This window comes from Arachis ipaensis, chromosome B4 (assembly GCF_059453495.1).
Source record: "Arachis ipaensis isolate K30076 ecotype BB chromosome B4, ASM5945349v1, whole genome shotgun sequence".
Taxonomy (NCBI): domain Eukaryota; kingdom Viridiplantae; phylum Streptophyta; class Magnoliopsida; order Fabales; family Fabaceae; genus Arachis; species Arachis ipaensis.
In genome coordinates this window covers 103660387-103732475 of record NC_142439.1, presented here as the reverse complement: position 1 = coordinate 103732475, position 72089 = coordinate 103660387, and the positions used below count along the sequence as shown (strand labels likewise).

At 34.3% G+C, this 72089-nt stretch overlaps 1 protein-coding gene and 1 long non-coding RNA gene across 11 annotated transcripts; both read right to left on the bottom strand.

Moving 5' to 3' along the window:
• Positions 1-49990: 49990 nt before the first annotated feature.
• Positions 49991-55241, bottom strand: LOC107639525 (uncharacterized). Of its 9 annotated transcripts, none has more exons than XR_015881400.1 (8): positions 54200-55237; positions 52744-52817; positions 52495-52518; positions 51930-52035; positions 51450-51649; positions 51000-51124; positions 50777-50888; positions 49991-50372 (listed from the first exon to the last, which is right to left on the bottom strand). It is a non-coding gene; the product is annotated as an uncharacterized LOC107639525 (long non-coding RNA). The 9 variants fall into 9 exon arrangements; XR_015881401.1 differs by having other exon boundaries at positions 51961-52035; XR_015881394.1 differs by having other exon boundaries at positions 51450-52035; positions 54200-55238.
• A 447-nt stretch (positions 55242-55688) lies between these two features.
• Positions 55689-69581, bottom strand: LOC107639524 (protein LATERAL BRANCHING OXIDOREDUCTASE 1). Of its 2 annotated transcripts, XM_016343059.3 has the most exons (5): positions 69512-69581; positions 69193-69398; positions 68134-68381; positions 63169-63493; positions 55689-56120 (listed from the first exon to the last, which is right to left on the bottom strand). In XM_016343059.3, exons 2-5 carry the CDS (start codon positions 69379-69381, stop codon positions 55875-55877), a joined length of 1008 nt encoding a protein of 335 aa, XP_016198545.1. In that variant the 5' UTR covers positions 69382-69398; positions 69512-69581; the 3' UTR covers positions 55689-55874. The 2 variants fall into 2 exon arrangements, with proteins under 2 accessions (XP_016198545.1, XP_016198544.1); XM_016343058.3 differs by having other exon boundaries at positions 69193-69581.
• Between the last annotated feature and the right edge of the window lie 2508 nt (positions 69582-72089).

Sequence of the window (72089 nt, the reverse complement as noted above, 5' to 3'; positions counted from 1 at the left end):
AAATTCTAAATCGAATGGATATCTCTTTTGTGACGATGGAGACAATCATGTAGCACAACAAAATAGGTTTCCATTTTTTATTATTATTATTTAATAATGAGTGGCAGGGTGTTCTATCTTCTATGCATGTGATGGTTGAGTTTGACCACCACAATTCAATTTTTGTAGAACTCTCCGCGGTGAATGCGTGGCCGCAAACGGAGCGGCAATCGGAGCTTTAGATCAAAAGTTATGGTGGTTTGAAGATCAACCAAGGGAGAGAACTTGAGAGAGTGTTCTTCCCCCCCTCCATATTAGTTTTCAGCGTGTTTGAGTGTGTTGTGAGGAGAGAGAGTGCTGAAAACTAGGGTTTTGGTTTAGTTATGTTGGGCCAAGGGCCCACTTTGGGTCCGGTTGGTCCGGTTTGGCCCGTTCGGTCCAATCTTGGTCCGATTTCTATAAAATTGGTACCAAAATTCTTGTCTCAATCTCCTCTATCACATTTAGCCATAAAAATAACATTTTTGGCTTTCTAGAATAAATTCTTATTTTATGGGTTAGTTAGCCGTTAATTGACCGGGTCTTACAATAAGGGTCTCATTTACATGGAAGCTTCAACATGTAAGTGAGAAAACAATAGAAGTCATGGCATACTAGTGGTGCAAAATTGCAACAATGGAGAAGAGAGTGGGGAAAGAGAGATAATATAAATTCATGTCAATACAAAAAGTAATACAGGTATAAAAGATTGGCATTGATTTAAATAATATTACCTAACCAGAATAAAACAAGTCATAAGCACCAAGATAATACCAGAAAAGATATAATAGTTGAATAAGAACATTTGAATACCAATGGTAAAATAATAAATTTAGAAAAGAAAAGAAAAGAAAAATATGCACAAAATTAAAATGCAATGAATGAAATATTCAAATAAATTAAGTAAAATAAAATGAAAGATAAGAAGAATGAGAAGGGAAAGAACGGAAGAAGAAGTAAGTAAGAAAGGAGGGAGGAAAAATTAGGATTGGAAAAGAAAAGATAAGAAAATTGGCACTAATTTGGATAGGTTGTGCGACGCTGGCGACGCGGTCACGTGGGTGACGCGGTTGCGTGGTGCGCGATAAGATTGGGTGACGCGGACGCGTGGGGCACGTGATCGCGTGACTCAATTTGTGCTAGTGGCACGAGTGCAGCCTCGCGGTCGCACAACTTTCTGTTGGAAAATTCATTTTGCCAAATTTTGGGTGACGCAGTCGCGTGGTTGACGCGATCGCGTGAATGGCCATTTTCTTAAAATGACGCGACCGCGTGGGGCACGCGGTCGCGTGGTAGGGCTTGGGCTTCCAGCACGAGTCCAGCCCAATTCCAGCTCAACTTTCGGCCACACACCTTTTTACGTCGAAATCCTGGTCACGCGGCCGCATGGGGCACGCGGTCGTGTGAGAGGCCATTTTTACCATATGACACGGTCGCGTCGGCGACGCGGTCGCATGGGACGATTTGTGCCACTGGCACGCCTCCAGCCACGCTCTCTCGTGACTCTCTGTTCAATTCTTTTCTTCCAAAATGCACTAGTGACGTGGACGCATCAGCGACGCTGCCGCGTCGCGTGCGTGTTTTTTTATGCAGTATGCAGAATGCAATGATTAATATGAATGCGATGCAAAATTTCAGGTTCAATATTATAAAATAAAATAAAATTTGAAAACAAACAAAACGAAATAAAAAGTGAAAAATGAACGATCATACCATGGTGGGTTGTCTCCCACCTAGCACTTTTAGTTAAAGTCCTTAAGTTGGACATTTGGTGAGCTCCCTGTTATGGTGGCTTATGCTTGAACTCATTCAGGAATCTCCACCAATGTTTGTATCTCCAGTAACCTCCGGGGTCCCAAACTAGGCATGTAAAGCCCTTAAGAAGCTTCAAACAGATTCTTAGGCTCCCGGGGTGACAGATGTCAGAGCAGATTCCAGGATCCCAAACCTTACTTTTACACCCATTTTTGTCGGGATCTGTATTTTTCCAGCCGGGTGATGAGTAATCTGAATTCTCACTGCAACTACCAAACAGCTTCCGAGATCCTTTCAATTGAGCTCGACACCAATCCTTGCATTTCGAGTTGAAGCGTGGAACCTTATTGAATCTTGTGTACCAGCTCTGAGTGCGAGCCATTTCCCTCTTACTCTTAAAGCCGCAGAGAGCTCTAAGCTGGCCATCTGTTTCAAGCAAACCATATTCAAGTGGAAAATTAAAGTTAAAGGTTAAGGATGGTACCCACTTGAAGCTTGTATTAGGTGGTAATGGCCTTGGGGTAGGTGTTTCCAGTGGTTCTTTAAGCTCTACTCCCTTGTAGTCTTCAGTGACTTCTTCCACTTCTTTGCAAAATTCTTCAACTACAACCACGTTTTACTCAAAATCCTCAATATCTTCCTCATCACTTGAGTCATAGACTGGAGGTTGAGAGAAATCTACCTCCACGTCATCTTTGTATTCGCTTGGGGAAGATTCTTCGATCTCAGAGAAATCTCTTGCGGATGCAAGTTCAGCACTAGGAGAACTTGATTTGTGACTATCATCATCAAGGGAATTGGCGTCCTGGGTGATTCCGTCCAGTTCTTCATAAAATACCTACCTTGGGGATTATGCACTATCCTCCTTAGCATCAACTATAACGTCCTTGACGGAGATCTCCTCAACTCTGGATTCCCATGGAGGTTCAGTGTCTCCTAAGTCTTCAACCAACTCTTCTTCTTGTACAATGACAGCTTCCTCTACTTGTTCCAGTATGAAGTCATGCTCTGTCTTGTCCACTGGAGCTTCTAGTATCTCCTTCATACTACGCTCTTCATTAGATTGTCCACATGGGGCTGTGGTTGGTCCTTGAATGTTCGAGCGTCTAGAAGCTAATTGAATTACTGCTTGCTCCAGTTGTCGAATGGTTGTTTGAAGTTTATTTACTGTTTCCTTGAGGCGAACCTCTGATTCTCGGGGTAATGGATTTGGATGTGGTACATGGGGAAGTGGTGGTGTTTGGGAGTGAGTGGATTGGAACTGGGGTAAATAAGGATCATGCGGTCGTGAATGGTGAAAAGGTGCTTGTGAGTATGGCGATTCGAAGCCGTGTTGAGAGGATGGTCTATTAGCATAGGGTGGGGCTTGTTGGTGCCTACAAGGGGGTCCACCATATCTATCAGCTTGATATGCATTGTAGAATGGTCTTTGTTCATGATAACTTGGAGGGTGTTGTTGCCTAAAGGGTTGATCAGATCCTCTTGGCTCCATCCATCTTTGATTGCTTAGACCTTGATGCATATTCCTGTTATGGCTTCCATTCCTTTCAACAAAATTAGAACCAAACTCAAAGCGAGAAGGGTGAGAATTCATAGTTAGTTAATAAAAATAAAAAAACAAAAATAAAAGCAAATTTAAAATTCAAATTTTTGAATTTGAAGATTAAAATTTGAATTTTGAATTTTTTTTTTAATAATTGAAATTTGAAGATTAAAATTTGAAATTTTAAAATTTGAATTTTAAATTTTGAAAATTGAATTTTTAAAATTGAAAATTGAAAATTGATTTTTTTTTTTTTGAAATATTTACAATAACCAATAATAAGGCATACGTTTTCAATTCCCCGGCAACGGCGCCATTTTGAAAGAACTGAAGATTGATGGTTTAGAAGTTATGGTAAATACTCGTTGCAAGTATAGTTACTAAACCAAGCAATCAACCTTTCTCACAAACGTTTTGGTTGTCACAAGTAACAAACCCCTTTAAAATTGATAACCGAGTATTTAAACCTCGGGTCGTCTTCTAAAGGAATTGCAGGGAGGTATGTTCTTATTACTGGTTATGGAGATTGTAAATTGGGGTTTTGAAGATGAGGAACAAGTAATTTAAATGGCAAGTAAAATAAACGAATAACTATAAAATAAACTTTTAGCAAGGAAAATAAATTAACAATAATAAAATCTCTTGGCAAGGTATAAGAATTGGAATTCCTATCCTAGTTATCCTTATCAGGTATGAAGAGAATTGAGTTTTAATCCCACTTGGTCAGCCTTTACTAAACAAAGGAAGGTTAAGTGGACTGATTAGCTTGATTCTCAAGTCCTCGTCAACTCCTGTGGAGAGACTAGCTTTAGAGCAATCCTAGTGCAATCAGAATCTGCCAATTTTAATCACTTGCTGAGTTTGACAACTCAAGTGTTACCAATCACTTGACCAAAGCCAAAAGGGAGAAAACTCTACTTGAATAAAAATGCCTTCAGATGGGATGCAACAGTAACATAAATAAAAGAAAGAAATCTTGAATCTGAAATACCTCAAATTATAATAAATAGAACATTCAAATCTTAATATGAAAAGTTCATAAGCCAATTGAGCAACATAAATCAAATACAAATAAAAGTATTAGAATAAATAAAAATAAAAGAGAAACATAAATTAAAGGAACGTTGAACCTGTGATGAAGAAGAAATAATCCTAAATCCTAAAACTAAATCCTAAGAGAGAGGAGAGAACCTCTCTCTCTAAAAACTACATCTAAATCCTAATAATTGTGAATTATGAGAGCATCTCCTGAATGGATGCGTTTTCCCACTTTATAGCCTCTAATCTGTGTTTTCTGGGCCGCAAACTGGGTCAGAAACAGCCCAGAATTCGCTGGTTGCGAAATCTACCACGCTGGTTTTTCGTCACTACGATGCGGCCGCATGGATCACGCGATCTCGTTGCCAAGCATCAGGGCAACTATGGCATATTATATATCAAATCGAAGCCCCGGACGTTAGCTTTCCAACGCAACTGGAACCGCGTCATTTGAACCTCTATAGCTCAAGTTATAGCCGTTTGAGTCCGTAGAGGTCAGGCTAGACAGCTTAGCAATTTCTCCAACTTCTTGTATTCCTTCCATTTTTGCATGCTTCCTTTCCATCCTCTAAGCCATTCCTGCCCTGTAATCTCTGAAAACACTTAACACACATATCAAGACATCTAATGGTAATAAGAGAATATTAATATTAGCAAATTTAAAGCTCCAAGAAGCATGTTTTCAATCAAAGCACATAATTAGGAAGGCAAATGTAAAACCATGCAAATAGTATGAATAAGTGGGTAAAGAGTTGATAAAAACCACTCAATTAAGCACAAGATAAACCATGAAATAGTGGTTTATCAATGGCCAAAATTACTTGATTCACGCGTACGCGTGGAGTACGCGTGCGCGTGGGTGGTGCTCTATTTTTCAAAATTTTTCTATGTTTTTGCACCAAACCAAGCATTCCAAACCTCCAAACAACTACCAAAACATCATAAAACCTTATTTAACCTACTAGACTACCAAACAAACTTAACAAATCAATCAAAACATGAGATTAAACCTATTTTACCAATGTGTACAAAAGAGAAAATGAAAAGATGTTACCATGTTGGGGTGTCTCCCACCTAGCACTTTTGTTTATTGTCCTTAAGTTGGACTTATGGGGAGCTCTTCATCAAGGTGGCTTGTGCTTGAATCCATCCTTGAACATCTACCAATGCTTGGACTTCCATTGTGCTTCATCATTCAAATTTAGTAACTCCAAGCTTTGATGGAGTTCTTCACAAACCATAGGCTCCCAAAGTTGATCTTCCTTGTGCGATCCGGGATCCCACACTTTGTTTTCACACCCGTCCTTGAGTTGATCATGGTGGTTTCCTCCGGGTGGCAAGAGAGGTGAACTCTCATGGAAGCACCAAACTATCCTCCTAGACCCATCCAATTGAGCACTAGTCCAACCTTTACTCCTTGAAGCTTCAACCATAATGAGCCTTGATTTGCAACGCCAACCACAAAACATCTTTCTTTTACGCTTCATCCCACAAAGAATCCTAAGTTGACCATCCGTTTCAAGCAAGCCATATTCAAGTGGGATAATAAAGATAATAGAAATGAGTTTCATCCACTCAAATGAAGGTGTAGATGGCAACCTAGGCAAAGGTGATTCCAAGGGTCTTGCTAAAGCATATTCAATTCCCATCCTCCTTTTTCTAAGGATCTCCACCTCCTCACAAGATCACTTAATATCAATCCTTTGTTCAACACTTTTATCTAACTCTTTTTCCTTACTCAAATCATAAATGGGAGGGTGAGAGACATTTACCTCCACATTGCTTTCCATTTCATCGAGAGAAGGTTCTTCATGCTAGAAGGATTCTTCACCACTAAGATTTGATGCTTGATCTTCATCACCAAGGGGACTCAATTCTTGCTCTATTCCATCCAATTCTTCATAAGAGATATGCCTTGGAGGTTGTGCACATTCCTCCTTAGCATCAATTTCAGTAATTTTGGAGTGGTTTTCTTCAATCTTAGACTCCCAAGGTGGTTCCGCATCTCCTAAGTCTTCAACCACTTCTTCCTCTTCTTTAATAATCTCTACTTCCTCCTCTTGTTGCATTTCTTACTTTAACTCCTCTTCTTTTCCTTGGAGTTTCAAGTTCACTCCCTCACTAAGCTTCTTCGTTGCTTCTCCACATTCCACAATGGAAGTGCCTTGATCGCAAAGGCTTAGGCGGGATGAGACTATGTTGCCAATGGCTTCTACCATGATAGCCAGTTTTGCTCTTAACTCCTCAAAATTCTTTTCATCCTCCTCGTGTTGCCTTAAGATATGAGATTCAAGATCCCTTAATGCTAGCATAGAGGCTTCATTGGGGGGTGATGGTAGAAGAGAGGGTTCATTGTTTGAGGGGAAGGTATTATAGTTGGAAGGTGGTTGTGGCAAAAAGTAGAATTCATCTTGTGGTTGAAAATTTACATGCGTTGGAGGTGGTTCTACTTGGTAATAGTATGGAGGGGGTGGCTCTTGAAAATATTGATGTTGGAGTGGTGGTGGCTCTATGTGTGGTTCATATGGCTCATATGATTGTTGGTATGGTGGGTATGGATTAGGGTCATATGAAGATGGTTGGTGAAAGGTGGCATGTGAGTACGGTTGATGGTTATGTTGGGGATATGGCTCATAGGCATATGGTGGTGGTTCTTGAAAGTCACAAGAGGATTCACCATAGCCATTGGATTGATATGCATCATAGAATGGCTCCTATTCATAGTGCATTGGTGGAGGTTGTTGCCATGAGGATTGATCATATGCATATGGCTCCTCCCACCTTTGATTGTCCCATTCTTGATACATATCCTCATTGAAGTTTCCATTTCCTACAACATAGTTGTAATCACACTCATAGCCAAAGTGAGAATTCATAGTGAAAAGTGAAAATAAGAAATAAAAGCTAACAAGAAATAATGAAACAAAGTCCTAAAACTAGCAAAAACTAACAAGCAATCCGAAAATCAAGCTATTCACAATATTCACATATATACAATAACCAATAACATAACACCATTGCAACTCCCCGGCAACGGCGCCATTAATTTGATGGCAAGAATTGTTGTCGGTAAGGAATTTCTCAAAATATTTACGTTGCAAGTATAGCTCCAAACCGACAAACAACCCTCGCATCAAATTAAATTTTGGTTGTCACAAAGAACAAATCCCAAATAAGAAATAACCGGAGTATTTTGGACTCCGGGTCGTCTCACGAGGAATTGCAATGAAGTGGTCAATTTTTGGCTATGAAGGGGTAAAGGGGGTTTTATTGATAAGAGGGCAAGAAATTAAATGACAAGAAAAGTAAAGAGAGTAATTAAAGAAAGCAATTAATAAAGAGAGACATTCATGGCAAGGATTGAGAATATAGGCTTTCTATCCTAGTCATATAATGATTAATTCATCTCATTTAGTCAACTCCAACAAATAGGGAGAATGTCAAACAAGACTAATTAATCATGTCATAAATATAAACAAGAATTTATCTTATTACGTCATCCCCGAAGATAGAGGAAGGTATCATGTTATCCTCATACTCAGAGAAAGTCTAACAAGACTAGCTAATCTCAATCCAAAAGTCCTAATCAACTTACTAATTACATTAGCAAAAGATTAGCATCAATGGAAGCAATATTAGCTAACAACTCTAGATCACCAACATGAGTTGGGTTTTTATAACTCAAGATTGCCTAATTACTCTTTCCAAGCCAAGAATGCTCAAAATCTACTCTAACATCCAACCAAGTATTTTGTCAAACACTTGGAAGGCATAAAAAGAAAGCATAATAAATGAGCAAGAAATAGAAAAATCTACCAACTACCAATTGCAAGAAAAGTAAATTCACAACTCAATTCAACAATTAAAAGAACATCAAACATTAAATTTCATTAAAAGAGATCTAAATCCAACATAGGCATCCATGAACATAAAAGAGAGCAAAAAGGGAAATTAACATTATAAATCAAGCGAATGAAAGAGTAGAAGCAAGAATTCATAAAAGAAACAAGATGAAAACATGTAATTGAACCTAAATCTAAGAGAGATTAACCTAACCTAATTCTAGAGAGAAGAGGGAGCTTCTCTATCTAGAAACTAACCTACATGATCCTATACTACCAAACAATTGCTCTCCCCTTGCTTGGACTTCAATTATGCATGAAATACACTCAGAAACAAGTTGGATTTGGGCCTGGGCAGCTCAGAAATTGCCCCAGCGTTTTGCCTTCAAGTGGGCCACGTGAGAGTATCGGCGCGTGCGCGCCATGTGCGTGTGTGCGTCACTGGCAATTCTCAACCCGCGCGGACGCGGCATGTACGCGTGCACGTCCATAGGCGAAATCACTTTTGCGCGTGCGCGCCTGGTGCGCGTGCGCGTCCTTTGGTGCATTTCCAATCTTTGTTTCTCCATGCATTCTCCCTTTTTGTATGCTTTTCTCCTCATTTCTTCCATCCAATACTTGCCTTATGGACCTGAAATCACTCATCAAGCACATCAAGGCATCGAATGGAATTAAAGTGAATTAAAATCACCAATTTAGGGCCTAAAAGGCATGTTTTTACACTTAAGCAAAATTCAAGGGAGAATTACAAAATCATGCTATTTTATTGAATAAATACGAGAAAAAGTGACAAAATTCCCCAAAATAAGCACAAGATAAATCACGAAATCGGGGTTTATCAATGATATTATAAGGTTATCTGGTCAGTTCTAGTTAAAAATAGAAAATCTGTTTAACTGGGTTCACAGTTTACTGGTGCAGCTTAGCACTAGCACTCTTTGATGACTTTAGCAATGCTAATGCGTCTTCATACATGTTCTATTCTCATATTAAATGTGTTACTAGTGTCCTTTATGCTAGTAGCTCAGAAAAGAAATTTTAGAGATGTTTTTACAAGTGTTCCGATACATCTAGTTTTAGTAGTTATACACCTGAGATATTTTAATATTATTTTAACCCACCTCCAAGCCAACCAATCACAACTCACCCTACACCCCCAAGACACTCCAAGGCTGTCTCATTCTTCATTTTGGACGAAAATAACAAGAGAAAAAAGAGAGAAACTTTTATGAAAACTTAATCTTCAAAGCTTGATTTCTTCTAAACTAAAACTCAAATCAAAACTCCGATTTCACCAAAATGACCCTCTCTTCTTTCTCTACATAACCATATAACATATCAAGGCTGGAAATAAGGTGATATGGCTGTCTCCCTCCATCTTCAATTCGGTTTTCAAGGAAACATGCTTAAACATGTGTTTTCTTGATGTTCTTCCTTAGGAATCATGTTTAACTTGACTTGAGGGCCAAGAAACGTTAATTTCCAGAAAGTATAAGCTGAGATATCTCTTCCTAACGTGCTGAAGGAGATTTGGTCAGTTAAGAGTTTGTGGATTTAAAGTTGTTCTTGATGTGATTTAGGAGGAAAAAGTGCTTAAGGACCACCTAAAAGTCTAACTGAATTAGAAGCAGCAAAACCAGGTAGGGTGTGACGAATTTAATCTTGATTGATTGTGTTTGAGATGTGTGATTATGATATGGTTTGGTTATGCTTGAAATTGATTGCTTATATGAGTTATTCTTGGTGAAAGTTTGCTGAAATTTTGATGAAATTTGATGATATTTAAGCTATGAATGTTGTTCTTGAGGGCTGCTGGAAAAACAAACCCTAGAACTTAAATTGGGGTTCAATTTGTGTTAAAATCATGTGGAAAAGATGGGGTTTTAGTAGCTGCTAATTTATTATGAATTATGGTAAAAATCGGTTGCTGAAAAGATTGAAAAACGGGTAAAAACAGAGAAAGAATATGAAAAATTTATGAAGAACATGAAGAATACTTTGAGTGTGATGAAGAACATTGAAGAACACCTTTTAGATCTTAAAAAGGGCAAGGTTGTAATTATTTTGGTGTTTGAGGGGTTATTTGGTAATTTTCAGAAGTTAGGGTGGTTAAAGTAGAAATATTAAAAGTTACGGGTGGTAAAAAGTGAATTTTAAAGGTTAAAAGTTAAAGTAGGGTAATTTTCGAAAATTTAATGATAAAATAATAAATAATAATAAAATATTAAATAATAATATTTAATTAAAAATAATATTTTAATAAAAATAATAAAATAATGCGGAAAAGGCAATTTTCTGTAAAAGCCTTAGAAAGACAAATTTAAGCGCAGAATCTCATAATTACCTTCATAAAACACTTAGAGAGTGGTAAGAACATATTAGTGAGGCAAAGATAAAGGAAAGATAAAAAGTTGAAGAAAAGATAAGAACCAAAGAAAATTCTGTAAAGTTTTAATGACAGAAAAATAGACAGAGATTAGGGAACGAACTAGGGCAACATAGTTAGTCCTTGAGTTGCGGTTAGGGTTAAGTATAATATGAAAAGTTAAACTGTTTCAGTACAGACTTAATGAACCTATACTCAGGACAGGCTAACTATTCATACCGAAATTTACATAAGCTTTAAATATATACGTTAAACAGAGAAATCAGAGCAGAGTAGAGAAACACAGAGAACAGAGTAATCAGAGTAGAGGAAAGAGATAAAGAGAAGAAGAGTAACATAGATATAAAGGAAAGAGTAATCAGAGAAAAGTAAAGAGATACAGAGAACAGAATAACCAGAGCAGAGTAAAGAGATACAGAAAAAAAAGAATAATCAGAGCAGAGTAAAAAGACAAAGAGAAAAGAGTAATATGATAAAGAGAATAGAGAATAAGCAGAGGGCCTATTGGAAGGTCATTTGTTGCATTAAGGCAACTCCAAAGATATTTGTATGTTCATCTGCTGCATTGAGGCAGTCAGATAGATGGTGGTACAACCACTGAGAGTGCTTTCCTGGGATACCTTGCCATAATACTTTGCTGTAAGACAGAGGTTGCTTACAGAGGTATCGAGATTAGTGTGCTCCTGTAAGAATGAGGTTGCTTACAGTAAGTGTGCTGTTGCTCCTGTAAGACAGAGGTTGCTTACAGTGAATGTGTTGTACTCATGTAAGACAGAGGTTGCTTACAGTGAGTGTGTTGCGCTCCTGTAAGACAGAGGTTGCTTACAGCGAGTGTGTTGGGCGTATATCGGCTAATAAGTGCCGCCCTGCAAGACAAAGGTTGCTTGCAGTGAGTATTGCCAACAGGAAAGCCTTATCCAGACAAAGGTTGCTGGGTAACGTCGGGAGCGGGTATGTAACCGACAAATGAGCTCATTACCTGCATTAAGGCTAGACATGCATCATACTTGGTTGTGTATTTCCTCTGTTATGATTGTTGTTTGAATGTATGCTTTCTTTGTTTGTATTCTATTCACTGTGTCTGTGTTTGGTTTTCTTGTATTCTTTTGTTTGTGTTTTGCTTTCTGTTTTCTCTATTTTCTCTATTTATCTATTTTTTTTCTATTTACTACTTCTCTGTATTATGCTATTCGTCTGCAAAATAACATATAATTAATGAATGTAACTAATAACCCTGGCCCTACTAAGAACTCCCCAGTTCTTACCCCTTCTCTCTCCCTTCCTCCTTCAGATGGAAGCGTGAGTACCCTTCTGTAATTCACTAACGACCGTTCGCAAAGAGGATTCCGTTCTAGGTAGTCTTCTAAGTCTAGGGTGAATCTCGTTCTCTATTTATATGTATATACTGTGAGACCAGCCAACGTCTGCACCCCGTTTGTACGTGAACCTTAACCTAAGTCATGTGTACGAGACTCTTGCTATGTGGCTACTTGATGAGGTACCAGAAAGACGTCATATGGCAATGACTGATCGTGCAGAGGAGTAGTAGATGGTGCTCCACCCTTTGATGATGTTTCACCTGACTTGAGTTTTGAAGACCTAGAACGTACTTTCCCTCGCTTTAGTAGTTTAGAGGGACTAAGTGAGTATAGAGTCTAGGCTAGCCTGGGTGCCAGCTTAGGGACTTCTTGAACAGGTCAGGACCTGGGATGTTGTATGTATATATATGTATATAGTTATTATCTAGCTATATCTAGGGGTGTTTTAACTAAAGATCTTTACTCTAATAAAGGCTGGATAACCGAATGTTATTAACTGTTGAGATGTATATAAGTGTGGTTGTTTATAACTGATTTATCTGTTATTATTTGTGAATTGATTATGAATCATTCAGTTTACTAACCCAAATGATTTTAAAAAAAAAGTACCTCACAAAATAACTACGTTTTTAACAACGAATCAGGCTCATATAATAAATAATAGATAATAATTAGGAAGACAAGTTGGTAGCGCTCAGCTTCTAGTATGATCATGACGTACCAAAAATTGGGTCGTTACAATTTGGTATCAAAGTAGTTCGTTCCCAGTAGAGCCTAGGGAGTGGATTGACTATGCTTCATTGCATACTCTGTTGTGCGTCTCATGCTTATAGGATATCTCAATGATATGTGTTGCATGATTGTTTCTGTGTTTTCATTTTGGGAATGTTCACACTTAACTTGAGGTATTGAGACTGATCACCTTAATAATGATTGTTTGGTGTGAACAGGACTACAATGAGACCACGGAGACGGAGTGCGCGAGAAGGAACCCCTAGTGATAACCGAGAGACAGAATAGGAAACCTTTATGGCTACAATGAACATTGTAGCTAAGGCAGTGCGTGAGGCTGCGATGGCTGCTGCTAGGGCTGTTGAGCGTCTCGGAGTGAGAAATGAAAATGAAAATGAAAACGGAGAGGATAATGGAAATAACGAGGCTAATCCAGCACATCTTGATAAACCCATGACCCTTGCTACTTTTCTGAAAGTGAATCCGCCTAAGTTCAAAGGTACACTTGTTGTGACTGATGCTGACAACTGGTTCCGAGGTATCGAGTGATCACTATGAGCACAACATGTTCCAGAAGGCCAACATGTGGAGTTTGCTACTTATATGCTCGAAGGAGAGGCTGAGTACTGGTGGCAGGGGATACAGCAACTGTTGCAACAAAATAAAGGTGACATTCCTTGGGATTCCTTTAGAGACGAATTCTATAAGAAGTATTTTCCGAGAGCAGCACATGATGCCAAGGAGATGGAGCTTATGCAGCTGAAGCAAGGGGATATGACTATTGCTGAGTATGCCCATAAGTTCGATGAGTTGTGCTGTTTCTCCAAGATTTGTCAAGGGAACCCAGCAGATTTTGAGGAATGAAAGTGTTTGAAGTTTGAAGGAGGACTCCGAGAAGAACTGATGAATTCTGTTGTTCCACTAGAGATAAGAAATTTTCTAAACTAGTGAATAAAAATAAACTAGTGGAAGAATGTTCAAAGAAGGTGGCAATAGCTCGAGCGAATCGTAGGGAGGCCTCAAGAAGAGACTTTATTCATAATCTAACCCCTGAAGGTCGTAACTTTAAGGCCAATGGTCAGTTCCAGCGCCAAAATGGAAATCAACGGAATGGTAACCTTCTCGCTCGTAACAATGGCAACCACAACAACTATAATTTGGGAGAGGAAGAAGGAAGTCAACCTCAGCAAACTCAAGATATTTCAGTATGCTCAAGGTGTGGGAAGGATCATGGTAATAGAGCTTGTAGATATGGGACACACACTTGTTTTTCTTGCGGAGAGTATGGACATATATCGAGGAATTGCCCAAAAAGGTTTGTTCGAGATCCAACTAGGCCACAACGACATGGAAGGGTTTTTACCGTAACTGCTGGCAACACTAATGCATCTAGTTCTTCTACTCGAGGTGAGTACCACACTATGATTTTGTTTGTGCTAGATAATACTATAACTTCTTATGCGCATGTTAAATTTTGAGGACAAAATTTTATTTTAGGAGGGTAGAATGTAACAATCCCGATTTTCGAGTACGTGAGATCTTTTCTGAAAATACGGATTTCTCTGAAAGATCAGTAAGGGGAGAGCCTTTGTTATATTATCAAGCATTTCAATCCTCATTGTCATTATGCCATGTTTAATCTAGGACCTCTTTTGAGGCAAGCTCGATAAAACAGTCACGAAGAACCTAGTTTTTGAACCGTATCGGTTAGGAGTTTTGATTCGATTTTTTTGTAAATAGTCTCTGTTTGAAAAATCGGACTCGATTTATGAGAGAAGAGAGATAATAGGATGATATTATCATTATATTAGTATTAGAAGCTTCTTGAATGATATTATAAGGTTACCTGATCAGTTTTAGTTAAAGTTAGAAAATCGGTTTAACCGGGTTCACAGTTTACTGGTGCAGCTTAGCACCAGCACTCTTTGATGACTTTAGCAATGCTAATGCCTCATCATACATGTTCTATTCTCATATTAAATTTTTTACTAGTGTCCTTTATAAAAGTAGCTCAGAAAAGAAATTTTAGAGATGTTTTTACAAGTGTTCCGATACATCTAGTTTTAGTAGTTATACACCTGAGATATTTTAAAATTATTTTAACCCACCTCCAAGCCAACCAATCACAACTCACCCTACACCCCGAAGACAAGTTGGTAGCGCTCAGTTTCTAGTATGATCATGACGTACCAGAAATTGGGTCGTTACACTCTCTCTAGAAAACTACATCTAAAACCTAAATTGTGTGAATGAGAAGTGTGTGAATCAATGAATGAATGGATTTCCTCACTCTGTAGCCTCTAATCTGTATTTTCTGGACCGAAAACTGGGTTAAAAATAACCCAGAAATTGCCCTCATCAATTTCTTTTACGTCCAGCACGTGTCTCTGTCACGCGTACGCGTCGTCCACGCGTACGCGTGGATTGGACTTTCGCCAGGTCACGCATACGCGTGATCCACACGTGTGCGTTACCTAACAGCATGGCAACTATGGCAAATTAAATATTGTTGCGAAGCCCCAGATATTAGCTTTCCAACGCAACTGAAATTGCCTCATTTGGACCTCTGTAGCTCAAGTTATGACCATTTGAGTGCAAAGAGGTCAGGGCTGATAGCTTTGCAGTTCCTTCAACTTCTTGTATTTCTTCCACTTTTGCATGCTTCCTTTCCATCCTCTAAGCCATTCCTGCTCTGTAATCTCTGAAAACACTTAACACACATGTCAAACATCGAATGGTAATAAGAGAGGATTAAAATTAACTAAATTAAGACCAAAGAAGCATGTTTTCAATCATAGCACAAAATAAGGAAGGAAAATATAAAACATGCGAATTCTATGAATAAGTTTGAGAATAGTGGATAAAGCCAAACTAATGAGCACGCTTTAAAAGCGTGGCGATAGGTCCTTTTTTGCCATGCTTTTAAAGCATGGCCATAGGATAATACATATGGCCACGCTTTTAAGCGTGGCAATAGAAAAAAACGTGGCAAAAAATAAAGCGTGCCAATAGATTGATAAAAGCGTGGCGATAGAGCAACCGGCACCTGGCAGATGTGACCCTTTCAAAAGCGTGCCGATAGCTCAAAAAGCATGACGAAAAGCTATCGGTACGCTTTTTTGTACTTTTCGGCACGCTTTTAAAGCGTGGTAAAAGGCTTATTTTCTTGTAGTGTAAGCACAAGATGTACAACGAAACAGTGGTGCATCAGTCTCCATTTGGAGAGGACCGCATTGTCGAATTATCCATCGGCTCTAGTTCTGGGGCTAATAAAAATGAATATGATGATGTTGCAGACTTTGATGATGTTATTGATTTTCAATAGGGTAATCATTTTTAGCTTGTATTTTTTTAGCTTATATTGTTCTTTACATATTGAATTATGGCTACTGTTTTAAGTTCTATATTTATATCTTTTAAGTTCTATATTTATATCTGGGTCCTACAATGATTACTTGATAAAATGAAATACAAACTTGCGTCCTTTTTTTCTTAAAATGTTGACTATTATCACCTTTTTCAGGTTTGTTCCATCTGCAACTGCTAGGGTGGTTCTTGTATAGAGGAAGGATTGTTAATTGTTTGGTCAAGTTTCATCCTTGGTGTGCTCATCAGAAGGTATTTTTTGTTGGTGTTTGCATCATAGAATTTTCTGGCTTTGATATGGTGGCTTCAATTGAAAAATGCTTCTATCCTGATAATTGAAGTATTTGTAATATTTAGTCATATTGGCCTAGTACAAAACGAGTACCATCTGCCTGAAAGATCTGTCCTTTCTAACAGTGGCAGAGCTTCATATTATTTTAGCTTATATTGTTTTAATATTGTCTTTAATATATATGTAGGTCATGGCTCCTTGGGTCAAGGGTAAAGGTGTCAAGGGTCATAGAGGTTCTCGCACCACCGCTGCAACCGCTATTTCAACCATCTTTACCTCTTCTGCGACTTTGGTTGTACCAAATTTTCAGTCAGGACCACTTAGCCAGTAACCGTATTTGATGGTACCTAATCTAGGCTACACGGGTCTTCCTCCACCAAGTTGGCCTACTCCAGGATGTATGGGTCCCCATCCTCCACCCTCTCCTCCAATTTTGATTATTCCTCTGCCTCACAATTCAATCTATTAGTTAATTCAGAGACACCTAGAAGCTCTAGTGCATCTCCTCTATCAGAGACTGCATCGGTTCCTAATAGTGTCACAAAAGAAAGATTGGTTCCTGATGGAAAAACAAGGTAAAATTTGGATCTCTCCATAACTAAAATTTGGATCTCTACATAATTAAATACAAGTTGATTAAACAAGGTAATTATTAATTTTGTTTGTATATGTTTTTACTAGTTATATGCTTCCTGATTATGATTAAAGTGCTAATAGACTAAAGATATGTGTTTACTACTATATTTTAATTTCAGATTAAAGTGCTAATGACTTAAAGCTATTTTTTTAGTTTTCTAACTTGTCAATTCTTTATGAAATTATCAGTTGGTTATCTTTCCCTCCTGGTTCTCAGAAGATTACAGAGATCATCAAGAAAGGATATGATAAACCATACAAAAAGTTTGGAGATGTCCCTCTTCCAACAAAGAAGCTTTGGTTTAAGGAGTGGAAGGTAAAAAAGTGTTGGATTGAATAAAATTATTATTGATTGAAATATAGTAGGTGATTAGTTGATAGGTGATAGTTGATAGTTGATTGTTATTTGGATTTATAGAACAAGTGAGAAACTATTTTAAATTTGGCTTAACACAGGCCCTAGTTTTCAATAGTAGCACCAATTTCTATTTGTAGCAATTTATAATGTTGTTCCTATTTTTGTTCTGTGTATAATATGAAGCTTGATATGATAATTAAACTTGTCCTTGGTTTAACTAAATTAGGTCTCCACCTTGTGTAGTTAGACTTTGTTAGAATTGGAAAAGAAGCTATGGAACAAATCAAACCAAATGTGATTTTGTTTCACATAATCATGATTGTATTGTAATGTTAATTCACAAGATCTTTCATGGGATTCTAAGATTTTGTTGGGTCATGAACCTTGACTGGTCTTGGCTGCACTGTGCTCTTTGTTTTCTTTGTTCTTTCTTTATTACTTTGCTATAAGACAGAGCTCGATAAATGATTTACTGTTGAAACTAAAACAGAAACTTAGAGACAAAACTTGTCTTTAATCATATCCAAAATTTGCATATTTATTTTATTGGATTGAATTTAAAATTATTTATGATGGTGGGTATGCTGGTACTGGACCTAGCTTAAGTGAATGCAAGTTGGCACTGATTATGTTTTGTGTAATGAAGGCTAGTTAGTCATGCTGCTAAAGTGTTTGTTAGTATAAATAGTAAGTGGTAGTTGAAGTGTAAACTTAGATTCTCTCTTATCCCATTTCTATTGTAATTATACATCATCTGCTGCTTTCCTTTTGCCCTGATTTATTTATCAAATTTCTCTCATGTCTCATTATTTTTACTCTCTTTATGCTGTTATCAAAATCTATCCTAACTTTAAGGCATTTTCCTTTTTACTAGTGTAAACTTAGATTCTCTCTTATCCCATTTTATTGGATATAAACCTATTCATTGCAATGCTTTGGTGTCGTGTCTAGATTGCTTGTGCAGTAGGAGACCTGTTATGTTATACTTTGTGGCCTCTATATGTTGATTGAAAACTTGATTGAATATTGTTCATGTGATTTGAATCGTATAAGTAGCAACTTGATGAGTATGTGCAGAGCCACTTTCTTATTGATGATGATGATGAGTTTTTTTGGAGGGCTTTCAAGTATAGAACAAGTAAGCGATTTAGCTAAATGATGTCAGATATCCGTGAGGGTGTGGATACAACCTACGAATGGCTAATTCATGCTTACAAAAAGGTGTTGGAAAGGTACTGGGAACCAGATGAGAAATGGAAAAATATAAGGAAAAAAGCAAGGGAGAATTGAGCGTCATTATTAGGTGGTTTTGTCCATTGCGGTGGTTCTATTCCATTGAGCTCAACTATAGAGAGAATGGTAACATAATTTAAGTGGCTTTAGATCTTATTTAATAGACATATATTTATGTAAAATTTTTTTATTTTGTGTTTTATGTGGAACAGAAGAAGCAGTTGGACCGTACACCAACCCACGAGGAGGTCTTCAAAGAAACCCACACACTTAAAAGTGACAAGTCTAAATGGGTGGACAAGCGCTCTCAAGACACTCATGTGAGATATAGCATAAATGTTAAATTAATGTACATACTGCCACTTGAATATTTATATACACACATGCATGTATGTATATATGCAACTAGGAGTGCTAAATTAGTTTAGGGTATGATTAAGTGAAACATGAGTTGTTAAATTAATAGTTCAGTTAGTGGATTGATTTGAGAGTGGAGAGTAAGAGGAAAAGGATCCAACGGTTTCAACGGACACCATGATGATGAGGACTATGATGATGATGAGGATGAAGATGACACTGAAGACTATAGCTGATAGTTTTAGTATGGTTGAACAATATGCAGGGAATTATAGTTGATGATCAATACACTTTGTTTATATTTTGAATTATATTAACTTGCTTGTTTATAGTACTTTTCTTTTAGTTTGATAATACGATGAGTTTGTTTATTTTTTGAAATATTATAAATATTTGAATACAAATTAGATACAAATTCGTATTAAATTTATATTTATTTTGTATGAAAACAAGTTTATTTTGTAATTGGAAAAATCTAAAAAAATTCTATTTTACCTTACTGATGGATTTACAGACGGATTTTCTGTTTGTATTCAGAGTGTGAGATGATTTTCTAAGGTTCAAATTACAGACGAAAAATCTGTCAAAAAATCTGTTGTCAATTACCGACGGAAAATCCGTCGAAAAATCTGTCTGTAATTACCGATGGAAAATCCGTTGGAAAATCCGTCTTTAATTACGGACGGAAAATCCGTCAAAAAATCCGTCTATAATTACCAACGGAAAATCCGTCGGAAAGTTTGACGTTTCAGGAAAATGGATGGGAGAATTTATCGAGGAAAAATCCGTCAGTAACTGGTAAAAATACATCGGCAATTTTTCGACGGAAAAAAATTCGTCAGTAAATAATTTCCGACGAGGCTTTCATAGAGGGACAAAATCCGTCAGTAATTTCGTCGATAACCAAAAATCTGTCTGTAATAAAGACTAAATCTGTCTGTATTAATCTATTTTCTAGTTGTGTCACTTTTGTTGTCATTACTTGATCAAATCGAAATGCCCTTGATTTCTCCTTATTATGAACTATGAAGCTTATGATTGACGTCAAAAAATTTTCCATAACTGCATAATTTACTATATCTATTGGAGATTTTATAAGAATGAAAAATATCTAACACTTTTGATGGTATATGGGCAAAACATCTAAAGAGTACCAAAAATTTATTTACTTTCAATAGATCTCCAAAGTTGAATTATTTTTTAAAAATGAGGTCTTTTTGTTTAATCTGCTTCTCTTTTTCTTTTTTTTTTTTCCTCATAGTTGATCGGGTAATTAATTTTGGCAGGGAGTGTAAGTGGAGGAGGGAGTGTTCCAGCACCAAAAGCATCTTTTGAGGCTTGGCAAGGATTGTTATGATGTTCTTAGAGGAGAATAAGAATGTTGCTACTTTGACAACTAAAGCTATGGTTAGAAAGTAGTCAGTTTGAAAAGTGGCTGAAAAATCCTTGAGGAAAGAGGATTTATAATGTTAGGTATTTTCTTACTTCTTTTATTATTGTTTTTAAGTTTTTAGTAAATTTCAAAACTAACTTATTCCAACAGTATTTATCTGTTTATGTATATGATGGAAAAGCATTGATTTAGTGTGTGTATGTGTATATATATGAACTTTTAACAATAAGTACACAAAGTGTTAAAGAGATAGGTTCTTTCATATGCACTAATGCAGTATGCTTTTGTTTGTGTGAAGATGAATTATTATATAAGTTCATAATAACATTGTTGCTTCAAAAAAATATCCTTTCTAAACTAGATATTTCATTTGGCTTATTTTTACTAAAAACAGAGGAGAAACAGGTTTTGGGAAATGCATCTTTTAGGATCCTAATTGCTTTTGCTTGACCATGTAGGCTTGAAAATAATACTTGAATACCATCGAATGTAACAGTTAATTCAACATGGTATTTTAACTATACCATATATCATTTTCTTCTATCTTTGTTTTTAGAATCTGAATGAATTGAATATTTTATCTTATTTTTATGGCTTTCCTATATGTATTTAGATTATTGTTGTATATTTTTTAAGACTTTTCTCATTTTGATCAGTATCGAAATGTTACAACTTTGCTTAGTTGTGATTGCAGTGTTCAAAGGAGGCAACAAAAGGTATGAAAGTTTCATGTTATCACACAAAATTGCTGGGTAAAAGTATTATTTTTAAGAAAATGCTTTCATAGTAATGTGTTGTAATTCTCGGTGGGAATGTTTGAGTGGGATATAATATATAGCTTTAGTGCATATTATCTAGGATGCAGTTACTTTTGTTTTGACATTAGCTTATAACTGCTGTCTGCTTCATAAAATATATCAAACTATTAATTATTGTCTTTTGATAAATTGGTGGCCTCTGTTTTTGAAGGAAGTAATTTTTGTTTTTATTCTACTGACATAATGTATAAACTGCTTTTGAAAATAAATCTGCTCTGACTAAGAACAAGGTTGAACTTTCAATATTGAAAAAAAAAATAAGAAAGCGCACTTGAAGATGTGCAATACCTAAAAGGTATCACTTTTCTGACTTATTATTTCCTATGCACTGGGTATAGCTAGGGGAAGCATTTAGTTGCTTTGCATCTTCGGTCAGTTGGAGGATTCATAGGGATAAAAAGGAGGTGTGGCTGTCACTGTTTTATACCGTAATTTGGTGTATATAGTAGGAGTGAAAAATCGAATCTATAGTCAAAAGGAAAGGAGTCTAGAAGAGTGGTACATAGTGGTGATTCAAATGAGCAACAAGTGAATGGAGGATAGAGATTGTTTTTGTCTACTGTAGTTTTGGTGTTTGTTGTTGCCTTGGTCTGATCTTCATGTTTTTGTTTTTCGTTTTGGCAAAAGAAAAAAATTATTTGGCTACTACAATATGAGAAAGTTTTAATAAGTATAGATGATTTATATGTGAACTGCTTTGGTAATAATAATGTCTTGAGATAGAGGCTAATCCTTTGTGTTTTTATGTGTTTGATTTCGGAAAAAACAAACCGAAAGTAATTTTTTCTCATTGGGATTGTATATAGTTCCTTTGAAAGAAGATGTAAGCTTAGCAATTTTATCTATTAATAATAATTTAGTGCAACATAAGATAAGATTATACAAAATTTGAGTTATTCTTAATGTTCATAATTTTCAAAGGAGTGGATTAAAGGTATGAAAATTGAATACTAAACCATTTTTGTTATTATGAAAATTGTGTGGATTAAAGGTATATTCCTTGCATTGTATTATTTTATTTTTTCTTATTATTATTAGTAATTAGAAACCAATTAGTTTCTAGCTCTGTTTAGTTTTAATTTGTTGTTGGGTCATAGGCTATGTAATTTGATTTTTGAGTCATCTTAATTTACATTAATGAAAATTCATGACATTTATTGGATTTTTTTTTCTTTTTTTAATATCAATTTTTTAGTACCTCATCAGGGCTTAATATTCTTTCTATTAGGTACTAACGTGTGTGTATATATATATTTCAAAATCACAATCTATGCTTCAAAACTTTGAAGTTGGCCATGATTTACATACATACAAATACGAATAATATTTTTCTTATAGTGATTTGGATGATTTGATAGCATGCACCAAATTAAAAGGACTCTGTTTTAGTTTTTTATTCATTGATAAGCTCACTACTAGAAAACTAGTTATTACAGATGGATATTTCCAACGGATTTTATCCCACGGAAATACAGACGGAATTTCAGAGAGATTTTTTGTCGAAAAACAAAAAAATGAATTAGCATAAATTACAGATGGAAAAGAGAATCCGTCAATAATTCTGTCGGAAAAATTAATTTTTTTTCCGTGGAAAATAGTTACAGACGGAAAATCCGTCTGTAATTAAATGAACAAAAGCACTGCGTTTTATTAAATTATTATAGACAAATTTTCTGTCTGTAATTTAAATTATTCTGTCGAAAGAGGTTAAAATAAGGGTATGAAAATCACGTTCTCCTCGACGGCGTCTTCATTTTACAAAACACCCCATCCTTCATCGACGCCGCTTCTCACCGATTCGCTCCTAATCCTTCATCATCGGAGCCTTTTGCCCCTTCACCGCCATTCCCGAAGCTCCATCACACCCCTTCCCCAATCTCTCTCTTTCAGTTTCGATGCCGATGAATTTCGCTACCTTCTCCACGCTATTTTCTGTCACTGCTCGCTAAAGCTCGTCAACGTCGTCGCCGCCGCTTCTACTTCTTCTTCTCGTCGCCGTTGGTTCAGGTAGGTTCCATCGTTCCTTCATATTACATTGATTTTCTTGCAATTGTATCTGTTCTGTTCTCAAAACAAATTTAGGATTTTATTACAGTGACAGATATGGCAAGCTTTCTGTGAACGAACTCCCTTCATTCTTCTCTTCTTTGTTTCTTCCCTATGACTGTGTAACTCTTTCTAGTCTTTGCCATTTTTTTTCTATTGAATTGAAATTTTGGATTGAACTAACCTGTGTATTAATCCTTGGTTTATATATTCCAGTGATTTGGTTGTAGCTTCTCCTGTGGAGGATTACTTTTTATACATTGATGATCTGAAAAATCCTGATAAGGTTAGAATTTTGTTCAAATTACTTTTCTACTTTATCTCCAAAGAAAGAAACTCTTTTGACTCGATTCCTTTCCTCGTCATTGTTAATGGTAGGAAGAAGCTGAGAAAATTACATAACCAAATTTAGATGCTCTTGGTGAAGACTATTCTATTTGTTGCCAAGGTAATGAATGAATCACAGTTAGTGTTAGCCTACTGGTTATTGAAATTATGCAGTTTTATTTGTAATTATACCTGAATCCTTTTAAATTTTACTATAGGAACTGCTTTTTTTTCCTTTGCAAAGCTGCATGAACCATTCTTGTAGTCCTAATGCCAAAGCCTTCAAGAGAGACGAGGTACGTTTCGAACTGAGTCAATCGGTACCTGGTTTAATTTGATTCTGCAAAGATATGACTATCTTTGTAGTCCTAAACTTTTTGTATGCAGGATAGGGATGGCCAAGCAACCATAATCGCAGTAAGGCCGATTCGAAAAGGAGAAGAGGTTGGTTTGTAACTTTTTACCATTATCTACAATTTACCAAGAATTCTTCCAAACTAAATGATTTTAGTGAGGAATTTGGTTTTACAGCGCATAAGGAATCTTGTGATTTTTTCACCAATGTGCCACCTTTTTCAAAACTTATCGCCAAAATATCACTCTTTTGAAACTAATCACTCAAGTGTCACCCTGAATATTACTATAAACAATCATAATTAAAAATGAAATAGCAAATCAGTTGTGACTCTGGTAAAAAGATGGCATCTAAGTAATTAGTTACAAAAAGATGACATTTTGATAATAAGGTCCGGAAAAGGTGATACTTTGGTAAAAAGGCCAAATCTCACCATACTATATAATATTTCCAAATATATAGATAACTATTAACATTTAGGATTTTGAATTTGATAGCAACAGGTTTCAGCATGTATGTTGACTGGAGAATGGCTTTGGTAGCTTGGGTTGTGATGCCTTGCCACTTCATAGGCGGTCTCATTCAAGCAAAGTCTGTCAAAGGCTTTTCAGGTGACTATGCTGCTTCCCATTTTGAGCTTGTTGCTCTTGCATCTGAGTCTTCCGCCAATATAAGGACTATAACGTCATTTTGCCATGAAGAACATGTAATCATGGATAATTTGACTTTCTTTCCTGCTTACATCATCATTACTATTCATCTAGGAATTGTTTTGAAAATGGCTCGCTTAATTAAGGATGGTTCTTTAAGAGAGCAGAAGTCTAATGCAGAACCTGTCAGCAAGGCTCCTTCTAAGATCTTTAATTGTTTTGAAAAGGATTTTTATGGTATATTCATATGCAGCTGTTGCTATAATCTTGTTATTTTAGCTATAGGTTTTCTTTCCCGTTTTTCTTATTTATTTCGATTTCTTCATAGGCTGTCCATTTTGGTTTTAAATTGGCTATTTTCTTTTTCTATATTTTTCATGGAGATGGGATCAGTTTGAAACAAATGAGGCCTTCTTTGGTGTAAAAAGCACATTCAATGAGGAACTATATACAACAAAGCTTGAAAAAGGGCCTCGGACAAGAGAACTGGAAAAATAAGTCTTAAGAATAGCAAGAGAAATTGAGGGTGAGGAAACCCAAGATCTGCATCTTGTGGAGGTTAGTGTTGTTTCAACTATTAGGTTCTTTGTCCTATTTGAGTTTTTATATACTAGTTAATATATGTATCCCAAAAAGACCTGTTAGTCTATTTAAATCCTCAAACCAGACGGATTTTGTCAACAGGAAAGAGGACTTCACTTTCATGAAAACTTTGATATTGATGAAGAAACTAGATTCTCTTCAGTCGCTAGGGGTAAAGGTGTTGATGATAGCAGATATGATGAAAATGAGGACATACTGTCTGATTCACTCAATTCTGAAACCATCTCTATTATTCTTTTCATTTGTTTCATCTCTATTCTTCTTTTCATTTTGATTGAAACAAAATTGAATATTAAACTAATAGTGCTCATTATATGCCCTTGTAGCGTTGAGTGTTATATTCAACCTTGCATCTCACCACTCTCCTACCATTAGTAACAAGGATACCCTCAGCTTCGGTGCAAACTCTACATGCCAGGCTTACACAAAGACTCCGAATTTCTCCTCATGGAACTGCATGCAGTGTTTGCAAGCAGAATGTGCATTTTTTAGCAGCAGTAGTGGTGAAGTAAGTTCTACTAGCTTCTTGTTCTGTTTCATATAATAATATCAAAATTCTTTCTTCACCATTTAATGATGCACAAGTACTATACACAATCGTATATGATTGGTACCATGGTGGTATATTTTCAAGAACCGTGTAACCTATTGTATGGTCATATCATGTATGCCTCATGCTTTCCATTGTTTTCCTCCATTCTAAAATATCTGTCACTTTGAGAATTTGGTATCTTGATTTCGGTATTCTCATTTTCATTGAATTTTACATTGTTAGGTTTAGTTTTAGGACAGGATGATATATATCTTTTCTTTGTTGGGTTAGTTTGCTAATGCATTATTAATCTGTTTGAGTAGATACATGATTTATGTATCTTTTCTTACATTGTTTGCATTTTGTTGGCTTAGATGCTGATAAGGTTTTTGATACGCTAATTTTGAGCTTGTTGAAGTTTTCCCTTTTAATATATGATGGAGCTTTGATTGTCAAGGGTTATATTTGATGTATGTTGTAGGTTGACGTCTATACATTATCAAGAAAGTGGAAGGAGTTGGTTGATAAGGCCCGAGCCAAGCAGCTCCAACCTCATGAGTACAGCACAGGTACAATACTCAAATATTTATAATTATTTGGGATTTTCTTCAATCCAAATTGGAGAAGATTGAAAACAGCTTGCAATTGAAAATACTATTTAGGGATTTTTAACCGATTAACCACATTTTGAATTTTAAATATACAACCCTAGAACATAGATATTGAACCAAAGCTTATCCAAATAAGTTAGTATGCTAGATCAATCAAGGCTGTTGAACTTCAGCAAAGATTGACTTCTCTGTCCAATTAATCTCAAAATCTTAGGTCTAACTTTGCTCTGAGTGCAAAATACACATTTATAGACTCTGGGTGCTAATTCTTCATTAAAATACAAACTAGGTTGATGTAATTAAAATTGAATAATACAAACTAGGGTATATAGATATCTTATTCATCACTTTTAATTTCTTGCTACAATAATAATACATTATCAGATCTCTTAATAGCCTGCATAGCTGCATACATAAATCTCTATACATTTTTTTTAATTTATATAATGGGAGGTTATTTAATTAGATCAGATCTCTTACTGAAGAATGGTCTTTTAGTGTGAGTAGTAACTTCAAAGGAAATTAATCGTTTAATCTATTCTATTTTGGCTTCTTTTTTTTTCTTTCCTTACCTGTTTGGTTATTTTGCATTCCGACGAGTAATTTGCAGAATTCGATGGACAAAGTGGTTGATAATGGCATAGCAAACCTAAAGCATCATCACTCTCAGTATAAGGAGCATATTATGAATTTACTGAATGATGGGGAATCAAGTGTTAAATCCATAACCAATGTGATTGATGAAAGAGTCAGGAGTTTTAATTAGAGTATTGTACCATATTTGATCTTCCAAAGAGATGGACAACTAGAAGATCATGAATGTCGAGATGTGCATATAAGCCCTCAGGAATGGATAATGCTGGCACAGGCACGACACGTCAGGAATGCACTAAAGGACTATGATGAGGATGAAGATGACACTGAAGACTATAGCTGATAATTTTAGTATGGTTGAACAATATACTAGGAATTATAGTTGATGGTCAATACATTTTGTTTATGTTTTGAATTATATTGACTTGCTTGTTTATAGTACTTCATAATACAATGAATTTGTTTATTTTTTGAAATATTATAAATATTCAAATACAAATTAGATAAAAATTTGTATTAAATTTATATTTATTTTGTATGAAAACAAGTTTATTTTGTAATTAGAAAAATAAAAAAAATTCTATTTTACCTTACTGACGGATTTACAGACGGATTTTCTGTCTGTAATCAGAACGTGGGATGATTTTCCAAAGTCCAAATTATAGACGGAAAATTCGTCGGAAAATCCGTCTGTAATTATAGACGGAAAATCCGTCTGAAAATCCGTCTATAATTACAGACAGAAAATCCGTCGGAAAGTTCGTCGCCTTTGGGAAATAGATAGAAAATTTACAGAGGAAAAATCCGTCGGTAACTGGTAAAAATCCGTCTGTAATTTTTCGACTGAAAAAAAATCCGTCGGTAAATAATTTCCGACGGGGCTTTTACAGAGGGACAAAATCCATCAGTAATTTCGTCGGTAACCAAAAATCTGTCTGTAATAAAGACTAAATCCGTCTGTAAATCTGTCTGTATTAATCCATTTTCTGGTTGTAACTTTTCATACGTATTTATGTGTATTTCTATTTGTCTATTGTTTACTATGCACTATTGGATACATCTCTTAGTCACTGAGAGTTTGAAAACTATTTAAGCCTATGGTGTAAATTAATTGTTTGCCATATATTTGTGTACGTGTAAAATAATAAAGTAAAATAATATTATAAAGTATATTTTGAGTCTTTTGATATATGTAATAAGAAGTTGGTGCTCCCCTTTTGGATAAATTCTTCTGTTCTTATTTAAAATTTATTCTCAACATTTTTTTATTGGATAGTCTATCGTATTTGTCTTCTATTAACTATATTACTACTTTTTTATTAATTTTATGTCTTATGTCATTTCTTAAACATTAAATATCTGATATTTTAATTGACCTACAACTAAATTTTAAGTTTTTTTAATTCTTTGTAGGAAAAACAACAGATAAAAGTGAAGGAGAGAATTGACAAATGTGTAAAAAAATATATATAGGTGCTGAAATATATTTTTTATGTTTTCTTATAAGAGTCTAATTGGAACTATGTTAGTTTAATTGTCTAAAATTTATTTAGTTTTGTTCTATTTTTCAACATCAATGAACTTTGTGTTTTTTTATACTAGAATAATATATTTTGTGATAAACTTTTTTATCTTCTATTGAATATGCAAAGCAAAAGAAAAAATTTTTTGAAACAAAGACTGGAATTGATGAGGTAGAAGCTTTAATAAATTAGCCAATTATATATGCTTAAGTAGAATAAAAATATTGATTATATTGTATCAACTATTGTGTTAAGTAACTGTACATCTCAACTGTTATTTAGTTTTATTGAAATAATTATAGTAATGAAGTTATATGATAAATGTATCTAATTTTCTGAGAATAAATTATTAATTTATGTAATTAGTAGCTGAAATTTGTTTATGCGGTATTTGAATAATTTTTATTGGAATTTATTTATTAAAATTTAAGATTTTAGTATAATAAAAGAAGTTAATTACTTAATTTATCTATATACTAAGTAAATTAATCTTTTTAATAAATATATATTAATTTTTTTTATAAACAAATTATACCTAACTATAATAAAATAAATTAAGTACACTGACTCACGAGTTTTGTCACATCAGTTACAAGGTAAGGAAACAAGCCTCATTTAGAGATCATATGAAAGGAAAAATAGTACACATGAAAATAAAGGAGTCCAAATTTGGAATTGCATATATTTGAATAACAGGACAATGTAATTAATATGTGTATATCAACTGAAAGCATGGTTGTTCTTTGCAGTCGCATATTAGATAAGAGAAGGAAGGATTGCTGAAACACTAATGTATATGGTGATTTTGCACTTAAAATATCCGAAAATAGTATTGTGATTGGGAGTTGGTGATGTAATGATAACCATTATTTAATATTTTTTTATGTATAACAATAACATAGTATTACAATTTTTTTTAAATACGGATACATAATGATTTTTTTACGTATAAGTGAAATCCACTAATATGGAATAAAAAAATTATTTCGGCTATCGAAAATAGAAAATGAAACAATATTTTACTTTATATAATAAATTTTATGCAGGAGAAATTTTTCAAAATAAAAGTAATAACTATTAATATCAATGAATATATATTCACTACAAGATAACATAGTTGATATATATGCATTAGATCATAAATATATATTAATTTTTTTTATAAATAAACTATATCTAAACACAATAAAATAGATTATGTACACAATCCAGACGTAGTTAGGACCTTAGACTAGTTATAATAGAATTGTTGGATAGACTGAAAGGAGAGGCTAACTAAGTGTCACAAAACTAGATGTGTACAGCACTATTCATGCCATGTATATATATTATGAACAGTGTTACATGAGATTTTAAGTGTATCATGACCAAAGATGTCTGAATGGCCATAAGATCTATGCTATAACCCTATGGTATCTCATACCCAGGATATTTTGTGTGTAAGGAAGATATGGAGGGCTTTCAAATATTTTTAAATTTCTTAACAAATTTCGAATTTTCAATGAGAGCCTTTAATTCAATATCATTCTCTTTCTCTTATTCTCATTGTTTCTGAAGATAGCAAAAAAGAATCACCATTTTTCATATCCATTTTTTCCTCGCTCCTTCTGAGAATGGTACCACGGAGGGGAGGGCTGGAGAAGAGGACAACGGGTCAGCTATGGATGGTGAAGCTTGCGACACGGTGAAACGTGAACGGCAGAGCTCCAATCATGGTGAATCATGGAGCAACAGGAGATTGAGGTGTTGTGAATGGTGGTTGGTGGATGCTGTGTTAAGTGCAGATCCAGTCAAGGGGAATGAAAGTGAGGTTAGTGTATCTGCTAACTTGGTAAGAAAACACTTTACTAAAAAAATGTTTAACACAACAAGGATTAGAAGCTTTGCTCGCGATGCAAGTAGAGGAACCACAGGAACTCCACTGGCGATGTTCCGGTAAGCCTTCTGGAACCGAAACGCTGGAAATCGTTGTTCGATCCGTTCACGGTTATACAACAGGGATGGCTGTCGTGGGTTGTGGCCGTCAATAGCAAAGCAATCATCGATTGGACTCCTCGTCGCACCAACACCTCTGCGAAGCTCGCTAAGGTTTCAGGTTCCATCTTACAGATCCATTTCCTTACCTTAGAATTTATGAGAATCCAAGCTTCATTTTAAACACTACATATGGAAATTGGAAGTAATGCCTGAATTTGTTTCGTGTGTTTATTTTCAATATTATTTGATTTTCCGTTCATTTGTGTCAATGAAGATATGTCATAATTGAACTTCAACTTTATATCTTAATCTCTTGTATTTTGAAGTCTTTACCAATAGAGGATATAGAGAATCCTGAAAGCTTGAAAAATGACTTGGATGTTCTCAACCAAGCTATTACGGTTGCTAAGCAGCTGGTTTTTTATGGGCATGGCAGGAGTAAGATTTATGTTTTAATGAATTCGAGAAGGACGGTTGCACGTTTGAAATGTTGCGGAGAAGATATAAGGCGAGCCCTGAGGCTGATTCCTCTTGCAAGCAAAGATATAAGCGAGATGTTAGATGTGGAGTATAAAGATGAAGATGAACAAGTGGAAAAAGTTGAGGGTGCGATACAAGAGAGGAATCCGGATGGAATGTAGAATGAGTTGTTGTGTTGTATTGCAGATGCCATGGGTTTTCCGAAAGAGAGTGATGCCTTGAAGAGAGAATTCCAAGAGTTGAAGCGTAAAATGGAAAGTGCATGGTCCAGGAAAGATGTGGCAGAAGCTCTTCGCATGGAGCAGCTTATTGTAGTGCTTGAAAGGGCTGATTTTATAACCTCAGTGCAAGAGAAAGAAATTAGGTACTTTGAAAAGCGAAATTCTTTGGGCAGGACCCCTTTAGAGCCTCTACATTCATTTTACTGCCCAATCTCTGGAGATATTGTGATGGACCCTGTTGAAACTTTCTCTCGCAACACATTCGAGAGAAGTGCCATACAAAGGTGGTTCTCCCAAGGGAACACTCTCTGTCCATTGACCATGATACCCCTTGACACTCAAATCTTAAGGCCCAATAAGACTCTTCGCCACTCTATTCAAGAGAGGAAGGACATGAATACAATCATCACAATTTCTACCATCAAGTCCTTGTTTGAAACAAATGAACAAGAGCAAGTTCTTGAATCCTGTAATCAATACACTTTGTTTATGTTTTGAATTATATTGACTTGTTTGTTTATAATACTTTTCTTTTAGTTTGAAATATGATGAATTTATATCAATACGATGAATTTGTTTATTTTTTAAATATTATAAATATCGAATACAAATTAGATAAAAATTTATATTTATTAAATTTATATTTATTTTTTATGAAAACAAGTTTATTTTGCAATGAAAAAATCTAAAAAAAATTCTATTTTACCTTACTGACGGATTTACAGACGGATTTTTTGTCTATATTTAAAGTTTGGAATGGTTTTTCAAGACTCCAATTACCGAAGGAAAATCTGTTGCTAATTACCGATGGAAAATCCGTCAAAAAATCTGTCTCTAATTACCGACATAAAATCCATCGGAAAATTTAACGTTCCAGGAAAATGGAGGGAAGAATTTACCAAGGGAAAATCTGTCGGTAACTGATAAAAATCTGTCGGTAAATAATTTCCGACAAGGCTTTTACAGATGGACGAAATCCGTTAGTAATTTCATCGGTAACCAAAAATCCGTCTGTAATAAAGACCAAATCTATCTGTATTAAGTAATTTTCTAGTTGTGAGCCCCGTTACAACCCTCTAAAATTCTCTTGATAATTGCGTGCATGCATTGAATATTTGTTGATTATTATAAGAAGAACAAGTTTTAAAAAGAAAGGTTAGAAGAGAATTGAGTGATTAAACCTATGCACTAGAGCGATAATAGAGTAAACACATCTGGTGAGGATTTAATTACTCAACCCTAGTTTTCAACTATCATAGAACTTTGCAAGTTTGTAATTCTCTTTTAAGAACTCAATTGAATAATAGGATTGAATTGCTTGATGTTGCATCTTTGCCTGCTTTGCCTTATTACATCTTGAAAATTATTTGATTCTATATAACCAACCGTATGTGAATAATAGAAAGAATTAGATGGTTGTACATAATAAATGTAAATAGTTTGCATATATATCTTGGTAGACTTCCTTCATTCTCTTGATTAGTATTATAGCATGAGGACATGCAAGTGTTTAAGTGTGAGAACATTTTGTCGTTATAAATTGTATTAAAAAGTATGGAGTTTATTAACTAAATCACATAACTTTGGTTTAATTTCTGGAGTTTTTCAATTATTGCTTCCAATGAACTGATGAATAAAAATATATTTTTTATGCTCTTAATAATTAATTTCTTAATTCCTTTTTCATGCCATTAGATACCGTGATCAATTTTGTTTAAGTATTTCAAGGTTAAGGTACTTCAATGCCTTCAGAGGATCGAAAAGAATAGGGCGAAGAAGCGAATTTGAAAAGTAATTTGGAGTGAAGTCTATAGATGCTCACGTAGGTGAGCATATCTCGTGTAGGCGAAGTATTCGCGTGAGCGAGCCTTATTTGTATGGGCGAACTCCTCGCTTGAGTAACAATTGCTCGCGTACACGAGATTCTTGCGTGCACGAGAATTTTTTGCTTGAGTGAAAAACCTCCACGTGCTTGAATTAATGAAACACGTGCTTTCTCTTTTTAGGCTTTCAAAAAGTTCCCAATTGCCATGTTTTAAAGCATTTTGAGTGCCAAGATGATGGAGGGAGGGAACACATCCATACACTTAGATTTTTACACATTGTTTTTTTAGGTTTTAGTAGAATTCTAGAAAGAGAAGCTCTAACTTCTCTCTAGAATCCCTTAGGTTTTACTTAATTTTTTTTTAATTTTAGGTTTTAGTCTTGTTTAGTTGTAGTTTTAATACTTGTTTACTTGTCCTTACACTATAATTCTCTTAGAATTTAGTTGTTGTAGCATACTTTGTTTACTATTTTATAAACTTGTGAATTCTTGGTTTATATTAATAAATTTGATGTTTTATATTAATTGAGCTATTTTGGTTGAATTCTCTTAGTAGATTGTCTTAATTTTAGTTAATTCTTTAAATTTATTATGTTTTACTTTTTTGCACACAAAGTTTGATAAAATGCTTAGGCTAGTTATGGAGTAGAGTTTTTAACTCTTGACTTAGGTTAGTAACTTGGATGACCTTGAATTACTAATGTCCATGTTGATTGATAATTTAGAAATTTTAATTAATCTTGTTTTCATTGACACTAATCTTTTGATAATTCAATTAGTAAGTTTATTAGGACTTATAGATTAGGATTAAGTAAGCCTGGTTGACTTTCTTCGCCATTTTGAGGTTGACAAATTGAGTTTGCTCTTTATAATTATCATATTGTAGTTAGTGACCAGAATAGTGATCCTTGACTTTCAACCCTTGCCAAGATCTTTATGCACTTAAATTTCTGTTCTTTTACTAGTTAATTGTCTCAATTGCTCTTAGTTTAATTTTTTGTTTGTTTCTTTAATTTCATTCCATTTACATTTCTATTTATTATTATCAATTTCGTTTTCCATAACTAATAATATGTACATTCGATTGTAATTTTATGAAAAATGACCTGAAATTTAAAATTTTCAGTTATTTAATTTAAATTGTAGCAACCTTTATAAAATTTGATTAAGAATTATTTCCCAATTTAAAACTATGCTTGTAACAAAATTCAAATTTTATAATTTATGAAATTTCTAAACCAATATTTAACCATCAAAAATATAATTATCCCATCTCATGCCAATATTCTTCAGCCACTACTGCTTCATGTTATATCTTATCTGCGACTACGAGTGCATTGACAATAGCAACACGCGTCCAGCTGCAGTTATTGCCAACTCATTTCATGACCTATTTAAGGAAAAAAGCATTCAGCATTGTCACAACAGCCGCGTTATGGAACCTCGCCATAATATTAGTTAAAAAGTTAATATAATATGGAAAAATTTTCAGGTATTTCTGTCCTTTTATTAATACATTGGCATGATAAGTATAGATTGGTTGCCAATTAAAAGAGTGTCATATTTAGTATTATGTAATGACGAAAAAGACCATAAAAGAACCCCAAAAATCAGCTAGGGGTAGTTAAAAAAAAGCTTGTTTGGTGAGATAGCTGAATTAGAGAAAATTAGTGGCGGCTCTTAGCTAATGAACTTTATGTATATAGGCCTTTTTTTTTTTAAACAACTTACTTCTTTTGATTAATGGTTGGAAATTTGCAGCTCAAATTATAAGATGGATTTCAGAGGAAAAAAAATTATGAAATAAAAGAGTAATAACTAATAAGATTTGTAACCCTTCTATATGTGCCTCTTAGTCCTCTTCACCATATATATATAGGATAAATTATTGAAGTGTTTGGAATTTAATTAAAAAAATAAGAAGTGAAAATAAAAAATAATATCTTATTATTCAATATTTATTTTGTATTTTTATTTCTTAATAATTTTTAAGCTTTTAAGATTTTATAAAAAAAAGCAAAAATGCTAATTGCAATGATCAATTAAATAATATGTCCACCATTTATCATTTTTAATTGATAATTGCAGTTAGCAAAATTATCATTTACCTACCATTCATTTAAAATTAAATTATTTTTTTTTTGTATTATATTTTGAATGAATTTGCATTATAATAATATCACTCCTATTTTAATAATATCACTTACTTAAGAAAAATATTAATCGGATAGATGATTATCATAATCTTGCATATTTAATTGAGAAGGTCAATATATTTTATAATCATATTTTATTTTGTTGTAATTTAAATATATTATGAATAACTGGAGTTTTATAAATATATTTTTTGTAAAATTAATTTTGATTAAAATAAATTGGTGTTAATATGACTTATGTTTGATGACTTTTATATTAAAATAGATTGTGGTAAACAAAATATTATTTGAATTATATTATTAAAAATTATTTTTAGATAAAAAATACTAAAAAGAATTAATTTAAATAATTAATTTATGGGATAAGTATTGTTTTGGTCCCCAACGTTGAGGGTCCGAATCGAAACCGTCCCCATCGTAATTTTCGATTTAGAATCATCCTTAAGTTTTTTTTCGTATTAAAATCGTCCTTTTAATTTTTTTGGACAAAAATACCCTCACCACTACCAACACAATTACCTCCTCCTCCACCACCACCACCAACACCAACACCAACACCAACACCACAACCACCACCACCACCACCACTAACACCACCACCACAACAACCTCAACCACAACCAAACCACCACCACCAAACAGAAACAGAAACAACACCAAACAGAAACAGAAACAACACCAAACAAAAACAAGAAAGCATAGGCAAGGCAGAGGCGGCGAGGCGGCGAAGCAGAGGCGGCGAGCAGAGACGACGAGGCAGAGGCGGCGAGACAGAGGCGGCGAGGCGGCGGCGGCGAGACGGCGGCAGTGGCTCGCGTTTCCTCTCTCCCTCGCGATCTCCAACGGCGACGGGACCACCACGGCGACGGCGGCTCCAAACTTCGCCGCCACCATCCCCTCCCCCCTTTCCCCTTCCCCCCACCCCCACCCCCACCCCCACCCCGCGTCCTTTCCCCTTCCCCCCACCTCCACCCCGCGTCCTTTCCCCCTCCCCCCTTCCCCTTCGCCTTCCCCCTCTGATCTCCCCTTCCCCCCCCCCCCACGCCCACCCCGCATCCTTTCCCCTTTCCCCTACCCCGAACCCGGGTCCTCTTCATTTTCTTTCTCTTCTTCTCCGACTTCTTCCACTTTCCCTCCTCTCTCTCTTCGACGCCGGCGCCGTCCCCCCTCCCCGCCTTCCCCTTCCCCCTTTCCCTCCCCTCCCCCTTCGAATACCCTTCCCCCCCCCCCCCCAAACGAGTTTTCTTTTTTTTTAATTATTTTATAATTTTTTATAGGGGTAGTTTAGGAATAAATTAAAAAAATTTATTAGAAATGACGATTTCAAATTTAAATACGATTTTAAGGATGATTTTAAATCAAAATATACACTAGGGACGGTTTCGATTCCGACTCTCAACGTGAGGGACCAAAACAATACTTATCCCTTAATTTATCTTATCTTATCTTATTGTTTTAATTTAAATATTTAATAAATCTTATTAATCAATTTTATAATAAAAACTAATATTTACTTATTAAATTAAAAATAACATATACTAATTTACAAAATATATACTTTATATCAAAAACAAAAGTCATATATGAATAATATATCAAAATATGTTTTATTAAATTATATTATTTATTATTTTTTATTACTTTTGGTATTTTTTTATTTAATATTATTTTAGATTATAAATTTTTATTATTTATAATTTTATTATTATTTATAATTAATTTTCGATGAATTCTTTGGTGTAAAAAGGGATCTAAGTTCTAAACATGTAGAAAATAGGTGGCAAATTAATATAGTTGCATGTCCATTTTAGGGGACAAAATATGAGAAGTGATCAGGTTTAGGGTTAGGATGGATAGTGATGCCGCCACTATTCACACATGTGGTATAAAAATATAATGGGATTAAAGATGTTTTTTTTTTTTTGGTCAAGTGCATTAAAGATGTTGATTAGCTTGTATTACGGGATTTGTTATCGTAACTAATAATGGGCTTTCTGAAATGAATATTTTTGTTCTAGACTGTTTGTAAGAGCAAAAAAAAAATGGGTTTAGATAGCTTCCATGAAAACACAAAAAGGGATGTTTTTAGATAAATGAAAAATTTTATGAGTTAATGTCAAATTCGTTCCTAAAAAATTATCCATTATTTAAATTAGTCTTTGGTGCACGAAATTGTGATCTCCAGGCTCGAACAAATCCTGGTAATGGTTCCAGAGCTTGGTGCTCTGATCTTAATTCATAATTGTCACAACTTCGATACAACTAACCAGCAAGTGCACTGGGTCGTCCAAGTAATACCTTACGTGAGTAAGGGTCGAATCCCACGGAGATTGTTGGTATGAAGCAAGCTATGGTCACCTTGCAAATCTCAGTCAGGCGGATATAAAGTGATAATGGTGTTTTCGAATATTATATAATAAAATAGGGATAGAAATACTTATGTAATTCATTGGTAGGAATTTCAGATAAGCGAATGGAGATGCTTTCGTTCCTCTGAACCTCTGCTTTTCTGCTATCTTCATCCAATCAGTCTTACTCCTTTCCATGGCTGGCTTTATGCAAGGGCATCACCGTTGTCAGTGGCTACATCCCCTCCTCTCAGTGAATAATATGCTCACGCACCCTGTCACGGCACGGCTATTCATCTGTCGGTTCCCGATCATGCTGGAATAGGATTCACCCTCCTTTTGCGTCTGTCACTAACGCCCAGCACTCGCGAGTTTGAAGCTCGTCACAGTCATTCAATCATTGAATCCTACTCAGAATACCACAGACAAGGTTTAGACCTTCCGGATTCTCTTGAATGCCGCCATCATTCTAGCTTACGCCACGAAGATTTCGGTTAAGAGATCTAAGAGATATTCATTCTAGCTTATTTCATGTAGAACGGAAGTGTTTGTCAGGCACGTGTTCATAGGGGAGATGGTGATGAGCGTCACACATAATCATCACCTTCATCACGTTCTTGAGTGCGAATGGATATCTTAGAAGCGAAATAAGATGAATTGAATAGAAAACAGTAGTACTTGCATTAATCTTTGAGGAACAGCAGAGCTCCACACCTTAATCTATGAAGTGTAGAAACTCTACCGTTAAAAATACATAAGTGATAGGTCTAGGCATGGCCGAGATGGCCAGCCCCTCTGATCTAAGAACCAGGCGTCCAAAGATGGTCTAAAAGACGTCTAATACAATAGTAAGAGGTCCTATTTATAATAAACTAGTCACTAGGGTTTACATGAGTAAGTAATTGATGCATAAATCCACTTCCGGGGCCCACTTGGTGTGTGTTTGGGCTGAGCTTAAGTGTAGCACGTGCAGAGGCCATTTGTGGAGTTGAACGCCAGTTTCTATGCCAGTTTGGGCGTTCAACTCTGGTTTTGGATCCTTTTCTGGCGCTGGACGCCAGATTTGGGCAGAAGGCTGGCGTTGAACGCCAGTTTACGTCGTCAATTCTTGGCCAAGGTATGGACTATTATATATTTCTGGAAAGCCCTGGATGTCTACTTTCCAACGCAATTGGAAGCGCGCCATTTAGAGTTCTGTAGCTCCAGAAAATCCACTTTGAGTGCAGGGAGGTCAGAATCCAACAGCATCAGCAGTCCTTTTTCAACCTCTGAATCTGATCTCTGCTCAAGTCCCTCAATTTCAGCCAGAAAATACCTGAAATCATAGAAAAACACACAAACTCATAGTAAAGTCCAGAAATGTGAATTTAACATAAAATCTATTAAAAACATCCCTAAAAGTAACTAGATTCTACTAAAAATATACTAAAAACAATGCCAAAAAGCGTATAAATTATCCGCTCATCACAACACCAAACTTAAATTGTTGCTTGTCCCCAAGCAACTGAAAATCAAAATAGGATAAAAAGAATAGAATATACTATAAATTCCAAACTATCAATGAAACATAGCTGCAATCATATGAGCGGGACTTATAGCTTTTTGCCTCTTGAATAGTTTTGGCATCTCACTTTATCCATTGAAGTTTAGAATGATTGGCATCTATAGGAACTTCAGATTTTGAATAGTGTTATTGACTCTCCTAGTTCAGTATGATGATTTTTGAACACAGCTTCTTTATGAGTCTTGGCCGTGGCCCTAAGCACTTTGTTTTCCAGTATTATCACCGGATACATAAATGCCACAGACACATAATTGGGTGAACCTTTTCAGATTGTGACTCAGCTTTGCTAAAGTCCCCAATTAGAGGTGTCCAGGGTTCTTAAGCACACTCTTTTTTTTTTGCTTTGGACCTTGACTTTAACCGCTCAGTCTCAAGTTTTCACTTGACACCTACACGCCACAAGCACATGGTTAGGGACAGCTTGGTTTAGCCGCTTAGACCAGGATTTTATTCCTTTAGGTCCTCCTATCCACTGATGCTCAAAGCCTTGGGATCCTTTTTATTTGCCCTTGCCTTTTGGTTTTAAGGGTTATTGGCTTTTTGCTCTTGCCTCTTGGTTTTAAGAGCTTTTGGCTTTTTCTGCTTGCTTTTTCTTTTTCTTTCTATTTTTTTTTCGCCTAAATTTTTTTTTTCTTCTTTTTTTTTTCTGCAAGCTTTGTTTTTTTTGCTGCTTTTTCTTGCTTCAAGAATCATTTTTATGATTTTTCAGATTATCAAATAACATGTCTCCTAGTCATCATTCTTTCAAGAGCCAACATATTTAACATTCTTAAACAACAACTTCAAAAGACATATGCACTGTTCAAGCATACATTCAGAAAACAAGAAGCATTGTCACCACATCAATATAACTAAGCTAAGTTCAAGGATAAATTTGAAACCCATGTACTTCTTGTTCTTTTGAATTAAAACATTTTTCATTTAAGAGAGGTGATGGATTCATAGGACATTCATAGCTTTAAGACATAGTTATTACTATTAATGATCATGTAATGAAGACACAAACATAGATAAGCACATAACATAGAAAACAAAAAACAGAAGAAATAAGAACAAGGAATGAATCCACCTTAGTGATGTCCTTGAGCTCTTCTATGTCTCTTCTTTGTCTTTGCTGCTCCTCCTTCATTGCTTTTAGATCTTCTCTGATTTCATGAAGGATGATGGAGTGCTCTTGATGTTCCACCCTTAGTTGCTTCCAATAATTGTGTGGAAGAAAATGTATCCCCTGAGGTATCTCAGGGATCTCTTGATTTGCAGTCAAATGTTCTACCACTGAGCTATAGACCCTTGATGGAAGCTTTTGTCTTCCCTTTCCTCTTTCTAGAGGTTTCTCTGGCCTTAGGTGCCATCAATGGTTATGGAAAAAACAAAAAAGCTATGCTTTTACCACACCAAACTTAGAATGTTGCTCGCCCTCGAGCAAAAGAAGAAAGAATAGAAGAATAAGAAGAAGATATGGAGGAGATGGATGGGAATGTGTATTCGGCCATATGGGTGGGATTGGGTGGGAGAGAGATGTTGAATTTTGAAGGTAGTGGGTGTATGGATGTGAGTGGTAAATGGAAAGTAGAAGGGATGATCATGAATGGGAAGAGAGATGATGAGGTAGGTGGGGATACTGTGGGGTCCACAGATCCTGAGGTGTCAAGGCATTTACATCCCTGCACCAATTTAGGCATGTAAAATGCCCTTGCACACAACTCTGGGCGTTCAGCGCCAGGTTGGTGCCCATTTTGGGCGTTCAACGCCCCTTTGCTGCCATTTCTGGCGTTGAACGCCAGAACCATGCTTGTTCTGGGCATTCAGCGCCAGGATGCTCCCATTCTGGGTGTTCAGCGCCAGAACTATGCTCTGTTCTGGCGTTTGAACGCCAGACAGATGCTCCTCCAGGGTGTGATTTTTCTTCTGCTGTTTTTGATTCCGTTTTCAATTTTTATATTTATTTTGTGACTCCACATGATCATGAACCTAAGAAAACATGAAAAACAATAAAAATAAGAATTAGATAAACATTGGGTTGCCTCCCAACAAGCGCTTCTTTAATGTCAATAGCTTGACAGTGAGCTCTCATGGAGCCTCACAGATGTACAGAGCTTTGTTGAGACTCTCCAACACCAAACTTAGAGTTTGGATATGGGAGTTCAACACCAAACTTAGAGTTTGGTTGTGGCCTCCCAACACCAAACTTAGAGTTTGACTGTGGGGGCTCTAGTTGACTCTGCTTTGAGAGAAGCTTTTTCTGCTTCCTCTCCATGGTTGCAGAGGGAGATCCTTGAGTTTTAAACACAAGGGAGTTCTCATTCCATTGAAGGACTATTTCACCTCTGTCAACATCAATCACAGCTCTTGCTGTGGCCAGGAAAGGTCTTCCTAGGATGATGGATTCATCCTCTTCCTTTCCAGTATCCAGGACTATGAAATCAGCAGGGATGTAAAGGCCCTCAACCTTTACTAATACATCCTCTACTTGTCCGTAAGCCTGTTTTCTTGAGCTATCTGCCATCTCTAGTGAGATTTTAGCAGCTTGCACCCCATAGATTCCCAGTTTCTCTATTACAGAGAGGGGCATGAGGTTTATTCCTGAACCAAGGTCACACAGAGCCTTAAAGATCATGGTGCCTATGGTACAGGGTATTATGAACTTTCCAGGATCCTGTCTCTTCTGAGGCAATGTCAGTTGATCCAGATCACTTAGTTCATTGATGAACAAGGGAGGTTCAACTTCCCAAGCATCAATACCAAATAATTTGGCATTCAGCTTCATGATTGCACCAAGAAACTTGGCAGTTTGCTCTTCAGTAACACCCTCATTCTCTTCAGAAGAGGAATACTCATTAGAGCTCATGAAGGGCATAAGGAGGTTCAATGGAATCTCTATGGTCTCTAGATGAGCCTCAGAGTCCTTTGGTTCCTCAGAGGGAAGCTCCTTATTGATCACTAGACGTCCCAGGAGGTCTTCCTCCTTGGAATTCACGTCCTCTCCTTCCCTTACAGGTTCGGCCATGGCGCTTATGTCAATGGCCTTGCACTCTCCTTTTGGATTCTCTTCTGTATTGCTTGGGAGAGTACTAGGAGGGATTTCAGTGATCCTTTTACTCAGCTGGCCCACTTGTGCTTCCATATTTCTAATGGAAGACCTTGTTTCATTCATGAAACTCACAGTGGCCTTGGATAGATCAGAGACTAGATTTGCTAAATTAGAAGCATTTTGTTCAGTGTTCTCTGTCTGTTGCTGAGTGGATGATGGAAAAGGTTTATTATTGTTAAACCTGTTTCTTCCACCATTATTAAAGCCTTGTTGGGGCTTTTGATCCTTCCATGAGAAATTTGGATGATTTCTCCATGTTGAGTTATAGGTGTTTCCATAAGGTTCACCTAAGTAATTTACCTCTGCTATTGCAGGGTTCTCAGGATCATAAGCTTCTTCTTCAGAAGATGCCTCTTGAGTACTGTTGGATGCAGCTTGCATTCCATGCAGACTCTGAGAGATCATATTGACTTGCTGAGTCAATATTTTATTCTGAGCCAATATGGCATTCAGAGTATCAACTTCAAGAACTCCCTTCTTCATAGGCGTCCCATTGCTCACAGGATTCCTTTCAGAAGTGTACATGAACTGGTTATTAGCAACCATGTCAATGAGTTCTTGAGCTTCTGCAGGCGTTTTCTTTAGGTGAATGGATCCACCTGCAGAAGTGTCCAGTGACATCTTTGATAGCTCAGATAAACCATCATAGAATATATCCAGGATGGTCCATTCTGAAAGCATGTCAGAAGGACACTTTTTGGTCAACTGTTTGTATCTTTCCCAAGCTTCATAGAGAGATTCACCTTCTTTCTGTCTGAAGGTTTGAACATCAGCTTTAAGCTTGCTCAGCTTTTGAGGAGGAAAGTACTTGGCTAAGAAAGCCGTGACCAGCTTATCCCAAGAGTTCAGGCTGTCTTTGGGTTGAGAATCCAACCATAATCTAGCTCTGTCTCTTACAGCAAAAGGGAAAAGCATGAGCCTGTAGACTTCAGGATCTACTCCATTAGTCTTAACAGTATCACATATCTGCAAGAATTCAGTTAAGAACTGAAAAGGATCTTCAGATGGAAGTCCATGAAACTTGCAGTTCTGCTGCATTAGAGAAACTAATTGAGGTTTCAGCTCAAAGTTGTTTGCTCCAATGGCAAGAATGGAGATGCTTCTTCCATGTAAATTGGAATTAGGTGCAGTAAAGTCACCAAGCATCTTCCTTACATTATCATTATTTTCGGCTGCCATCTCCTCTGCCTGTTCGAAAATTTCTGAAAGGTTATCTCTGGATTGTTGTATTTTAGCTTCTCTTAATTTTCTCTTCAGAGTCCTTTCAGGTTCTGGATCTGCTTTCACAAGAATGTTCTTGTCCTTGCTCCTGCTCATATGACAAAGAAGAAGGCACAGAAAAATAATAATAATAATAATAGAGATCCTTTATACCACAGTATAGGGATCCCTTTGTGAGTGGAAGAAAAGAGGGGGAGACAAAGAATGTAATATAATGGAAGAAACACAACTGTACGGATGGAAGAGATGTGAGATGAGATGTTAGGATATGAATGAATAAATAGAATAGGATGGGGGAGGGATAATTTTCGAAAATTATTTTGAAAAAGAGTTAGTGATTTTTGAAAAATGGTTTTTGAAAAATGTTAGAAATTTTCGAAAAATTTTTAAAATTTAAAAATAAAAATAATTAATAAATTAAAAAAGAAATTTTGAAAAAGGGGGAAGATATTTTCGAAAATGAGAGAGAGAGAGTTAGTTAGGTGGTTTTGAAAAAGTTAAGAAACAAACAAAAAGTTAGTTAGTTAGTTGAAACAAATTTTGAAAAGATAGGAAGTTAGGAAGTTAGAGAAGATATTTTGAAATCAAATTCTTGAAAAAGATAAGATAAGAAGATATTTTGGAAATTAATTTTGAAAAAGATTTGATTTTTAAAATCACAATTAATGACTTGATTCATAAGAAATCACAAGATATGATTCTAGAACTTAAAGTTTGAATCTTTCTTAACAAGTAAGTAACAAACTTGAAATTTTTGAATCAAAACATTAATTGTTTATGTTATTTTCAAAAATTTATGATATAAAATAAGAAAAAGATTTTTGAAAAATATTTTTGAAATTTTCGAAAATAACTAAGATATTTGAAAAAGATTTGATTTTTGAAAAAGATAAGATTTTCAAATTGAAAATTTGATTTGACTCATAAGAAACAACTTGATTTTAAAAATTTTTGAAAAAGTCAACTCAAATTTTCGAATTTGATGAGAGAAAAAGGGAAAGATATTTTTTTTATTTTTGAAATTTTTATGAAAAACATGAAAATTATGCAGTGCATGAAATTTTTAGATCAAAACATGTGATGCATGCAAGAATGCTATGAATGTCAAGATGAACACCAAGAACACTTTGAATGTCATGGTGAACATCAAGAACATATTTTTGAAAAATTTTTAATGCAAAGAAAACATGCAAGACACCAAACTTAGAATTCTTTAATGCTTAGACACTAAGAATTCAAGAATGCATATGATAAACATGAAAAGACACAAAACAAAAAATCATCAAGATCAAACAAGAAGACTTACCAAGAACAACTTGAAGATCATGAAGAACACCATGAATGCATGAAATTTTCGAAAAATGCAAGATGCACATGCAATTGACACCAAACTTATGATATGACTCAAGACTCAAACAAGAAACACAAAAGTATTTTTGATTTTTTTGATTTTCTAATTTTTTTTATTTTTTTTTTTTCGAAAAATTTAATTGAAAAAGAAAAATAAGGATTCCAAAATTTTTAATATGAATTCCAGGAATCTTGCCATGTTAGTCTAAAGCTTCAGTCCAGGAATTAGACATGGCTCACTAGCCAGCCAAGCTTTCAATGAAAGCTCCGGTCCAAAACACTAGACATGGCCAATGGCCAGCCAAGCTTCAGCATTTAACACGAGAGTATATTGCTCTTTATAACATATTACAAGCCTCAATCCAAATAAATTTAGACATGGCTTTACAGCCAGCCAGGCTTTACATGCTTCATGAAACACTAGAATTCATTCTTAAAAATCTTGAATAAAAATTTTATTTTTGAAAACATTTTTATTTTTTTTTCGAAAACAGATGAGAAAATTTAAGAAATATTTTTGGAAAATTTTTGAAAATAAAATAAAAAGAAAATTACCTAATCTGAGCAACAAGATGAGCCGTCAGTTGTCCAAACTCAAACAATCCACGGCAACGGCGCCAAAAACTTGGTGCACGAAATTGTGATCTCCAGGCTCGAACAAATCCTGGTAATGGCTCCAGAGCTTGGTGCTCTGATCTTAATTCATAATTGTCACAACTTCGATACAACTAACCAGCAAGTGCACTGGGTCGTCCAAGTAATACCTTACGTGAGTAAGGGTCGAATCCCACGGAGATTGTTGGTATGAAGCAAGCTATGGTCACCTTGCAAATCTCAGTCAGGCGGATATAAAGTGATAATGGTGTTTTCGAATATTATATAATAAAATAGGGATAGAAATACTTATGTAATTCATTGGTAGGAATTTCAGATAAGTGAATGGAGATGCTTTCGTTCCTCTGAACCTCTGCTTTCCTGCTATCTTCATCCAATCAGTCTTACTCCTTTCCATGGCTGGCTTTATGCAAGGGCATCACCGTTGTCAGTGGCTACATCCCCTCCTCTCAGTGAATAATATGCTCACGCACCCTGTCACGGCACGGCTATTCATCTGTCGGTTCCCGATCATGCTGGAATAGGATTCACCCTCCTTTTGCGTCTGTCACTAACGCCCAGCACTCGCGAGTTTGAAGCTCGTCACAGTCATTCAATCATTGAATCCTACTCAGAATACCACAGACAAGGTTTAGACCTTCCGGATTCTCTTGAATGCCGCCATCATTCTAGCTTACGCCACGAAGATTCCGGTTAAGAGATCTAAGAGATATTCATTCTAGCTTATTTCATGTAGAACGGAAGTGTTTGTCAGGCACGTGTTCATAGGGGAGATGGTGATGAGCGTCACACATAATCATCACCTTCATCACGTTCTTGAGTGCGAATGGATATCTTAGAAGCGAAATAAGATGAATTGAATAGAAAACAGTAGTACTTGCATTAATCTTTGAGGAACAGCAGAGCTCCACACCTTAATCTATGGAGTGTAGAAACTCTACCGTTAAAAATACATAAGTGATAGGTCCAGGCATGGCCGAGATGGCCAGCCCCTCTGATCTAAGAACCAGGCGTCCAAAGATGGTCTAAAAGACGTCTAATACAATAGTAAGAGGTCCTATTTATAATAAACTAGTCACTAGGGTTTACATGAGTAAGTAATTGATGCATAAATCCACTTCCGGGGCCCACTTGGTGTGTGTTTGGGCTGAGCTTAAGTGTAGCACGTGCAGAGGCCATTTGTGGAGTTGAACGCCAGTTTCTATGCCAGTTTGGGCGTTCAACTCTGGTTTTGGATCCTTTTCTGGCGCTGGACGCCAGATTTGGGCAGAAGGCTGGCGTTGAACGCCAGTTTACGTCATCAATTCTTGGCCAAAGTATGGAATATTATATATTTCTGGAAAGCCCTGGATGTCTACTTTCCAACGCAATTGGAAGCGCGCCATTTAGAGTTCTGTAGCTCCAGAAAATTCACTTTGAGTACAGGGAGGTCAGAATCCAACAGCATCAGCAGTCCTTTTTCAACCTCTGAATCTGATCTCTGCTCAAGTCCCTCAATTTCAGCCAGAAAATACCTGAAATCACAGAAAAACACACAAACTCATAGTAATGTCCAGAAATGTGAATTTAACATAAAATCTATTAAAAACATCCCTAAAAGTAACTAGATTCTACTAAAAATATACTAAAAACAATGCCAAAAAGCGTATAAATTATCCGCTCATCAGTCTTTAAAAGATTTTTTTAGTCATATTAGTTCTTAAAAGATAAAATATAAGTCAAATTTATCCTTTCATTAGTTAGATGATGACGTGTTACAACATGATTGGTTGACGTGTCAGGTCAATGACACCTAACATATCACATGTCACTTGACGTGTAAAAAAGTTATTTATAATCAAAATAATCCCTGAAAGTTTAGAAGTAAATCATTTTCATCTCTAAAATTTAAAAATTAATCAAATTAGTCTTTATATATTTTTTTTTTAGTTTTTCTTTATAATATTAAATTTAAAGTATTTTTGATAGTACTAATTTTAATATTATTTTTTAGACCATAATAAATAAAATTTTCTTTACATATAATAATAAAAATAATTAAATTATTATAAAATTATTTTGTTATTTGTATTTTAAATTTTATATTTTTAAATTGTAATTTTTTTTATAGTAAATTTTTTTATTTAAACGAATTTATCAAATTATTATTGATTATATATTTAAAATTTTAATATTTTAAATCTTACTACATAATATAATATTTACTTTAAATTTAAATCTTTTAAATTTTTTAAAATTATAATTTTTATTATTGTATAATATATATGGTAGAAATCAATAATTGAAAAATCGATTTGTGGGATCACTTGTTGAATTTTAATATTTTAATATTTTTTTTTTAAAATAACTACTATATTTATTTGGTGAGATATAAAAGATTAAAATATTTAAAATAGTTACTATATTTATTTAATGAACTTCAAAATATAGTTTTAATATTTTAGATTTCACTAATAAATATAGTATTTATTTTAAATATTTTTATCTTTTATATCTCACTAAATAATATAGTAGTTATTTTAAAATATTAAAAAATTAGAGTTTTAATATTTTGAATTTCAATAAATAAATATAGTAGTTATTTAAATGTTTTAATCTTTTATATCTCACTAAATAAATATAGTAGTTATTTTTAAATATATAATCAATAATGATTTGATAAATTCGTTTAAATAAAAAAAATTTACTATAAAAAAATTACAATTTGAAAATATAAAATTTAAAATACAAATGACAAAATAACTTTATGATAATTTAATTATTTTTATTATTTTATGTAAAGAAAATTTTATTTATTAAAGTCTAAAAAATAATATTAAAATTAGTACTATCAAAAATACTTTAAATTTAATATTATGAAAAAAAAATAAAAAAAAATATATAAGAACTAATTTGATTAATTTTTAAAATTTTAGGAATAAAAATGACTTACTTTTAGATTTTCAGAGACTATTTTGATTATAAATAACTTTTTCACATGTCAAGTGACACGTGACATGCTAGATGTCACTGACCTGACATGCCAACCAATCATGTTGTGACACGTGGCATTAACCTACCACGTCATCATCTAACTAACGGAATGACTAATTTGGCTTATGTTTTACCTTTTAAGAACTAATATAACTAAAAAAAATTTTTTAGGGATAAATTTGACTATTAACCCATAAAAAATTTCATTTATCTAAAAACATCCTTTCTTGTGTTTTTATGGAAGCTATCTGAACCCATTTTTTTTCTTGCTCTTACAAACAGTCTAGAACAAAAAAAATTCATTCCAAAAAGCCCATTATTAGCTACGATAACAGATCTCCCCTAATACAAGCTAATCAACATCTTTAATCCCGTTACATTTTTATACCACATCTGTGAACAGTGGCGGCATCATTGTCCATCCTGCACCCAACCTCTGATCACTTCTCATATTTTGTCCCCTGAAATGAATACGTGCCGCTATATTAACTTGCCACTTATTTTTTACATGTGTAGAAGCTAGATCCTTTTCTACACCAGAAAATTCACCTTAATATTTTATTTATTTTATTTTTTAGTGAAATTAATAATTAATATTTTTTATTTTTAGTCAGGATATGAGACAAACAAATTTATTTAAGGTAAAGTCTAGAAGGCCAGCAATTTTGTTAAATTTTAGCCAGCATGTAACCAAAAAAAAAAATGAGTCATTGGATGAAATCTTACACCAATCTCACACCATTAAAACCATTTTGATGGCTATTTGATGACTACAAATCACAAAAATTGCTGGCCCCTTAGCATTCCTCTTTATTTAATATATCATAATACATTTGGAGACCAATTATTCTAACAACACAACCTAATAACCTAATCCAAAAACGAAAAAAAGAAACAATCCAGTCCCCCACATCAATAAGATCATCCAAGAATTTATTGGCTTTGAACAAATTGAGCCACCAAGCCACTGAGCTACGAGCCCTTTACAAAGGACAAAATCCCAGGGAACTGAAGTCAGCGTTTTTTCGTTAACAGGAGATCAGGAGTTTTTCTTTATCTTTGCTATGCAATTTATTAGCACCACCACGTAAGTTGCCTTGAGAATCTCAACCACATATTTAACTCAATATCTATACGGATCAGAATCATCACTACAAAAAATTATGGTAAAAACGGCGGTTTTTTTTGGTATTTACGGCGGTTTGAACCGCCATTATTACTAAGAATGGCGGTTTCGTTAAGTGACGTAATTCTGGGCGCCATTCTGGTTATTACGGCAGTTTTCTGAAAACCGCCACAATTCCCTGGGTTAAAACGGCGGTTTTTTGAATAGGTTAAAATGGCGGTTCAAACCGCCATTATTTCCAGCGTTAAAACGGCGGTTTTTGGATAGGTTAAAACGGCGGTTTGAACCGCCATTATTACCTTGACAGAGTGGCATTTTGATTGGTTAAAACGGCGGTTCAAACTGCCGTTATTTCCAGGGTTAAAATGGCGGTTTTTGGATAGGTTAAAACGGCGGTTTGAACCGCCCTTATTACCCTGACAAAGTGGCGTTTTAGTTGGTTAAAACGACATTTTTGAACTGCCATTTTACCCTGACAATAGCGTTTTGGTTGGTTAAAATGACATTTTTGAACCACCATTTTACACTGACAACGACATTTTTTATCGTTTAAAAAAAAATAATTTTTACCGTCATTTTTATCGCGTTAAATAAATAATTTTGTGATTAAAATTTCACAATAGCAAAAAATCATAATCCATAAATGAAATATTATATAACTCATAAACAAAATATTAATATAATATATAATTTTTTATTATTAAAATCAAAAGTAATTACTCCTATACAAAACCTTGTCTTACTAAACTTACCAAAATACAAGCATTGCAATAAACACTAATCAGTCAAATCTACCATCCAGTTTCCTAAACTATGTTAATATCTAATAATGTATTTAAACCATCTAATAAGTGCTGTTTTTACTACTTAGAATATGAATATACAAGACAAGTAGCTTAGCTAAGTGATAATGAATAAGATTTGGAGGCCAAAAATTTTCTCCTTTTGTAATTAACTTTAAAACAAGCCTGTCTTAGTTTCTTGGTCTCTTGTGTGAGTTTCATCTCGGTAACTTGCTCCAACATCTTTGTTTCTTGCTCCAACACTCCATTTTCATTATCCAAACTCATCTCTTACAAAAAATTTTAGCAACCTCTCCTGTCAGAAAATTTCTATCAAGCCGGCTGTTATAAATTGAAATTATAACAAAGAAAAGATGTCATTAGAAACAATATATATCTAGTCAAATAATATAAAGAGAAAAAATAAAATTAGATTGGTAGACTTGTCGCATTTTCTTTTTTACCTACAATACATTTGTTCATTATCTTCTATCAAGAAGAAAATATTTTTCACTATCAGCCCTGCAATTACCCCCCTTTAGTTTGTATTTCTTTCAAGAATTAAAAATTGAAAAGTTAAAATGAGAGAAAACCAAAGCATACAAGATGCATCGAAAGGTATGCACACAAAGTAATTTATCAAATTCATCCATTTAAGAAAGGACATGCATTATTTTGAAACACTAGTATAAATCTCATTACAGCAAAGTGAAGTCATACTTGACATAGCAATCATGGCTTTTTCATTGGGTCTAAAAGAAGCACGTGTTGGAGGAGAGAGCAAATTGGTGAAGATTTTGGCCCTTTCATGCATACATTGTCCAACAGCACACTGAAAGGTTTATGACCAAGGGAATTAGCTAAAGAGAAGTTTCTGGGAAACAAATATATTAATGCATACCAAAAATAAGGTATATATATATATTAAAACATTGCAACTCACCAACAAGGCCCATATACATGCTATGCTTCCTGCCTCTTTGTTTCATTTCTCTGTTTCTCTGGTTGCATTTCTGGCTCAAGGAGAAGCAAATATGGCTCAAGGTTTGGAAGTATAAACAAGGGAACCTATTCAAAGCGAAGAAGAATTATACAATCATAGTATTACCTTTAATTAAGTAAATTGATCACAATAGGCTACTTCCTAACCATCACATTAAAAACTTAAATAGTATTTCAAAAAAATTATAAGAAAATTATAATAATTACCTCTTTTAAATAATAATTTTGTAGCAGTCACAGTAGATTTGTGAGGGCGATTCCCAGGTTATTATTTTTCTTTAGTTTATTTTTTTTAATTTACAAGCACCACCCAAAATAGTAAACTAACTTAAGCTAAAAATTTTCACATTAAACTAAACTCACTTATAATAAAAATTTACAGTTAACTAACCCTCTAGAATATGCTTCTAGAAGATCAAGCACAAGGAATGGCTGTGCACTAACCTGAAACATTCAAGTGAGATATGTTTAAGTTTATAAATAAAAACTAAGGAAATAAAGAATAATAATAGTTTTTTAAATAATAAAAACCTATGTACATACGTAATATTTAAGATTATAATTCAAAGGGTCATTGAGAAAGTATTAGAACTGCAAGGCATAAGACAAAGTGATTATGAACCAATTATAGGAGCACAAATGAAATATTAATGATTAATAAACAATGCCAAAATCAGTAACATAGGCACAAAATGAGAATATAAAAAAATACACAAATCATGTCAATTATATCTGCTAAAGAGATGGGCACAAAACAACTTAATGAAATATTATAGTGTTCTCATTCGGTGGCCATAGATCAACGAGCTAAGAAAACTTTACAACCAATTTTCAGGGAAAAATGTCAAATTAGTAGAATGCAAACATTAACTTGTATGGAAGTGCAATTCTAGAACATTAACTTCACTGTGGCACTCAGAGTCCTCAGTTTCTTGTCTTTTTCACTTCAAACGTTAGTTTGGGTTGCCCGAAATTCTCTGCACCATTGCCAAAGCAAACAGATGAATATAACCATTTAAGTCTTTTCATCTTTTAAGTATATATATACCCCCTCTTCATTTGGATTTTCTAACAAATTCAAATCTTAATAAAAAAATGACAGTTAATTTCATTTATGTTCAGATTGTATTGAAAAGGTGTTTCATATAAAGAAAATAATAATTGAATACTTCTGATAAATCATGAACCTACCAGATAGATGACAAAATTAGAGTTTGGTGTGATAATTTGAAGTTGATTATGGTAAGTAACATAGGACATAAGAAACAGAAAAAAAGGGGGCCAAGATTTTCTGATAGGCAGAAGCAATAGTGAAGTCAAGAGTTTGGTGTGATAATTTGAAGTTGATTATGGTATTAGAATACTATTTATATAGAGCAGCATGCATCTGCAGACAAGACAAGTAGTGCTTCAAAAATATCCTCAACAAACCGTACCTAAGATTTCCAAGATCTTCTCCTCTGAAATAATCATTAAAAAAGAAGATAAAAGAAAGGAACCCAATTAATTAAGACATCATCGGCAAAATCAAATCTATTAAAAAACATTAGAGACAGAATGACAGATTTTTGAACCAATTTCTCATCCAAACTTCACTTAATTAATAGACCTAATTAAGGCCACAACAAACTTCAAAAGCAAATTCCAAAGCTAAGAATAATAAAATAAGATAGAAATAAAGAAACCTGCTTTAGTGAAGTTGTAACCTCGATGAAGAGAGGGGTATGTATGACCAAGTCACCCTGTTATGCGACCAACTCTGCCGCATCAGAAGATTTTATATTATATTATATTACATAAAAGAGTCAGAGTTTGGATTTGAAAGGCACTGATGCTGAGAAAACAAACACTAATCGGAGTCTTGTGCTTTGGAGCAACACCAATTTAGATACACGTTATTAATTGAATCAAGATTATAAAAAACCAAATATTACTGTGAGTTTAGGAAAACATAATCCAAGATAAGTGGGCATGATGAAGAACGGTGAAGGCTGCTGTGGATGGCAGCAACATTCTTTTTCTTTTCTTTTTCTACAATCTATTATCTATCAACTTACATGCCAATTTTAAGGAACATCCAACTCAAGCTGAAAGTTGAAACTGCTCAAAATCAATTTAGTTTTGGAAAACTATAATAGTCTTATTTCAAGTCATCTATTGACAACATTGGTCACTCTTAAAAAAGTAGTTAAGTTGGGTTCTTATTTTTGTTGACACACTCTTACTCTTCCACACTTGTAGAAGGTATGGTCCAACACCTACACCTACAAACTTCATTGAACCAGATCAAATCTAATCTAATTTGATCAAATATCTTTGGATTAATAGTAATCAATCCAAGTTACAACGCTGAGCTGACTACAAAGAACCATGAGCTTCTCATGGCCAAAAGTAGAGAATAATTAAAGTAGTGAACAAGCTTTAATTTCACTGAAAAAAAAAACACAATCACTGTACATACACATGAGCTGCATCAAAATATATATAATAGCTTCTAAAACCACTTATGAAATTACTCAAAAAGAGGTTCTCAAGATATATTATGAAGAATTGAAACTAAATACCGCTTATACTACTTATAAATAATGTACAGTCCCAGTTTAACAAGAATAAAATAAATTCATGGACTTTGAACTTTGAACAAGCTAGGAAAGATGTTGCTATGAATAGTAAATAATATTCTCACTAGTAAATAATATTCTTAATAGAAAAGCCAAATTCAGTAGAGTTATTTTCAAAACAGAAACGCCTTGCCTTTAATCATAGCTCCCTCATCTCTTCTAAAACCTCAAACTTGTGAAATTCCCAATTAAACATATCATTCAACCATCAAAAATGCAAATCATGATTAATTTTTTACACATTATAATGAAAGCTTAATATACAAAAATGTTGTCATAATCAGAAGAGTAAGAGCAGGAAGCAGTGGAAGTGTAAAGACTTAAGAGGGATCTTGAAGAATTGTAAAGTCATCCTCCTGCACCTTCAAATTATAGTGCAGCTTGAAGATTTCAACTATAAGAATATTAAAGTTTTTTCTCCTATTATTGTTTGAAAATTTATAGACTCGAATTATGCAAAATAGTGTTAGTTGGGGAATAATATCAAACAGATGAAATGCAGAGAAAGAAGAGAGCTTACAAGGATGTTGAGTTTCCCTTGGAATTCAAAACACACAGAGTCCATCAGCTTCTCCCTCTGATGAGGAACAAAGACATTGCAAACAGATTCAGTAACCTCAAAACCAGAATCATTTCATTAGATGAGAGACTTAGTGAGCTCAGCTTCGTTCCTTGCACACGCGTGCACTCTTGCTCCAAACCCAATCAGTTCCTCCACAATGCCGTGACTTGTTTTGAAGAGAAAGTAAAGTGTTGTGTTGTACTAATTTCGGACAAATGATGTAGATTATGAGATCATTCAGTTTAATAGAATAGATTAGGTCTCAAACTAAATAAAATCAGAAGCAAAAAAATAACAACAGAACAGAAAATACAGCAATAACAAGCTAACAACAACAACATCACAAAAGATCAATGAAAATTAAAATACACAAAAAGAACCAGCATTCTTTGTTTCTTCCTACTAGAGTATGAACTAGATCTAAAAGGATGAAGAGGAAGGAAAAAATCAAAGAAGAAGATTAAGTAGATTATCTATTAGAAGTGACAGAGATGGTGAAACCAAATTGTAGAAGCTTGCTCAAGGCAGCAACAACGGCGTTGCTTGCGGAGGTGAGGAGGTGAGCCAGATTGAAAATCAGATCATAGAAGGCAGCGACAACGGTGTTGCTTGCGATGGTGCAGAGATGAATGATGGCAATGAGATGAGCGGCGACAAATCTTCATATCGAAGCCAAATCATTGAAGCTTGCTGAAGAGGACAACGGTGTTTCTTGCAATGGCGAGGAGATGAACGATGGTGATGAGACGAACGCTGAAAAATCTTCAGATCAAAGCCAAATCGTAGAAGCTCACTGAAGGCAGCAACAACGGCGTTGCTTGCAGCAGCGAGGAGATGAGTTGCAACAAAGTGATGAGTGATAGTGAGGAGTTGAATGACAAATAAGGAAGATGAACAATGGCAAGAAATTAGGGTTCGTCATTGACACTCATCCTCATTTTCTCATATGCAACAATACTAATTACACTCTCATATGCAACATTGCTCGAGTTAAAAAAGGGAAAAAAAATTCTATGGCGGTTTGAAACGCCACAATCAACAAAGCTGCCACAAAAACCATTAGCATTATGGCATGAGTTGGCGCTGCTGTAATTAACAAATATAACGGCAGTTTTTTTGACCCTCCATAAAATTAGTGCCATTTTTACCAATATTTTTTGTAGTGCATGTTATATCGGTATATAAAAAAAGTACATTGATGCATTAGAAAATCTTCCTATAATATGTTATTAGTAATTTAGTATTGAGCAATACTACATGTTCAAAGTTTGCATCCATATTTATAATAATTTTATACATAAAAATATATATTATCAAAATTTATACACATAAATTAATATATTTTGTATTTATATTTTTAAAATTTATATATATAAATTAATAAAAATTATTTATTAAAAACAATTAGTATTTATACTAATTAAATAATAATAAAAAATATTAAAAATTACTGATCCAAAAATTTTTCATTAGCTATTTCAACTTAGAAGGGCTTGTTCAAACACACACTCACATATCCTTGGTCAAAAACAAAATCAATTATTCAAACAACATGGAAAAACAGCTTTAAAAAAAAAACACAACGTAGAACTGTCTATTTCTTGTACATATTACTATTTCACTTTACTCTTATTCATTTAATTCTTGCGACATCAGTGTGTGCTTTGCCTTCCATTTTTCTTTGTAAGGATTGTCTAAGATATTCTCCAAATATGACTTTCTTGTACAACTTGGGATTTTCAGCATCTACCATATGATCAAGAGGCTCAACCTCCACATCATCCCATGGGGAGATAAATGTTGCATATGAAATCCTTTCTCTATTCTTATTTGTCACTACTCTGTGTTCAATGCTCTTGTATTTCCCATTACTCCATATCTGTTACAGAAAAATAAAAGTAATTTATATATTATTAACATTGCATGCAGCACCAATTTGATTTGGAGAACTATAGCGAGAAGGTGACTAGTGACTACGTAGACTTGTTTGGTAGTTGAGACAGGTATTAAAGGCCAATAAGTTTTTTTTTCCAAAACAAAACATTATAAATATTTTTTTGGTTGGCTCAAAAAGTAAAACTAATGGAGGCAGAACACTAACACAATTTTTTTTGTCCAATATCCAAGATTTAAAATGACTATAAACAATTTCTTTTTTCCATCTTCGTCTTTGTTGCCGTGTGCACGATTTCTATATTTATATCCAAAAGAAACTTTTAAATTTTAAATAAAAGAAAGTTATTCAACTTGTTTTCCTTTCAAATTTACAATTTCAAAATTTCTTGCAAACGTAAATGGCCGCAGCTCAACTGCAGCCACAATTGCATTTTAAAACCGTGATTGTGATGCTACCATGCATTTTTTTTTTATGCTTCCAAACTTTTTAATTATTCTAAGAATTATGTCCTCCATATATATTGGTTTAATAAATTAGAAATGTTGAATCTCTTATCTAATTATTGAAGTGCCATCCTTGTTGTCATATTCAGCTTGATAAAAAGTACAATGTACAAGGGGTATATATAGGTACTAGAAGGATTAAATTAATAAAAGCATAAAATCCTACCATTAATATACAGATATACTATATAAATATAAACGATACTAACTGATCTAAATTGATTCTAATGATTCTCTAACATCCCCCCCTCAAACTCAAGTGGGAGCTAAGAATACCATATTGAGTTTGGATAGCAAAGTCCGGAAACGAGTCGGGTGATGAGCTTTCGTGAAGATATCAGCAATCTGATCCAGTGTCCCAACAGCAATGAGACGAACAACAGCAATAAGGATACATTGCCGAACAAAGTGACAATCAATCCCAATGTGTTTGGTGCGTTCATGAAATACATCATTATGGGCAATCTGAATAGCATTACGGTTGTCACAAAAAACATCAGTAGGGGACGACTGAGGAGCACCCAAATCTTCGAGAAGCCAACGAATCGAGATAACCTCAGCCATGGTGTCAGCGAGGGCACGGTACTCAGCTTATGTGCTTGATCGAGCAGTGAACATTTGCTTCTTAACACGCCAAGAAATGAGAGCGTCGCCAAGAAACAAACAGTAACCAATAGTAGAACGACGATCAGTGGGATCACCGGCCCAATCAGCATCAGAGTATGCTTGAAGAGACAAAGAGGAATGGGCAGAAAAATAAAGGCCATGAAATAGAGTGCCTTTGATGTAGCGAAGAATGCGAAGAACTGCCGCATAGTGAGTAGTACGAGGAGCTGACAAGAACTGGCTAAGTACATGAACTGGATAAGCGATGTCTGGTCGGGTGACAGTTAAGTAGACGAGACCTCTAACTAACTGTTGATAGAGAGTCGGATTATCCAAAACAGTGCCATCCATAGGGGTAAATCAAACATTAGGCTCAAGGGGGTAGATTCAGTGCGACTATCTGTAATCCCAGCGCGAGCAAGAAGATCTGAAGCATACTTAGCCTGAGAGAGATAGATGTCATCATCTGTGGAGATGACCTCGAGACCAAGAAAATAGCTGAGAGAACCAAGATCTTTCATCTCAAAAGTATGGTGAAGCGAGGCTTTGAGATCAGAGATACCATCAACATCATCTCCAGTAATGATCATGTCATCAACATACAAAAGCAGAAGAACAATTCCACGTGAACTTTTACGAATAAAAAGCACATTCTCATGAGGACTACACGTGAAACCGATATTGCAGATGGTGGTGCTGAACTTGTCAAACCATTCACGAGGAGCTTGCTTAAGACCATAAAGTGCCTTGCGAAGAAGACAGACTTTGTTAGAAGGACAAGGATAACCTGGAGGTGGTTTCATATAGACCTTCTTTCTTAAATATTCATTAAGAGATGCATTCTTCACGTCCATCTGACTGAGTGGCCATTTTTTGACCGCAGCAATGGCAAGAAGTGCTCTAACAGATGTGAGACGAGCAACAGGAGCAAAAGTCTCTTAATAGTCAATACCATACTCTTGCGTACGACCTTGAGCAACCAAGCGTGCCTTATAGCGGTCAATAGAGCCATCAAAGCGAGTCTTGATCTTGTATACCCATCTACTACCCACAACTTCTTGATTAGAAGGAGGATCAACCAAATCCCAAGTGTGTGCTTTTTCAAGTGCCTGTATTTCTTCCTGTATTGCTTGTTGTCAATTTGGATTTATGGAGGCTTCTCTGAATGACTTAGGTTCATGTTGGTGAAGAATAGTAGAAAATCAATGATAATCAAGAAGATGAGGAGGTGGATTTCTTACCCGAGAAGAACGAGTGGGAGGAGGAGGCATGACGGTAGGAGCGGGATCGCCGTCCAGTCTGGAATCATCGGGAGATGGAGAAGGCGGAAGAGCAGGAGGCTATAGAGGATGACCCGAGATAGAACCTTCAGAATCATCACTAGAAAAAAGGTCAACATTGGGGTTAGTGAAGAAAGGTGATTGAGTGGGAGGAATGGACTCAAAGGAGGAAAATCGAGAAAACATGTGATGCTCACAGAAGACAACATGACGAGATATACGAATACATTTAGAGAGAGGTTTCCAACAATGATAACCCTTGTGTTCAATGCCATAACCAAGAAAACAACACATGCGAGCACGAGGTTCAAGTTTACTCTACTCATGAGGCTGAAGAAGAACAAAACAGACACAACCGAAAACTCGAAGAGAACTGTAATCTGGAGAGGTATGATAAAGATGCTCAAAGGAAGTAACATTACCAAGAACAGAATAAGGAAGTCTATTGATAACATAAATAGCAGTAAGAACAGCTTCACCCCAAGTACGCTCAGAGCACGAAGAAGAAAGAAGCATTACACGAACACAGTCAAGAATGTGACGGTGTTTACGTTCAGCTCGGCCATTTTGTTGAGAAGTATCAGGGCAGAAAAACTCAGACAAAGTACCCTGTTCTGCAAGAAAGGCTAAAAGTTTGGAATCACAATATTCCATAGCATTATCACGTCAAAAAACTTTAATGACTTTGGAAAACTGAGTTTTAATCATAGTGACAAAGTTAATATAGATCTGAGGTAAATCATGGCGATTAGTCATCAAATAAACTCAAGTAAAGCGTGAATAATCATCAATAAAAATGACAAAGTATCTATCTCCTCCCATGGAAGCGGTGGGAGCGGGGCCCCAAACATCAGAGTGGATAAGATCAAAAGGAGAACAAGCAAGAGAGGAATTAATATGAAATGATAAAGCAGGTTGTTTGGCAGTTTGACAAGAAATGCAATCAAAAGACTCAGTAGGAACCTGACCCAATACATCTTGAGATACAAGAGGATGCAATTTTCCTAAGGAGCTGTGGGCAAGACGTTGATGCCATAAGTGAAGGGTAAATGGAGAAGAAGCAGCACAGAGATTTGGCACAAGAGGAATATGAAGATTTTCGAGTTCAAACAACCTTCCGCCTTACATCCAGTCCCGATGATTTGTCCCGTCCGGCGATCCTGTACACGACAACTAGCAATGGAAAAATTAACATCAAAATCCAGACCAACAAGTTGTCCAACAGAAATAAGATTAAAGTTCAGGTTGGGAATATAATAAGCATCAGAAAGATTAAGAGTTGACTGAGAGATAGAACCCTTGTGTGTTGCGCGCAAGAGGAAACCATTAGCAGTATTAACAAAAGGTGCATTTATAGTGGTAGACAGAGACGAGAAAAGATCACGCAGCGGAGACATGTGATTAAAGCAACCCGAGTCAAAATACCAATTAGAATTATATGGAGGAGTCGAAAAAGCATCAGGAGTATTACTGGAAGGCGAGAGAAGATGCTTAAGAAGAGATGCAATAGAAGGCAGGTCGAGAGAAGCAGATGTGGTAGATTCAGTACCAGAGATAGCAGAAGCAGAAGCATGCTTGGAGAAGTTGGGATGAGAATGATGCTCAAGGGGACTAGGACGTGGTGGGCGAGTAGGACAGGTAGTAATAAAATATCACGACAGCTTGCAGTGATGGCAGAATACTTGTGGACAATTGTAGATGATGTGACCTTTTTGTTGATATTTGTGACATGTAACAAAAGGACAGTCTGAGAAGAAGTGCACAGAACGATTACAGTTTTGACAGAATTTACCCTGTCTGCCTCTGGTAGCAAAAACATCAAATTTTTCCATAATAGTAGACAAAAAAGATCAAAGAGAGGAGAGAAAATGGTGGTTTCGGAGCAGAAAATGACAAAACAGACAGCAAAATCGAAAAGAGCTCACCAAAAATTCTTAGAGAGGGCCCCACTGTCTGACACATCACCTGCCATGTCAGATTCCACATCAACAGGGAAAGTGACACGTGGCGACGTCTGAGTGGAGAAGAGAAGCCTCGTCAACGCTGAGTCAGCAGGTGTGGTGCGCGGGTCGCGAAGCGGTTCGGTTCGGGTCAGGCGTGGGTTGCTGGAGGCGCTGATTCCACAACACGTGGCACGCGCTGGACGGGTGGATCGTTGCTGAAGATCGAACGGTGCTGGGTGGGCAAGCAAAGGCGCGACACGTGGGAGCCGCTGAACCGTTGATCAGATGCGCAATCCAACGGTTTGAAATGAATCTGGAGAGGAGAAGAAGCTGGTGACGGCAGTGACTTCCAGCGGCACGTGGCGGCGCATGTGGAGGCTTCCGGCGATGTTTCGGGACTCGTTGAACTTGTGACGACGAGACGAAGACGATGGTGTGGGTAGTGACGAACCAAAGCGTCAAAAAGAAACGAAAAATCAAGGACAAAGAAGACTGCTGGAAGAAAAAACAAAAGGACTATGGACCAATTGTTGCTGAATAAAAATATAACCTAAGCTCTTGATACCATGTTATAAACAAGAGAGTAATCTAAAATATTGTATTATTCAGCTTGATGAAAAGTACAATGTACAAGGGGTATATATAGGTGCTAGAAGGATCAAAGTAATAAAAGTATAGAATCCTACAATTAATATACAAATATGCTATATAAATATAAATGATACTAACTGATCTAAATTGATTCTAATAATTCTCTAATGATTCTAATGTTCTCCTATATTCAAATAATTCACATTTATGATGTAAATCCATATATACACTTTATTAAAAATAAATATGAAGATTAAATAAAAATATTTATTAAAATAACTTTATTTATTAAAAAAATATTGTTAAAATTTTAGTACTTGTCTTTAGAAATTTCAATCTCTTGTATCTCCACTTCGTAGAGATACTAAATAGACTGAAATTTTATATTTTGAGATTGAAATTTTAATTTCATTCAACTATAAGAAAAATATTAAATACCGTCAGATTTAGCGTTGGACGATAGTGGCGAGTTTTCCGTCGAATTTGATTATAAATTCGTAACCCTAAAATATTATCATCGGACTCTTGAGATTACAAAACAGTGCTGGATAGTTGGGCTAGAGGCTCATTGAAAAAGCAAACAATAAAACAAGCTTGCACATTGATAGAGAAGTTGGCAGCATGCATCAAAATGAGAATTGATATGAAGATGAGGGATTCATGCATTAACATAAATGGCACTGAGGTGTGTCGTGAAGCCCCTCAAGCTTCCCAAACCCCCAACCTAGGAGAAGCAAGGTGAAGCTAGTGACGATAAATGGCCGCTTGTTGGTACGCAATCCAACCATGGTTAGTCACTCTTAGTTTTCTTCCTTTGATTTTTTTAGTCCATGCATCATTCATCTCCCCTTTCTCCTTCCCGTCGACGGTAATATTTGGAAAGAAAAAAAAAATTATGGCACGCTCACTATCGTCGAATTTATCGACATGTAAATATGACAGTAATCTTGTTTAGTGAAACGTTGCGTTTTGGACATACAGAAAACGTTACCATCGATTTTTTTCGATGGTAATCGTGCCCTAAAAGAAAGCGTGAACCGTCGTGTCCATCATCACCCTTTCTCTCTCATTACCACCTCCACCTCCGTTCTCTACCCCCTTTCATTGCCGCCATCGCCGCTCCATCGTTCTCGGCAAGCCAGAACCTCTGCCACCAGCCGCGCTCAACGCTCCACGTGAATTTAGGAAAGCAGAACTTCCACCACAAGCCACGCCTCCACCACCGCGATGTCCGCTGCTCTCTCCACCGAGGCGCACTCTAGCGAGCCACCTCCACCGCCGCAACCTCCACCTCCACCTCCATCGTTGCTCCACTCTTCTTGCTCTGAAGTTGGTTTTGGGCTTTTGTTAATTTTTTTATTAATATTCTCTATTTTAAATTCATTATGATTTAATTAGATTTTAATTTTTCGTTATTAATTTAATTTAGTTAAAATATTTTTTGCTGTTAGGTTAATTTAGAATAATATTAGAAAATTTTTTATTAGGATTTCTCTTAGTTCATAGTTAATTAAGCATGCTATTATGATTCTTGAGTTTATAATTTGAATTTGTTTAGGATTTATTGACTGATATTTTAATGAATACTGTAATATAATGCTGAATTTTGTGGGATTCATAATAGATCAATTAACTCAATATTTCAAACCATCATTTTGTAGTTTTAAATATTAGTTTTACCATTCAATCAAATTTTTAACATCACTTTTTAATCAACACCATATAATTTAATCATATATGGGTTGCATTTTTTCCCCCAAATTTCACAGGTATTATAATAATTTGTTCTAATTTTTCTTACATATACTTTTAGTATAAAAGTTGATTTAGTTGAGTTTTTCATACTCACAGTTATAATTTATTTTTTTCTATAAACATATATATAAAATTCAGACATGTTTCCACTTATTTTCTCTATTTGATTAGTCTGTTTTGATCTCTTTTATCTTTTTCACTTCTATTGCAATTTGAGTGCTTATAAAATTTGAATGCTTATTTTCAATTTATTTCTAATCACCAAACACAATATTGAGTGTCTATTCCTCAATATCAATTTCAGTGGGTGGAAAGAAACGCTTACTAACAAAAGATATGTCAAGGTATGTACCTCTAAGATATCTCCAACATTGACAACTAGAGCATCTGATTTTGGAACGACAGGTACCCATCCTCCCTTGTGTCGAATTTCTAAGCCGCAAACATCATCATTTTGCAGAAGCAATGTTATGGTGCCTGAATCAGAGTGTGGACTCACACCCAATACATTTTCTGGTGTGATACAAGGAGGGTAATAGTTCATACGTAAGCCTTGAATTATTTCTTTGTGTAGTTCATGAAGAACATGATTCTCCATCCCCATAATCGCAGACAAAGTACTCAGCAGTTCTCGACTCACTCTATTAACTTCCCTTGAATATGCCTCTATTATCTCACTGCAATGGTTCATGAAGAAGTTATATATGATGATGAAGATATAGAAATGTGTTGATAAAGTAATTGCTAAACATCTAAGACAACTTAATCTTTATAGATCATCAATTTTTGTAATTTAAATTTAATCAAGATATATGATGTCTTGTCATCTTTAATGATTTTTATATATATGCTTTTTTATTATTTAAATTAAAGTTTTTCTATGTTTTAATAAAATTTTTATAACTAATCATAAATTTAAAGTTGTTTTAGAATTATTGTGGATTCAAGTTATATTTTTAAAAAAATTTACAACTAAAGAGTAATTTGTAAATACTGTCAATTCTAACCTCTTTATATTCAAGTGATTATAATTTAAGTTAAAAAAATCCAAATGAGCCAGTTCTAGTGGCATTAGAAAGTTGATATCGAGAGCTTTAGAATAATATGCATATGTCTACAGTAAACATTCTAAACCACACAAAACCATCATCTTTCTTGTCGCAAAAATCAGCGTCCAAAGTTGGCGTGCAACACCAACAAAGAACATTTAACACCCCAGAGTCCAAGAAAGTAGCATACAACGCCAGCAAAGGGCGTGTAATGCCCTCAAGGAAGAACTAAGTTGGCGTGCAATACCAAGAGTGGCGTGTAATACCTTCGAAACCCATAAGAAGATGCGTGCAAGGCTGGACTTCCAAGTTAAACGCCATGACCAACTCCAACTCTCAGGGACTTGTTTTGAATCAAAATTCTCTAAGAATTTTTGTGATTAGTGGTTGTCAACTCTTCTAGAAAAATTAGGTGTTAGTTTAATTTAAATTTGGATTTAAATAAAGTGTTATCTTTCTTTCTTTCAGAAAGCTAAAAATTAGTTTTAGGATAGATTTGAATTATTATTTTAGTTATCTTATCTTTCTAAAGATAAGAGATTAGATTTAATTTTTGAATTTGAATTCTAGATAGAACTTAGGATATAATAAGAGGTTCACAAGAAAGAGATATCTGGGGGAGGATCTTTGGATTCCAATAATCTAAGATCTCATACCTTCATCTTCTTCTTTTGCTTTAGTTTTCTTATTATCATGAGTAACTAAATCTCCATTGTTAAATGTTAGGAACTCTGTTTTATTTTCATGGATTATTAATGTAAGTGTTTTTTTTTTTTTTTTTTTGATTCATGTTTTTCTACTTTTTCAAGATTGAGTTTCGTTCTTCAATCATTAATGGTTAGAAGTATTGAAAATATTCTATTACTTTAAACTATTCTTTTGAATAAGTGACATTTAATGCAGCTAGGAATAGTTTTTTAAATATTGTATGGCTTAAAATCAAAACCGTTTTTAACTTCTCTTCTTAATTAGTTGACCAAGAAATTGACGTTTAATTAGGATTAGAGAAATTAGATTGTTAAGGAATTCGAATTTAATTATAAAAGATTTGCTATAAAAATATTTTTGGATGAGTCAAAGTAAGAAATACAAGTATTATTTTTTCTAAGAATTTAACATCTTCGAAAACCTTTAATATTCTCAATTCTTGATTTCTTTCTAAACCCTCTAAACCCTTTTCTCGCCCAATAATCTTAGCTGTTAAATTTTTATCCTATCTATTCTTTTTTTCGTCAAGATCCATAATCTTCTTGCCAAGTTTTAATTGATCTAATTAGAGATTAAATCAGACATTGCTTGCCTTAATCCGTTAATTCTCATGGAAACGATATTCACTCACTGTAATATTACTTGAACGATCTAATGTACTTGTCAGTATTCAAATTTATCATTCAATTTCTACTCATCAATACACTAAAAACCATATATTATATTCTTTCAATCTTTAGTTTTTTAAATATTTTTTATTCTAAACTATTCAAATTATAATTATCTTATGATTTAAGTATATATATATTATAGTTTTATATACTACTTTATTTTCACACACTCACGTCTTACTCCAAACAAAATTTTCACAAAGTAAACTACTATTTTGACCTTTTATTCAATTTCCAACAAAATGAATTTGAAAAAGAAAAAATAATCTCCAAATATTAACTTTATTTGACAAATTATACTAAATACGAAAATATATTCTTTAAAAAATTACACTTTCATCTCCTATTTTACGCCAAACAAAATTTCAGCAAAAATTAAATTACTATTTTAACTTTAGATTTAATTTTCAGGAAAATGACTTCAACAAAAAGAAAAAAATAACATCATGAACTTTTTTTTGGTTTTTAAATGACATCATGAACTAACTCCAAAGAATAATGTGTTTGGTAAAATGCACTAAACATACTGAAAGACATACCTAAAAAAAATTTCTAGGAATCAAATTGTAGCACTTTTTTTTGCAAGTACACTTACAAAAATAACATCTTTTTATTTAAATTTGATGACCTTTAATCAAGTGAAATTTTTTAACATTTTTTCTACTGAATGGTTGGAAATTCAGAGAAAACGAAAATTGAGAAGGGATTTAGAGATAGAATTTGGTTTAGTTTTTCTTTCTTGTTGTATCTATCTTTTAAATCATTATCTAAATATTTTCAAGAAAAGCTAAATCAAATGTATAAGTAATATGTTATTTATAAAAATAATAGTACATTTTGTCAGAAAAAAAATAATTTTAAGAAGATCACGATGCCATATAATTTAATTTTTTTTTGGAAATCATACTTTAAAAATAAAAATTTTTAAAGTAAAAACGGTTGTCTACTCAATTTTAAATACCTCATACATGTGCCTGAACTTAAAATATGAAGCTTTTATTAGAATATGATATTTTTGTAAGGGATAAGTACTTTTTTCGTCCCCAAGATCTAGGGTCAAAATCAATTTCGTCCCTAATCTTTTTTTTGTTATTAAAATCATCTTCAACGTTATAAAATCGTCCTTTTCTACATCGATTTTATTTTTTTGACCAAATTACCCTTCATTATTAATAAAAATAATTAAAAATAATATTAAAAATTAAAACAAACACCCCCCTCACCCCTCCCGTAACTCCCTCACCCCTCACCCCACTCCTGACTCCCGTAACTCCCTCACCCTCCCGTAACCCCTTCACCCCACTCCGTCACCCCTCTCCCGTCACCCCAACCCCAATTTCAACTTCAATTTTTCTTCTCGCTGCCGCCGCCGCCCTACTTATTCGTTTCTAGGGTTCGCCACCGCTGTCGCCGCCGCCGTTGCGTGGTCATCGGGAGGGGGACCCGCCGGCGCTGCTTCTTCTTCTGTGACTGCCTTTGCTTCTTCTTCTGTGATTGCCTCTGCTTCTTCTGCTTCTGCTTGAACTTCTGCTTCCGATTGAGTTTATGTTTCTTCTTCTGTGATTTTTTTATTTTTAATTTCTGTTGTTTTGCTGTTTTTGGATCTGAAAACTGAAATTGTAGTTGATGATTATTAAATTATTGTTTATTGAAATTGCTGTGATTATTGAAATTGTTATGCTTCTTCTGTCTCTAATTTTTTTGTTGATTTATTTTGTTTTGTGAATGTTGCTGTTAATTTGTTTTGTTTTGTTATGAGTAATGAATGGCTATGGTGGCAATGGTGATGGTGGTGCGGAAAGGGAGAGGGAGGAGGTGGAAGGAGATTGGAGAAGAGTGAGAAGAGGAAGGGGATTGGGAGAGAGTGAGAAGAGGAAGGGAAAGAGGGGGTGGGTGTCCTTCGGGAGTAGTAATTACCATGGTGAAGGTGAGAAGAAGAGGGTGATAGTAAAGAGTAGAAGGAAGGGGATTGGGGAAGGAGTGGGGGGAGAGACCGAAGAGATGCTCGGGAGTGGGTGGGGTGGGGTTTTGCTTTTTTTCTTTTTAATATTATTTTTATTAATAATGAAGGGTAATTTGGTAAAAAAAAAATAAAATTAAAGTGGAAAAAGACGATTTTATAACGTTTTATAACGTTAAGGATGATTTTAATAACAAAAAAAGGTCGGGGACGATTTTGATTTTGATTTTGACCCCAAACCTTGGGAACGAAAAAAGTATTTATTCCTTTTTGTAATGAGTTTTGTTAATCGGTACATTCGTTAAGGATATTAAAAAAAAAGTCTTTTTCTTAAAATGACAATAATAAAATTTTATTTCTTTTGTATCCTTAACAACGAATATTGTTGGCAAAAACTCTTTTATATTTATATTTTTATCTTTTATTTTTCCTGTTATAATTTTATAACAGTTACAGTATATATGCAGGTGGCTAACAAATTTTTTTTTGTCAACATGTAGTTAACATATTTTCTGTTAATTTGTATTCGATGTCTGGATAATATAGATATAGATTATATTGCTTCATGTAGGCGTGCATTTGTACAAAAGCGAATGAAATATAAAATAAAAATAATATGTTACAAATATTAAGTAAAAGTTGTTCAATTCTCTAAAATAGTAAAATTTTTTATTTTTGTAAATCACATGAGATGAAAATAAAAAGTACCTGAATGAAAAAATTAGAAAATGAAATAGAAACCAGGATATTAACTAATTAACTGTCATGCTAGATGTATATCTAAATTAATCACGAAAATCAATCATCAGCAAAAAATATATACTAAATTAAACTATATATGTATTTATATATATATATATATAACGACTGATTTTAGTGTGAAAATAGTATTTTTAATAATTAATTCTTAGGATGCATGGAATACCTACTTGAATCCCTTAGGAGTTTTTGGCCAACACTGAAGTCTCCTACACCGAGTTGGGTATATGAGCAAAAACATTAAATCTGACCAATCAAGTATCTGATCCTCAGAAACCACATAAGCATGTCCATAACCATGTACATCGTTTGGGGGCATTGCATACTTTTCCTTCTCCTCTATTGGAAGATCGAAAAATTTAGTTGTTGCTTCCTTCATTCTTTGCAGCACTTCCTTTTCGATTCCATGGTTTACTAGCTGCAGAAGTAATTGAATAATATAACCCTCAAAGAAATTTAATGTGTGCTTCGCAATAAGTGTGCACAACAATTTATCCTTACTATTTTATATGTCATATTTAAATTTATTAAATAATATAGATAAATTAAAAATAACTGATCGTGAAAGATTTATGAGCATATAATATAAGTGTATTATAGAGATATGCAAAAAATAAAGATAGAGTTATAGAATAGGCATTTTTTATTTCGTATAGAAAAATTGTCCCTATATTTATAATTAAATAACCTTTTTATCTTTTTTATAAGTGACATAATACCGCTTCTACAAAAATTTAAGTTAGTAAGAGAAAATAAATAAATAATTAATTTTTAACATGTTCTTTTATTTAATGACATCTTTTTGGATTTGCATGAATTTTTTGTATAAATTTCTTTTTAGCCTTATATTAAAATTATTTTTTTTTGAGATCAATAAAAATTAAATTCTAGAATATATATATATATATATATATATATATATATATATATAGAGAAATTTTGATATCATCTCTTATAATTATTTTTTTCAAAAACTTAAGTCAAAAGAAAAAAAACCTCTGTTATTTAAACCACTTTTTCCATGTAATATTTCTAACCATCTGTATCTCTATTTTAAAAACAGTACATCTAAACTTATAGCGATATATATTTGTATTACAAAATAAAAATATTAGGCAAATTCTCTTTGTTGGGATCTCATGATTTCTCAATCTTTATTAATATGAGATACGATTTTATGAGTTTGAAACATTATGATTGATGAAAACATAAGAGAGTTAGTTAATTACTTGAAAGAAGCCCCAGTCCTTGCATGCTTTGTCCAGTTTCAAAAGCTCCAGAGAGTTTCCAGAAGAGAGAAGTGCAAAATCAAGGACAGGGATTTGAGATGAAAGGTGAGTCAAATAGTTGACTTTCTCCATCTCTTCAGTGCTCCTTATGTATCTTTGTGGAACCTCCAAAGGGTTGTTCTTCACCATTTCTTGAACATTAGGCACTGCAATTGATGAACCAAATGTTAGGGGTTCCTCCATCTCATTATCTGGATTGAAACTCATTTTTGCTGTGCACAAATAGTGAAATAACTAGACTTTAATTTCAATCAAGCACCTGTAACTCTATTTCAAAAATGTATCATTTCATTAATTTACTCTTAGTCTCTTATTTAGGGTGTGAAACCTATATAGGACGAGTCTCTGACTCTCAGCTCAGTTTTCTTTTATATTCAAGAATTAGAGTTTGGACCTTTTGATTCGCAGAGACATTTAAGTTCTCGAAAATTTGAAAATATATTTAAGTCTCTGACATTTTCAAAACCTGGATATATCGATCTCTTATGTTCATTTAAGTCGGTCAAACTCAACGAAAAAATCAAATGTAACTCCCGTTGTACTGACCTGGTTGATAGAGATGCACACGATGAGAAAGCTTTTAAAATTGGACAAATTAGACTCAGAAATCGATATGCCTAGATAAAGATCAAAGACTTAAATGTATTTTTAAATGTTCAAAGACTTAAATGCCTGCAAACCAAAAAGTCAGGAATCAATTTATCCTTTCTTTTAAGAATTAAAAATAGATGCATATCGAAATTATGTATAAAATAATATTAGCATATTAAAAAGATTAAATCTTCAAATTGTCTTCCTTCATTTTTAAACGTGACAAATAATTGATATCTATCTTTTTAAACTTACAGATAGTTAAATTAGTTTTCAATTAGATAACATCGGTACAAACTAGTTGTTAATTAATATATTTTAATAAAATTATCTTTACATACATTTTTTTTAAAGAAAGAGCTTGATGTAAAAGAATTAAATTATTTGAAATGTTAAAGTTTAAGGAAATAATATATCTAATATTGAAAAAATTAAGCATCAATTGGTAATTTATTTCTATTGAGAAGTAATTTGTTCGACTAAAAAATAATAGACTGTTTTAGACATTCAGTATATTTTTTAAAAAAATAAAAAATAAAAAATACCTTTTAACAGTGAAAATTCATATTTGGTTAAATACTTTTAAAAATTAAAGAACAGCAAAAGATTCAGAAATGAGTGAGGTTCAAAAGTCAATTTCAGAATAGTAAAAAATTAGACATCATTTATTAATAAAAGGTAATTACGTCAACAAAATTAAAATATCAAAATTTGAATCAAAGAGGGAGACTAAAAAGATATCATTTGATCCATAACCTCTAGCTATCGAACCCATAGTATTTGTATTTCTAGGTTATGTCAAAATGCCGCCGGAGATTAAATAGATAAATAAAATGATGGAATCATGTGCTTTCAAATAAATAAAATTCTTCTATGTACCTAATAGGAATAAAGTATGCTACTATATAGATCTATCTATTTAGCTTTTCTCTCTGTTTTCTTCTTAGCCTTGTTGCAATTAATACTATATAGAATTTCGTTGAGATTCCCACACATTAAATACAAGTTGAGGTAGAATAAAACACTAGAATTGCAAATTCGTGGAAAGTCAACTTAACATGGATGAAGAGGAACTGAGGAAGGCGGCGAATTTGATGCAGAAAAATGTTATTATTTAGAGCAAATTATACCTACACCTTTTGAAATTTGGTAAAATGATTTTCAATATCTTAAAACTTTTTTTAAGAAACTGTAGTGCACCCGTTTTATATTTCAAATACACCTAACTCAAGACAATTTTTTTTTCTATCTCGTACATTTGATTTGTTATACATGCATCTTGTTTATAATTATTTATTATATGAATTTTAATTTAAAAGTGTGAATCTTTGGAAAAAACATAATAAAGTGTGAATTTTTGTGTGAAAAAAACATAATAAAGTTATATTTGTTACATATTATTGTTCTTGTTTTCATTCGATCATGTTGAGTTCATAAAGAAACTAACAAATTTGATATTAACAAACATATGATGGGCTTATGTAACTGGTCCAATTTCAGTAGGTCGGGTTGGATTTTCAGTTTGAATGAGCTAAACATGTTGAAAAAGGAACTAAATTTTTTTAAAAAATGTAAAAAAAAAAAGTTTTAACAATCACTTTGTTTAATCTGTTATTCTTTTGGATTAATAAGGCTCAATATATTTAATTCGATATTTAAAGAGATCTATTTTTTAAAGGTAAAAGCTAGTCTTTTAAAATAGCTAAATAGGTTGTTCCGATAAATTTAGCCTATTTTAATTGAATATAAATCTCGTTGTATAAAAAAGTTAAATTAGGATATATTCTAGTGTCATTTTCTATTCTAAGTTCTTTCTTATTTAGATTTATTAGCTAATATAATTGAAAGAGAAACAAAGAGCTTGAAGAGTAATGAACACTGAATTCTTTGATTCCAAGTGTGAAAAAAATACAATATTTACACCTATATCGATAACAAAATATAACAACTTTCTATATACAGGGCGCTAACTAACTTTATCCTAATAGAATTAAAAATCTAACGAACTAGGATTGATATTTACATCAATACTCTTAATAGTCATTCCCTCATATTTAGATGGAGTTCATCACCAACTCTAAGTTTGATTCTAAATTTTTTAAACAATTTAATTGAAAAGAATTTTGTTAGGATATCAGCTATTTGATTTTGGACTGTATATGTACAACATATAGTTGTTTTTGGTTTACCATGTCCCTAAGAAAATATAGTCTAATTCTAAATTTTTGCAACAACTATGAATGACA

Bases quoted from the DNA above. Each gene is read 5' to 3' on its own strand.
- LOC107639524 (XM_016343058.3), bottom strand. From the start codon at position 69,459: ATGAGTTTCAATCCAGATAATGAGATGGAGGAACCCCTAACATTTGGT. The intron at 68,382-69,192 runs GTAATTAACTAA...TTACTTCTGCAG, and splicing joins AGGACTGGGGCTTCTTTCAA to CTAGTAAACCATGGAATCGA. The intron at 56,121-63,168 runs GTACATACCTTG...TTTCTGTAACAG, and splicing joins ATGTTGGAGATATCTTAGAG to ATATGGAGTAATGGGAAATA.